Source organism: Camelus ferus, chromosome 2 (assembly GCF_009834535.1).
Source record: "Camelus ferus isolate YT-003-E chromosome 2, BCGSAC_Cfer_1.0, whole genome shotgun sequence".
Classification (NCBI taxonomy): Eukaryota; Metazoa; Chordata; class Mammalia; order Artiodactyla; family Camelidae; genus Camelus; species Camelus ferus.
The window spans coordinates 109,173,754-109,239,145 of NC_045697.1; the positions used below are offsets into that span (position 1 = coordinate 109,173,754).

The 65,392-nt window shown below is 43.2% G+C and overlaps 2 long non-coding RNA genes across 2 annotated transcripts; one reads left to right on the forward strand and one right to left on the reverse strand.

Moving 5' to 3' along the window:
- Nucleotides 1-29,795: 29,795 nt before the first annotated feature.
- Nucleotides 29,796-39,562, reverse strand: LOC116658987. The gene is made up of 3 exons (XR_004314240.1): nucleotides 38,694-39,562; nucleotides 32,127-32,132; nucleotides 29,796-29,807 (listed from the first exon to the last, which is right to left on the reverse strand). It is a non-coding gene; the product is annotated as an uncharacterized LOC116658987 (long non-coding RNA).
- On the forward strand, nucleotides 33,480-59,000 carry LOC116658990. The gene is made up of 3 exons (XR_004314244.1): nucleotides 33,480-33,491; nucleotides 39,749-39,757; nucleotides 57,868-59,000. It is a non-coding gene; the product is annotated as an uncharacterized LOC116658990 (long non-coding RNA).
- The last annotated feature ends 6,392 nt before the right edge of the window (nucleotides 59,001-65,392 follow it).

The following is a 65,392-nucleotide window of genomic DNA, read 5'->3' on the forward strand; positions in this document are numbered from 1 at the left end:
GTGAATGCTTCCCTCTCAAAGACCTCTCACAAAGAAGACCAGCACACTTGCTAGTTTTCTTTGTATCATCTAGTTCTCATAAGCCAACCACTTCAAGGCAGGTCCAACAAGCTTCCTGGATGACTGCATACTGGGCAGTATTCCAAGGTGGCAAACTATGCTTAAGAACCACTCAGAAGTGTAAGTAAAGGTAGCTGCCTGGACTACCAGCAGATAAATGCACTGTGTCCTCTGCAGCTGACTTGTTAGGGTGTGGGGAGTTGCAGCATTTCACTGGAACCTTCCATCTACTGGAAAAAAGAGATAAGGCAAGACTGGAAAAACCAAGTGCTCAAGTAAACTTGGTCAGCCTGATGGAAAAGCCTGATGATGCCTCAAGCTCCTAAATGAAATTCAAGTGCACGTTCTCTTGGCAGCCAACTTTGCCAGCTTACTCTTACTGTAGTTTTAACTCTTTATCCTGCCACTTAGATTACTGCTTGGCACACACTATATGTTAAATAAATACTTGCTTGAATGAGTGTATCCATCGGGGTTCTCCAGAGAACACAACTAATAGGGTATTTATTTGTTTGTTTACTTGTTTGTTGGAATTGGCTCATGTGATTAAGGAGGTTGGTAAATCCAGTCTATAGTGTGGGACAACAAGCGGGAAACCCAAGGAGAACCAGTGTTCCAGTTCAAAAGCCATCAGGCAGGAAGAGTTATTGCAGATGAAGTCGAAAGGCAGTCTGCTGGTGAAATCTCTTTTACTCAGGAGAGGGTCCATCATTTTGTTCTATTCAGTCCTTCAGCTGATTGGATGAGGCCCACCCATATCATGGAGGGCAGTTAAAATGTTAATCTCATCCAAAAACACCCATTGCAGAAACACTCAGAATAATGTTTGACCAGATGTCTGGGCCCCTGTAGCCCAGTTGAGTTCACACATAAAATTAATCATCACAGTGAGTGAAGGAGTAAATGAGATACAGCAGTTTCTGGAGTGTGGCAGAGCAAGTGGGATGTCGGCCATTAGTCTCTGTCATTGTATGTTTCAGTTAAAATGACATCTTGCTAATAAGAAGGACTCTTTTTCCCATGAGGGAGCTCCAACAGACCACAGAGTTTGAAACCATGATGCCACTCTAGGGGAATCTTCCTTTGGCCGCTCATGCCCAAGTGATTAGTTACCACTGGATCAAGTGAATTAAAACGGTTGACGCATGCACCATGCTCTCCAGAACTGAGGGGTAAGATTGTTTTTGAAGTCAGAATGTCAGAATCCTAAACACATGTAAGAACCCAGCTTTTCCAAGACTTAATGGAAAAACTAAACTTTATGTACTCAAGTATACATAGCCATATTTAAGAATACTTTGTTTAGTTGATTTAATGCAGTTAGGTGATTACTGTAAATTTCTGAAATTTGCAGATTACTGATTCTCTAAAATCACAACTCATGTCATGTACTCTGGGATCAGGTTTCTAGATTTTCATATTAAAAACGTAGCATATATTCATTTTCATGTTCTTTTTCATTAAAGGTTATTATAAGATTGAATATAGTTCCCTGTGCTATACAGAAATTTATTTTTCATCTATTTTTATATATAGTGATAAACATTTACAATTCTCATACTCCCAAACTTATCCCTTCCCACTCCCTTTCCCCTGTTAACCATAAGATTGTTTACTATGTCTGCAGGTCTGTTTCTGTTTTGTAGATGAGGTCATTAGTGCCCTCTTTTATCTTTTTTTTTTTTTTCAGATACCACATACAAGTGATATCATATGGTATTTTTCTTTCTCTTTCTGGCTTATTTCACTTAGAATGACAATCTCCAGGATCATCCATGTTGCCTCAAATGGCATTATTTTATTCTTTTTAATGGCTGAGTAGTATTCCATTGTATAAAAATATCATATCTTCTTTATTCAGTCATCTGTCAATGGACATTTAGGTTGCTATTGTATATAGTGCTGCTGTGAACACTGGGGTCCATGTATCTTTTCGAATCAGAGTTCTCTCCAGATGTATGCCTAACACTGGGATCGCTGGATCATATGGTAAGTCTATTTTCAGCTTTCTGAGGAATCGCCATACTGTTTTCCATAATGGCTGCACCAAACTACATTCCCACCAGCAGTGTGGGAGGGCTCCCTTTTCTCCACACTCTCTCCAGCATTTATCATTTGTGGACTTTTTAATGATGATCATTCTGAGTGGTGTGAGGTGGTACCTCACTGTAGTTTTGATTTGCATTTCTCTGATAATTAGCAATACTGAGCATTTTTTCATGTGCCTATTGGCCATTTGTGTGTCTTCCCTGGAGAATTGCTTGTTTAGGTCTTCTGCCCATTTTTGGATTGGGTTGTGTATTTTTTCTTATTAAGTTGTATGAGCTGTTTATATATTCTGGAAATGAAACCTTTGTCAGTCACATCATTTGCAAATATTTTCTCCCATTCCGAAGGTTGTTATTTTACTTTGCTTATGGTTTCCATTCTTTGTTTCATGTTTCTAAAAATTATCTTCTTGCTGATATTTCTTTTTTTGCCGGGGGGTGGGGGCTCTTAGGTTTGTTTATTTCTTTATTTTTAATGGAGGTGCTGGGGATTGAACCCAGGACCTCATGCCCGCTAGGCATGCACTCTATCACTGAGCTGTACTCTTACCCCTCTGTTGTTTCTTTTTAATTATTTCTTTTCTTTATTCAAATAAGTGATACATTAACAGAATTCAAAATTCAAAAGAAAAAAGGGTAAAAACAATGAAAAGTCTCCTTCTCACCTTGGTCCCCAGCCTCCCTAATTCCTTCCCTGGACGCAATCGATGTCCCCAGCCTCATGTATTTTTCCTGGGATTCCCTGCACATACATACATTACTGTTTACTGATCTATTTTACATTGTATCTATTGACTCCTAGTCACAGGAGATGAGAATTTCGCTTTCCCTCCTACACTCTGTGTTCTCCCTTTCCTTCCCTGCGACTTAGTCAGAGTACATGTCTTGATTAAATCATAGTTTACATTAGTAAGACTATATAAATGCTGTCACTGCTGAGCCCCATAGTTTATATACTGCATTATGTTTTACCCAGAGCTAATAAACACTTCATTTTTTCATTAGATTTTCTATGGGCCTATTGTTAACATTTTTTTCAACTGTCCAAACAGATGTGTCACATGGCCTCTGTTCTACTCCAGTTTGGACGGCTTTTTGCTTTTAATTTTGTTTTGCTTTGTTTTTCCTCCTCTCCCAGTGTGCTATTGTTTGGGGACTTACTTTTATCATTGTCCTGTGTTGAATTCTCTTTTCCTGGACCCCAGCGTCTTTTCCTTTCTTCATTTGATTCTGTTTTTCTGAAATACATCCTCCAGTAGTTTTTTTAAGATAGGGTACGTGCAAGGTGATTTTTGAGTCCCTGTATATCTGAAAATGTCTTTATTCCACCCACACACTCTATAGTTTGGCTGCATATAGAATCCCCAGCTGAAAATAATTTTTCCTAGAATTTTGAAGCCTCCTCCACTGCCTTCTCATCTCTGCCATTCCCTTTCTCTGTCTCCATCAGTGTTTTTTCTCCCTATGTATTCTGATATTTCACAGTGATTTGCCACGATCTGAGTGTCTTTTCATTAATTATTTTGCTTAGTTGGCCCTTTTTAAATATGGAAATTCATGCCTTTTACTTCTGAAAAAAAAATGCACTCTATTTTCACTTTACTAATGTTTCCCCTTTTATTTCCTCCTGTTTTCTCTCCTGGAACTCTGGTTAGCTGAACAATATACCACTTGAATTGATCTTCTAATTTTCTTACCTTTTATGCTATTGAGAACTTTGCTTTTCAAATGTTTAATTTCTAAGGTGTCACTCTGTTTTTCTAGTTTTTAAAAAAATATCTTGTCATTTCATAGACATAATAGGTTCTTTTTGGCTCTGAAGATGCACAGCGGATTTTTTAAAACCATTCTTCTACTTCCTGTATTGTTTCTGTGGCCTCTGAGTTTCTTTTCTTGATGTGTTTGTTTCAGGCTATTCTCTGATCTCTGTCCACACATAGTTAAGAGTGAGGCTGCAAAACACTCAGTTGCTGTCTTTGTATAATTGAATTGCTGGGTTTGGCAACTGGTAGACCTCCTTTGAAGAATGATCTGGCCATGGGCCTAGCTCCCAGCTTTGGGAGCCCCCACAAGGCTGTGTTGGAAGGATTTTTCTTTAATGGGGACATTTAGTTTCTTTTAAGACTAAGAAGTCCTAAGAATACGTCTGCTTTGGGTAGATATAACTGATTTCCACCCTTCTGGGAGCATGAAAGGGAACAGATCTGGAATGCCGACCATTCAGGGCACAGACTTCACTTTAACCTCCAGCGTTCAGTTTGATGTGCTTTGACCTTCCAGGAATCTGTCTGGTGACCTCAGATTAAATTCTCTTCTTGAATAATTACTTAGCTTTTTACATGACCACAAAGCTGGGTGTGTGCAGTGGCATCAGACATTTAGTAATATCAAGAATTTGGACTCTGCCGCCAGAATGTCTGGGTTGAATCTTGCTTCCACCAGTTACTAGCTGCGTGATCTCAGTCGAGTTCCCTAAGCCCTGTAGTTCGTGATTCCCTGCTAAAGGTAAACAGTACAATCCCCTGGGAGGAAAGGAGCACATTTAGATTTTATTTCTCATTAAACTGGGCTATTAATATTGTATTTTTAAAAACGGTTTCTCTTATAACGCATAACCAAGCCAATGAAAGCACAAAAGAACACAATGGCCCACGTGGCCTTTCTGCAAAGATGATACAGGGTTTTCTACTGAAGTAATTCATTGTTCACAGAATTTGGCAAAAAGAAAAGGAAAAAGTCTCAAAACAAATAGGCCGTTGAGAAATACACCATGACACGAGGATGACGCAATGGCAGATTGCAACATGGAAAGAAGTCCTGAATGACAATTTTGTGTTACAAAAGGATGGAAAGCAGTCCAACAAAATGGCAAGGAAACAGTGTTTATTTTGAAATCTTATTAGGGTTTTCATGTTTGGACTTTCTAACAAGTTATTTGTTTCCAGTTCACCACCACACACCCGGACTTCGAATCAGCATGGGATATTTCTCAGCTCCTGAACTCCCTTTGCTTTGGGGGAAGTATGACTGTGGGATGCACAGAGCCTGACACCTCCCACAGTGAGAATGGAAGGTGTGTAAGAACCCGGAGGAAAGCACAGTAGAAGAGAGGTGCAGACAGACTTTGGTCAAACCCTCAAAACACAAGTCAGGGAGAAGGAGCCAGGCCTGGGGGTTCTGTCCTCCAGCAGGCCCTAGGCTTGAGGGGTTTGTTGAAAGTGGTCCTAAGTCCCTTGACCTGGATTTCTCTTCTGCAGATTTTCCGGTTCAAATCCATAGCAAACTGCAGGGCCACCTGGTACGTGCCGAGGCCCCCAACCTTCCAGCCCTTAGGCTTCTGCCTGTTCCTGATGGGCGTTTGTCTTAGCACAGTTAACGGCCCTGGGAAATGACTAACCTCACTGTAGCTCAGGCTGACTTGTCTCAGCCCAGGCCTCCTCCTTATCGGAGTCGTAAATTCCACTACCTTGTTTGTGTCAGCTCATGTCTCCATCTTATTAGAGCCGTAAATCCACTATCCTCCTATATGCCAAAGCCCCCTACCTTACTCACAGCCAATCAAAACTCTGTTGCCCCATCCCTTTGTGTTCACGGCCCCTTCCCCAGTAAAAGACCCTGCACATTCACATTGGGTGGCTGCACAGGCACCTCTTCCCTGGGTGGCCTGCTAGATCAGCATAACTATTAAACTTTTCCTTTGTTCTTTGCACCGGAGGACACGCAGGCACTTGTGTGGCCCACTGTTGCCTGTAGCAGCATGCCTATTAAACTTTCCTTTGTTCTTAAACTTTCCCTTGCTTTCAGGTAAATTCTTACCAACCCACGTCACCATCCCTGACAAGTGTCCCCCAACACAAATGACAACATATGTAAGTGTTTGAATAACATAAAATATGAAAATATGTACCTTTTAAGGTTCATTTGCCAATTTGCTTTCATTTACTTAATTCTTGATTTATCCATGATGATTAAAAAAACAGGGAAAATATAACCAGCTACTTATTTTATATATAAAGAAAACATTTTTTAAAGAGTTTTTGTTAGTTTGTTTTTGATAGAGGTATTAAGGATTGAACCCAGGACCTCATGCGTGCTAAGCATGCACTCTACCACTGAGCTATTTCCCTACTCCTTAAAGAAACCATTTTAAATAGAAAAAATATGCAGAGGTGTATGTACAAGGATTTTTTTTTTTGCATTTGTTTATAATATTGTTTTACCCACATTGGAGATTGGTGAAGTAAATTATACTATAGCCATAAAACAGTATTCTGTGCAACCACACATCAAGAAATGGGCTCATAGAACCAAACATTTCCATAAGAGAAGTTGTCCATGATATGTTATTGGGAGGAAGGTAAAAGAAATGATAAACTACTGTTAATTATTTTGTTTTGGTAAGCATTGTTTTACGAATATGTTGGCCTAGAAAACCATCTGACATGATGCTAAATTGTAATCATTTCTGTGTGGTAGGATAATAGATGATAATTGAATTTTTGTAAAGAGTATGTATTGCTTTTGAAACTAGAAAAAAAAAAATGTATATAGCTATAACGTGACCAAAGGCAGGCAGTGAAGAGCAGGGAGTTAGAAGAAAATGAACTTAATATGCACATCATAGGTAGTCATGATGGATGAGATCAAAACTATGGAGACTTTCCTGGAAATAACTCAAATGTTAATTTCCCACTTTTCTCAAATGAAACCAGTTTAGTAGGTCTAAGGATAAAAACAATCTTTCTGAAATTAGAAATCACATTAATATACAGTGGTTGATTTAATCACATTGTTAAGAGATCTTTAAAATACATTCCCAAAATGTGTTCCAATTCTATTCTAGCGCTTACTCAAACTTCTTCCAAGGATTTTCATTTGATATAAATTCTGTCGGGGAGGCACCTGGTTCTCTTCAGAAATCAATCCATACTGAAGAGTGGAGAGTCTGCTGTTCATGACACCGTTGGGGCCAATATTTCAGGCGGATTCTTGGAAGAAGTGTGTCGTTGTAACCGGCGTGTCTCAGAAATGTAGACTCACACCCCCATGCTTTGGTATAGATTTAATGTCTCTAGTTTGCTTTTAAAATTTTTTCCTACACTTGTTATCTGGAAGGCAACAGTTTTAGTTATTGGACTAGTTAAGAGGAACTGTGTAGCAGGATGTGCTATTATGGTCTACTTTGGTGTATGAATTTGGATTTAATTTCACTTGACTATTTGAGGCAGCATTTTTTACTTGCCATTTTTCTGATGTAATTCAAAATTTTAAAGTATATGCAAATGTATGTGTATTGATAGGGCATCTTACTAGAAAATGACAGTCCTAAACCACTGCATCCGTAAAGATGTTAATATTGACGAGGGCTCCCTTTAATCCTCCGGCATAACATGGACAAAAGCACCAACTTAGTGAAATTTCTCTGTAGCCTCCCAGACAGTCTGTACTGGGTTTAAATGGATTTGGATTTGGATTTGGATTTCTGAATAGCTGCATGTGGCATCTGCCCACCTAAATATGGTGAACCTGAACCGCGTACGTTTCCCCCACGGCGCGGTGCTCTGCGTGAGGGAGGCGCGTGTCTCCGCACCGTCGGGCACTTTCTCGCCTCATCTCTGCCTCCGAAACAGACGTGCACTTGTGTGACTGTCCATGGAGGCAGCCATGGCGCCTGCAGCTGGGATGTGGATGGTACGTCTCAATCCACCGCACAGCAAAATACATGCTGAAGTGAATGGCCTGATTGTAGGCGATAACAGAGTCTGCCTTTTAATTAAAGAAGAGGGAGGGGGAGGAGCAGGAGGAGGAGGAGGGGAGGGGAAGGAGACGAAAGAGGAGGCAAAACAAGATAAGGTATAATCAAGCCTAGTGCTGAAGTGACTTTCATTCCAAGTGAAACAAGCAGTTAATCTACATTAATACGTAAGTCACCATCCCCATTACCATCATTTAGGAGAAATGAGAACACAATTTTAAAATCAGTGAGTAGGATTTCCAGGTATTCCTTGAGCACTAGGAATGGCATGTTTAGCCTGACCCCAGCCTGGTAAGGTACAGGCTGATGGCTGAGGCCAGAGAGGGCTTCGGGGAGGGAATTGCAAAGCATGGGCTGCATAGATGGATGTTTTCCTTTACCCTGCCGTCCTGCCACGGCAACCTTCAAACACAAGTGGGTCAGCACCAAGCACCTGCTTCTGGAGTGCTGAAGATGTTCACCCACAGGCTAAATTGGAGGCAAGTCCTGGAGCTTTTGTTCCTTTTGGGAAATTTGACGGGCATCAGGGTGGACCTGGGAGACCTGTTCAGAGATCCTCCATATGATGTACAGATTGACAGATGATACAGGAAAAATGAATGTGGGGCAAGAGGATGGCCATGTCCCAAGTTTTGGCTGAGCCCCTGGGACGTGCCCCGCCAAGCGTGGGTCCTTGGCTTCATGCAGGAAAGAATTCAAGAGGGAGCCACAACTGAGTAAAGGTAGATTTATTTAGAGAGATACATACTGCATAGCGTGTAGGCTGTCTCAGAAGGCGAGTGAAAGGCCACTAGGTGTGGGGTTTGGGGAATCAGGTTAAAGTAAAAGTAGATACACACTCCATGGACAGAGTGTGGGCCGACTCCGAAGAGTCGAGAAGCCTCGAGGCCTGGTGTTGCTACTTTTTCCGGGCTCTGTAGCTTCATATGCCAACGAGAGAACCATTCCAACTACCCTGGGGAAGGGGCTGGGATTTCCAGGAATTGGGTCACTGCCAACTCTTGGAACTTTTATGGTCAACCTTGAACCTGTTATGGCACCTGTGGGAGTGTCATTTGCCATGTTAATATATTACCTGTGATCGTATAATGAAGCTCAAGGTCTACTAGAAGTCAAATCTCCCATCATCTTGAGCTTTAAGGTCTACTAGGAGTCAAATCTTCCACCATTTTGGTGTTAATTGCTCTTATTCCTTGAATGGCTGTCCTCTGCCCGCTTCTTTCTTGTCTCACCTACGCAAGGGAGCCCATTCCGGGGTAAAACCAGCAGCTGAGCCCCTCACCCTTGTTCAAGGCCATCCCAGCCTGGAGAAAAGGGCACTTCTTTCTAATGGCACAAATCACTGCTGGCGGACTGCTCTAACCAGGTGATGATGTTGGCTGCTGTCACTGGCTCTATCAATAGCCTAAGTAGGTACTAGGCTAAGCCTGTTATTATGATCTCAGTTAATACTCATAACCAGCTCATGAAGGGAGTACTACCATTAGCCAATTTTTGTAAATGAGAACACGGAGACCTAGGATAGGTTAAGTGGCTCGTCCAAGATCGCAAGGGGTGTGGCCTGCTGACTCTAGGCAAACATATCCAGCATCTGGGAAGAGTCAGGGTTCCCCACGCCCACGCAGCCAAATAGAAGCCACCCTAGATATTTATCCTGCATGTGCTTTTGGTGGGGAGGAGGTAATTAGGTTTTCATTTCTTTCTTTTTTTTTTAAATGGAGGTACTGGGGATTGAACCCAGGACCTTGTGCCTGCTAGGCACACACTCTACCCCTGAGCTATACCTTCCCCGCAACACGTGCTTGATATTTGTGTGGCTCTGTAACCCTCACAGGTCCTCCCTCAATGCTTTTCACACCGCAGGGATTCCATCAATATGTGTTGAATTAACTAATGGAAAAAAGATGACACATCTGAGTTCAAGGATAGGAGATTATGGATTCCGTGACTTTTAAAAGATTTTTCTTTTGGACAATTTCAAAATTACACAAAAGTAGAAAGGAGAGTATAATGAACTTCCACGAGGAATCTAAACCCAGTGTCAACAGTTATCAACATTTTGCCAGCCGCATCCCTTCCCCGCCAACTTTTTGCTATATTTTGTTTTTTGCTGATACATTTTAAAGAAATCCCCAGATCTGTCACTTTACCTATAAATACTCAGGTTGGATGACTAACAGGCAAAGACTTAAAAAACAAGAACAACGTAACTACCATGCGATTATCATACCCAATAACGTTACCATTAGTATTTTAATATCTAGTACCTCATTCATATTCAAATTGGTTGTCTCAAAGGCATTTTTCATACTTAGATTGTAGAATCAGGAAGGAAATTATGTGCACATTGCATTTGATTGTCTCTCGTAGTTTTTTCTCTTATAGTCTCACCCATGCCTTGTTTTTTCTTTTTCCTTTGTAAGGTCTTTGGCCTTTATTAGGTTTTTTTTTTTTTGAACACCTTTATTGCGGTATAACGCCGCTTTTTTTAATGACTTTTTCTTTACCCCTTCCTTCTCTCCTTCCCTCCCGCTTTCTTTCCTTTCCTTTCCTTTCTTTTCTCTTCTTTTCTTTTTTATTCTTTCTAGAAACCAGGGCATTTGTCTGCTATAGTGATTTTTGACTGACTCTGGAAACATTTCCTAGAGGGAGTTGACGATTGCCGATTTTCAGTTCTTCTTCCCAGTGTCCTCTGGAACGGTGTCTGTGTTGATGAGATGCCAGGTTAGATCATAATCGCTCTTTCCGCACACAAATGTGTACTGAGTGCCTGCCATGTGCCCGCCCTGGGTGCAATGTAGGAGATACAGCAGCATCCCCGTGGGGCTAGAACTGGAAGCACACAGAAGGCAGAGCACTGATGTCTCCATTTTTAGGTTCAAAGCCCTACAAAAGCAATGCAGGTGACACGTCTTCCTGGTGGCCTCAGGAAGGACAGAAGCAGAAGTCCCGCCAGGTAGGAGCACCCGCTCCCTCCCCTTGCCACATCCCTTCTCTCTGCCTTCTGTCCTGGAGAAGCTGGCCTGGAGCCCTGTTCCTCTCTGAGCTCACCTGCCATCGGCTATCACAGCATCCTGCCTGGCAGCCGCAGCAGAAACTGTGTTCCTGACAGCTTCCTTCTCAGTGGAAAGGGTCACCCTGACCATGGTTTTCTTTCTCTTTCTCCTCACGTGGCTGGTGATTCTGAACCAAAGGGACTGCAGTTTGAAGACGTGCCAGCCATGATGCAGACAGTGGTCTTTCCTGAAAGTGCGGTCAATGCATTGATTTGACAAAAAAGCTACCCTCCCTCCCCATCCTCTATTCTCTCCAGGTGCCTGGAGACTCCAGGCTCAGGCCTGAGACCCAAGTTCAATGGAGAGACAAGGCACATAAACATCTAGGCCAGTGAGGTTAATTGTGGGGCTTCCCTGGCTTCTCAGCAGATCCCCTAGAGTGTCTGAAGGAAGGGACCTGTCAGCCCACTTCTCAGGCTGGCTTCCCCCCAACACACACCCACAGAGGGTGGCAGCCAGCCGGGCACCACCCTAATTCCTCAATAACAGTTTCCCAGGAGCAGGGCGATCATCTCTGCCTCTTAGTTAATTTCATTGATTAAAAAATCCTATTTCGGCAGGGAGGGTACAGTTCAAGTGGTAAAGCACATACTTAGCATGCCTGAGGTCCTGGGTTCAATTACCAGTACTTCCTCTAAAAACAAATAAGTAAATAAACCTAATTACCTCCCCCCCTCAACAAAAAATAAAATTAAAAAAAAAGAATAAAATAAAAATAAAAAATCCTATTTCTTTCCCTATAAAATGCAAGGAATTAACTGATGCCTCAAGAGTAAGCTCAGTGAAGATGCAGAGGGCTCTGCTGTGCATCAGCACTGGGCCGTCAGCAAGCCTCATTCTTGCTGTAAAGACCTATGCTGGAAATAAACCCTCAGGGAGGAATAAATCATACCTCCTAAGTCACCCTTATCAAATGCATTCATGATATTGATTACTACTACATCTGAGCAAAGTGCAATGGCTGTTTAATGGCTGGTTACATCCAGGAGGCTTAAGTGATCCCGGTTTCCACTTCTTTGTCAAGTGCACGTGCAATTTTTCCCAGTGTATAGAGTCCATTAGGCAATTATGGGAAACAGGGTGCACGACGGGGTGAGCTCCACTCTTGACTGCTGCTTAGGTGAGAATTTCTAACACTGCAGTTACCGTGGTCTCACTGTGTCTGGGACGGACTGGGACGGACAGAACTCCTGGAAGCAGGAAGGGGCAGAACAGGGGAAGGGTGTGTGGGGAGATCTAGGGAAACTCGTGGGGTGGAGGTGGGGCACTGCATTCAGGGGCCTAGAACTTGACCCTGACAGCAGGAGAATGCCAGGTTTGTCAGTTAGTAAAGAGGTAGAAGTGACAGTAGCTGAACACAAAAACGATGTGATTTCTTTTTAATTTGTATTTTTCTTTTTTCTTTCTTCTTTTTTTTTTTTTTTAAAGAAATACACCCTTAAAAATGGTTATCTGAGACTTGACAAATACATATATGATTCTGATTGGATCCTGGACTGGAAAAGACATTGGGACAATTGGTGAAATTGGACTATGAACGATAGATTAGGTAATAGTATTCAATTGGTGGTGAAATTCCTGAATTTGGTGACTGTGGTTATGTGGGAGCTCTTGTTCTGTTCACATCAGAGTATGCAAGATTAAAGGGGCACAATGTACTCAGTTCCTTCTAAATGGGTTAAAAATTGTGTGTAAAGAGAAAGTGAGACAGAGAGGTTAAGAATGATAAAACACAGTGATTCAGTTGTACATACATATATTCTTTTTCAGCTTCTTTTCCACTATAGGTATTACAAGCCATTGAATATAGTTCCCCGTGCTGTACAGTAAGTCCTTGTTGTTTATCTATTTTATATGTAGTAGTTTGTATCTGCTAATCCCAAACACCATAAACTAATACAGCATTGTAAATCAATTATATTTCAATTTTAAAAAAAGAAGGATAAGGCAAACGTGGCAAAATGTTAACAAATTGGTAAATCTGGATGAAGGGTACACCAGAATTCTCGTTGCATGTACTATTCATGCAACTTTTCTGTACGCTTTAAATTATTTCCCAGTAAAAAGATGTTTAGGTGCTATCTATTATATTAGTTAAGGCTTAATTCAGCTGTAACTGCAAACCCACAATAGCTTAATCAAAAGGAAAATGTATTTGCCTCTCGGGTGAAAGGAATCCAGAGGTCATCAAGTTGTCAGGGTCTAGGGGTCCACTGCTTACGTTTTTTGAGTACCCTCAGTAACTGGTCTCCACCTCTTGAACTACAAAGGCTGCTTAAGCACCAGCCATTTCCCTTATTCTCGCCAGCAGGAAAGGAAGGGCTTGAAGAGGAGAATGGGGGGAACAAAAGGGCCCATGTCAGCTGTCCTAAAGTTTCCTGGAAGCTGTCACTCAGTGTTTCCACGTACATCTCATTGGTCGGAACATAATCTTGTGGCCATAGTTCCTGCAAGAGGACCTATTAAACGAAGTCTTTATTACAGGTATTCCTGGATCTGCTTAAAAATCAGGCCTCTAGTATATGGAGCAAAGGGAGAATGGCAGGTGGGCAAATAAATCAGCAGCCTCTACCAAATGAGGTCACTTTACAGACACAGCTTCTGCCCTTGAACTTGTGGCCCAAGGGCCCAGCTAGACGTCAGGCTAGCCCTCCTGACTACGATTCAGGAATGCGGCAGGTGATGTTTGCAAGCTGTAGATGCTACAACTCTCTGCTACTTCACACAGTGCTCCACCACCACCCCAGCACTGCTCAGCCAAACTGGGTTTGCAGGAGACTCACCTACCGATGACCAGTTCCTCTACTTGTTGAAGATTAATCTTTCAAATGGCTTTGGTCTAAGAAGATAGACTATTAAAAAAAAAAAATAGCGGAAGAGACTATCTCGAGTCAAAATAAAGACTAACGCCTTCTGGCCGCCTCACATGCTTACAGGGAAACAAGTCATTTATTTTGTAATTGATAGAAGGTAAAAAGGCCTGTTTTGTGGGAAAGCTTGCTATGCTAAAAGCAGTTTTTATAGTTCCTTGAGATGTTGGCTTTGAAGCAAGAGGAATACAACATGATCTGGGGTCAAAGTTGAGGATTATGTATACTATAATCTTCTGTTAGAGGTTTGCAAGGAGTAAGGAAGTCTGTTTATTTTTTTTAACACCTTTATTGTGGTACAGTTCCTGTACAGTAAACTACACATATTTCAAATATGTGCATTTTAGTAGATGTATACACCAATGAAACCACCACCACAATCAAGATGGCTAGTATTTCCATCACTCTCCATGACGTGCAATTTTCAAATTCCCGAATTTATCCCTTCCCATCCCCTTTACCCACGGGTAACCATAAGTTTGTTGTCTATGTCTGTGAGTCTGTTTCTGTTTTGTAAATAAGTTCATTTGTGTCTTTTTCTTAGATTCCACATATAAGTGACATCATATGATATTTTTCTTTCTCTTTCTGACTTGCTTCACTTAGAATGACAATCTCCAGGTCTATCCATGTTGCTGCAAGTGGCATTATTTTATTCTTTTTTATGGCTGAGTAGTATTCCATTGTATATGTATATGCCACAGCTTCTTTATTCAGTCATCTGTTGATGGACATTTAGGTAGTTTCCATGTCTTGGCTGTTGTCAGTAGTGCTGCTATGAACATTGGGGTGCATGTGTCTTTCTGAATTATATTTTTCTGTGGGTATATGCTCAGGACTGGGATTGCTGGATCATACGGTAAGTCTATTTTTACTTTTTTAAGGAACCTACATACTGTACTCCATAATGACTGCACCAGTTTACATTTCCACCAGCAGTGTAGGAGGGTTCCCTCTTCTCCACACCTTCTCCAGCATTTATTGTTTGTGGACTTTTTAATGATGGCCATTCTCACTGGTGAAGGAAGTCTGTTTAATTCGGAGTCCCCAGACTTCTTGTTGCCAACTTTTTTTTTTCCTCCTGTCTCTTATTTGCTTCTCCTCCATGGAGCCTACCTTGGAAAATACTGTGTCAAGAATGCTTTTGAGTCATGAAGCCCTAACTAAGCTGTCTTTAGCTTTGTTCTCATAGAGTGATTCTGGATGCTGCTGGTATATATTACTCAGAAAATGGGGTGTAAGTCATTGCTTAAGCATAATGACAAGATTTTTTCAGATGACTGAATGAGGAAGCAAATGGAAGCTGCAGGCCCTTGGGAAAAGGTGGGTTGACACCTGAGTGTTTTTTAAGGGATGCACAGGAAACCAACATCTTGTTTGTGGCAGTATCACAGCGAGGCTATGGGAGTAAAGTTCAGGCATTGATTGTCAGTAAGCCCACCAGGGACTAGAACGGAGGAGGCCACGGTTGTGTTTAGGATGCCTCTTTATGGGGAAGACCCTTTATTTGTAAGAATTTCACTATGGAAGACAGTGTGGAGTTTCATTAAAAAGCTAAAAATAAACTTACCACATGATCTAGCAATCCCACTCCTGGGCATATATCCAGAGAAAAATATAATTCAGAAAGCCACATGTACCCCAATGCTCATAGCAGCACTATTTACAATAGCCAAGACATGGAAACAACCTAAATGTCCCTTGACAGATGAATGAATAAAGAAGTTGTGGAATACTACCCAGCCATAAAAAAGAATAAAATAATGCCATTTGCAGCAACATGGGTGGACCTGGAGATCATCATTCTAAGTGAAGTAAGCTAGAAAGAGAAAAATACCATATGATAGCACTTGTATGTGGAATCTGAAAAAAAGGACACAAACTTATTTACAAAACAGAAGCAGACTCACAGACATAGAAAACAATCTTATGGTTACCAGGGGGTAAAGGGGGTGGGAAGGGATAAATTGGGAGTTTGAAAATTGCACCTCCTGGGGAGTGATGGACATGTGAGCTATCTTGATTGTGGTGGTGATTTCATAGGTGTATACATCTATCAAAATTCATCAAGTTGTACAACTGAAATATGTGTAGTTTACTGTACAGGAATCATATCACAATAAAGGTGTTAAAAAAAACTTTCATCAAGATTTGTAATGGTTAACAGGAAAAGCAACGAAGTCCTGCAGTTCTCTTCCAAACTGTGTCAGATTTTCAGAATACATACAAAATTAAGTTTTATTTAAGCCAGTGAGGAGATGAGGACAGGTATTTTCACTTTGCATTTGAAACCTGCAGTGAATAAATGGATTTGCTTTATCTTCAGAGAATTAACTGATAACTCGGTGCCCTTGCCTCTGGGAAGGGAACTAAACAGGAGTAATACTTGGTCTTCAGTAAATGAACAGCCCCATTAACTCAAAGCATTTTTGGTACATGTTAAATAATTTTGTTTTATAGTAATAAATAGAGTAAGGCTTTCTTTTGTGATGCTCGCGGCATATTTCCAGTGCCATATCATTAGCTGTTACCATACCCCCAAGGACTGGGTATTGTTATTCTTAGCAGGGAAACAATGCTCTAGACAGCCTTGAGCCTTGCAGCTAATTGGGACTTGGCTGGGAGGGGAGGCAGGGCTCCCGGTCTCAAGTCTTAGCTGTCCGAGCAGAAAGCTTTTGAAAGGCAAGTTTTCAGGGTTGCAGTCTTGCCCAGAAATTTTAAAAAAAAGTCTCTTAAGAAAAATACTAGCTCCTGGGCATCCTTGAGAGTACTGCATTCATTCATTCATTCAGCAATTACACATCTGGTGCCCACTTATGCCAGGCATTGTCCTAAGCGCTGGGGATGCCCTGCCCTCAGAGATGTGCCTGCCACTTGTCCCAAGTGTCACAAAGGGCCCTCGGCGGGGTAGAAAGTGATAAGGGCTGAGGAAGAGGACCTCAGGAGAATGAACATTTATAGTTGTACGATAATAGTAGCAGGAGCTAACTCTTACATACTGAGCCTCGCACTGGTCCCAGTCCTGACTTGTGTGTTCTCATCACAACCCTTGGAAGTGGATCCTGTGACTAAGTCTGTTTTACAGATGAGGACCTAGAGGCCCACAGTGATTCAGTGATGTGCCCAAGTCCTGCAGAAGAGGTGGGACACTGTCCAGGCAGTTCGCACTAACCATTTTGCTGAACTGCCTCTCTAAAAAGCCTTTAAGAAGCAGGCTGGAGAAAGGAGGCCGTTCTGGAGGCCCCATGAGCTCTGATCACAAGTGTCAGGCTAAGGGAGCAGGTGTAGCATGCCAGGCAGGGACCACAGGGCCAAGGTTGGGATAGTCACTGGGCAGAGTAAGGGCTCTCTTCGCCCCCAGCTGACACAGCAGGCTGACTTACTCCAAACAAAGACCTACCAGATGGTGAAAGGCTCGTGGCCCTGCACTCTGCCACCTCCCAGTCTGAAGGCGACTCTAGCTCTCAAACCGCCCTCCCCCACCCAGAAAAAGACAAGGCCAGGATGCAAAAAGGGGGTGTGTGGCAGTGATGAGTCCTGGCACCCTTCCCCTCTTGTTTGGACTCCACCCCAGCAACCCCGTAGGTAGCCCTGGGCTGGAGGGGGCACACACAGGGCATCCTGCTTCCTTAGGGCCGTCAGATGTCTGTTGGCTGCCTGCCCCTTTTGTGGTCCAGCTCATGACCCTTCCTCTCCTCAGGTGATGCTGCGGCTCCTGTGTTGAGGAAGGTGCTGCAGAGGTGTTAGAAGACATGGGTTTCTGCTCTCTGAACATCTGCTTCCTATCCTGCGGGCCTGGCACTGGAGCTCTTTGTTTTTAGAAATGGACGTGGGCGAGAAAACAGTGTTACTGCGTCCTAATGACCAGCTGTGCTTCATCCAGGCCCCTGACACCTTCTGGTCTTTGAAGGAAAAGCCAGGGAAGGGCTGGGAAGGCTCCCTACCCTCTACAGTCCATTGAGGGCTCACAGCAGCCCATTTCACAGGTGAGGAAACTGAGGCCCTTGGACAGATAAGAAGTGATGGAAGGAGATGAGGAAGGAGTTCTTTGGTTCAGAATCAGAAGTGAAGCCAAAGGGGCACAGGTGCCTGAACCATTGTGTTTGCAGACACAGTGTTTTTTGAGATCAGAACTTGGACATGGTGAAGAGACTAGAGTCCAAGACAGGCTTCTTGATGTGACTGCCCTTCTCCAAGGGCCTTAGAGGGAAAAAGACGTGAGAGGTGGTGTGGGGTCATGGCTGAGGGTGGGGAGTTCAAGCCCGCATCTGCCACTTCTCAGCCGCGTGACTATGGGCAACACGTGCCTGTGACTCAGTTTTCTCATCTGTGAATAGGACGCACCTGGTGGGGCTGTTTTGAGGGTTAAGTGAGCTATTCCACGATAGTAAAAGCAGAGAGCATGGCCCTGCCCCACAGCAGGCACCCACGCAGTGTTGGCGTTATGGACAAGAGTTCATTTCTGGTATTCAGGGTGCACACAATATAGAATGGTTTATTTTATAATTTTGTGGATTTCTCCCCAAATCCATGAGGTGTTTCAGAATACTTTTTAATTCTTGAGTGAAATTATAAAAATTGTTACTGTCCTCCAGTCCTGTTGGCCTCTTTGTGTTCCTCATTCCTACAACATAGCTCAGGGCTGCTCTGTCCTCTGCTTCGGGTTTTCTCCTTCACCTCCTCAAGATGCACTTCCTGCCCCTGGATTCTCTATGGCATCACCCTGCTTAGCCGCCCAGAGCCTCCGTCCAAGCCTGTGATCGCCTTAGTGTCTGATTTCCCCAGGGAGCTTGTTCATAGCTGTATTTCCAACAGCCCACGTGGCACCTGGAACAGAATAAAGGTTTGATGAATGAATAGATGAATGAATGAATGCGTGAATGGCTCCAAAGCCTGAGCCCCACCACGTGATGCTGCCTCGGATGCCACCTGCTCCGGAGCCCTTCCGGCCTGTACTGGTGCAGAGCCACCCGCTCTCTGAACACACAGCCCACGTGTCTGCGCCAGCCCCTGGGAGATGTCGCCGGGGGCTGCTTCTCATCCCTCAGGCTTGTCCTGATGATTTAACAGTTGCATTATTTCCCAAGCCCATGATGAGGCTCCATGGCCCCAGTAGAATGATAAATGTTCCTAGAAGGCATGTATTGTGTGAAGTGGAAGAAAAAGACACCTGCTGAGGGTGTCTGCAAGGGGTGGAGGAGGGCTGCATGGAGAAAGTGACAAAAGTTGGAAAGGCACGGGGACCATGTCCACAGCCCCAGCTCCGCCATCGGTGCAGTGAATCCTGCTAAGGGGTGGGGCAGGATTGTCCAGATGGCTGTAGGGGAAGGGAGCGGGTGATGTGGTATCAGGGCCAGATCAATGCACGAGTTTGCAACCCTGGTAGGAAGCCCAGCCAAGAGAGAGGACTTGGAGTGCGGGGGCTTGGTCTGTGGGTGAGAAAGAGCCTAGGGCGCCCCTGTGAACGAATAAACAAGAAGATGGTCAGAATAGATAAAAAACAAATTTCTTCTGTATAGCACAGGGAACTGTATTCAGTATCTTGTAATAACCTATAATGAAAAAGAATATGAAAACTAATATAAGTATGTATATGTATGACTGAACATTATGCTGTACATCAGAAATTCACACATTGCAACTGACTATACTTCATTAAAAAAAAAAAAAAAAGATGGTCAGAGATTAGCAATGAGAACCCTCCCCCCTTCCCCAAGCAGAGAGGAGCATCCCTTGCAGGTGTGGGTCAGACGGCCATACGGAACTTTCAGCGATGTGTTCTCTCTAGTTCCAGCTGCACCACGTTGGTCAGTCTTATCTTGGGCAAGTTTAACTGTTCTGAGCTTCACATTCTTCATCTGCAAAGGGAGGATGACAATGGCCGACCTCACAGAGCATCAATGGAAGCATCAGGGTAAAGCACGCAGCACTGCTCAATACTGTGAAAACTGGGCTGCGCGGTGCGAGCTTCCAGGGCGCAGGGGCCTTTTCCCTTGGGCGGGGAGCCCCCCCACAGAGGGCAGGGAGGGTATTAGTCCGCTTGGGCTGCCGAAACAAAGTGCCACGGCCTGGGTGGCTTCAGCAGTGGAAATGTGTTTTCTCACCCTTCTGGAGGCTGGAAGTCTGAGATCAAGGTGCCAGCGTGGCCAGGCTCAGGAGGGAGCTCTGTTGCTGGCTTTCAGAGGGCGCTTTCTTCATGTGCTCTCACGCAGCCTTTCCTCGGGGCGCATGCGCGGAGGGCAGAGAGAGCAGAGCTCTTAGTTGTCTCTTCCTGGGAGGACGCTAATCTGGCCAGATCAGGACCCCACCCTTGTGAACTCTTTAACCTTAACTACTCCCTTAGAGGCTCCGGCTCCAAATACAGCCACACAGGGGTTAGGGCTTCCACGTGTGAATTGCGAGTTGGGAGGGCACAAATATTCAGGCTATAACTGGGAGGATGAGGAGTAGCTCAAGAGACAGGAAGCGGTCTGGGCACTTGGAAGGGAGCCCCGTTCTCCCCAGTGGTGGCCTGGGCGGGCTTTGGAGCCCAGGTGTCAGGAGGGATGGGCTCAGCATTACTCACTTGTGGTCGGTCTCACAATAATATTCCCCTGTGTGCACGGCAAAGAGCTGTCACCTTTTGCATGGTGAGGAATGCCAGGCCTTTGGGGAGTCAAATAGGGCCCTATTCCATTTCCACATACCATTTTCTAGGACAAATGCCCAAGCTGGGCATTCTGACACTCCCTGGGCAGCCTTATTCCACAGTGATTCACCCTTTTTTGATACCTGCATTCTTCCCATGTATTTACTGGGTGAATTGCAAAGATGAATGAGCGAATGAATGAACGAGTCTCTTTCATTTTGACTGCAGTTTCCCGAGAGCAGAGTTTATTCTTTCCACAAAAGCTTTCTGGGGAAAAGAGTACGTGATATAGTTAGTTCCTTATGTGACAGGCTTCCTCATCATACAGCTTTCACTTAGTGTCTACATTTGGAAATCTCACGAGTGTTTTCATTTTCCCATGTTGGCCTTTCTACCTCAAGCTCGCTCAGTTCCAGAGGGGAGGGTACAGCTCAGTGGTAGAGCATGTGCTTAGCACGTATGAGGTCCTGGGTTCAACCCTGAGTACCTCCATTAAAATAAACAAATAAACTAAATTACCCACTCCCCACCAAAAAAAAAAAAAAAAAAAAAAAGGAAGAAAAAGAAAATAAGAAAATCGAGTTTACTCAGTTCCAGCCTCACTTACACAAAGTGAAAACGGACGTGGGTCTTGGAGACTTTCCCTCCCTGTGTCCTGCGGCAGCCTGTGCATTCTCAGGATTGGCTGTGTGGGTCCAGAGCGGCTGAGGGGCTGCGGGTCAGTCATTTTCCGGGCGATACCGCTTTCACCTTTGCCCCGATGCTTCCACGTGTGATCGAGCACTAGAGCCAGGGCCCAGGGAAGAGTGGTTCGCCAGTCACATTGATTCTCCTGCTTGGTCCCTAGCACTGCCTGCGGTGGGGACGGTGTGGGGTGAGTGACACCAATCAAGGAGGATGTAGCTCCGCTCTCAGGAGCTCCGAAAAGGGCTGGGGACACAGGACGTAGGAAGTCATCTGAGGAGCATTGCAGAAGCAGAAGAGGCCTTCGTGATTCCTGCGGTCCTGTGAGCACAGACCAGGGCTTCTCTCACTGAGGAGGGAGGTGGATGATAAAGACTGGGTTCAATTAGCACGGACTGGGGGAAGGGAACAAAGGAAGGTGCACTTGTGCAGACAGCCGTGGTCATTAAACCTACCCATCCTGAATCCCTATGCTGTACACCAGACACTAGCACAACGTTGTAAGTCAACTACAACTAAAAAACAAATCAAAAATTAAAAATAAATTTACCGTATGATCCAGAAATCCCATTCCTGGGCATACACCCAGAGCAAACTCTGATTCAAAAAGATACATGCACCCCAATGTTCACAGCAGCACTATTTACAATAGCCAAGACATGGAAGCAACCTAAATGTCCATCAACAGATGACTGGATAAAGAAGTTGTGGTATATTTATACAATGGAATACTAACTACTCTGCCATAAAAAAAAATAAAATAATGCCATTTGCTACAACATGGATGGAACTGGAGATCATCATTCTAAGTTAAGTAAGCCAGACAGAGAAAGAAAAATACCATATGCTATCACTCGTATGTGGAATCTAAAAAGAGAAAAAAGAAGACATCAATGAACTTATTTACAAAACAGAAACAGACTCACAGACATAGTAAACAATCTTACAGTTACCAGGGGTGTGGGGGTGGGAAGGGATAAATTGGAAGTTTGAGATTTGCAAATATTAAATAGTATATATAAAATAGATAAACAACAAATTTCTTTCGTATAGCACAGGGAACTATATTCAATATTTTATAGTAACTTATAATGGAAAAATATGAAAACGAATATTTGTATATGTATTTATGACTGAAACATTATGGAAATAATTGACGCATTGTAAACTGACTAAACCTCAATAAAAAGAAATCAAAACAACTGGCCCACCGTGGGCAGGGGACCGAGGAAATTGCTAGACTGGTGATTCTCAACCAGGCTGATTTTTCCCACCCCCACCCCCCTCAGGACATTTGGCAATGTCTAGGGGCAGTTTTGGCTGTCGCAGTGGAGGAGACAGAAGAGGTGCTTCTGGCATCTAGAGGGGAGAGGCCAGGGAAGCTGCTAAACATCCTGCAGTGCACAGGACAGCCCCGCAGCATGGAATTCTCCAGCCAGATATCAGGGGTGCAGGGGCTGAGAACCCCCATGCAGCCTGGCAGAGTCTGGAGTCTGGTCTGGGTGCTGGGAACTGGGCCACATCACCTCCCTGGGTCACAGTTTACTTATCTATGACGTGAAGACCTCTTAGGTTACATTTGGCTCTAACAGTCTGTGATTCAATGACACAGACTCAAACTGGAGTCTGAAGATGGGATGGGGATAGCTTCAGAATTTCATGCTTTAAAACAAACAAGCAGAAGAAATGTGGAGAGTTTTTAGAGACTTTCTAGGAAACGGTGCTTAAGCCTCAGGTGAATCTTGAAAACTTTGAACCGTATCATCCTCATCAAACCTAAAAGGAGCTGGAAGAGCCCTTATCTCATGCTTTGCGGCTAAGGAAGGAATTTTTGTTGGGGCTCGAGGGACAGCCCGGGACAGAATCTCCTAGAGTTACACGGGACCTAAGATGCCAGCCGGCTGCACCTGAGGGCAGCTCTCCAAATGCTGTCCTGGCTGCCAAGTCCCTGAAAGGGAAGCGCAGCTCTCCCCAGCCTGGGCCTTTCTTCCCTGAGCTCTGACTGAATTAGAGCCACACCCTGTCTGCCCTCTGTCTCTCTTCTAGATCTTAAGAAATGTCCAGAAGGGAAAGACTGAGAAGACAAGCTTTGCCTACACAGGGAAGCTGGTCTAAAGAAAACACAAATTGCCAGAGTTGCCCAGAGAGGCTGATGGTATTGTGTTTATTGGAACTTTCCAGAAAAAGAGTAGATTCTAATAAAATCCCCTTGCCACAAATTAGTAAAGAAATTTTTTTCTAATATTAAAAATTCAGATCACGCTTGTGAAACGTGCTTGTTTTTAAAGAGGAAATTGTATATGGTGATAACTCTAATTAAGGATCTATTAGGGTGTGGGATAGCTCAGTGGTAGAGCATATGCTTAGCACGCACGAGATCCTGGGTTCAATCCCCAGTGCCTACATTAAAAAAAAATGGATTTATTGCCATATCATAAATATGGTAAATTTGAATTTCTGAATGAGCAGTATTTTCATGGAAGTATCAGAATTTACTTGTAGGTATTTACAGACACAAATCAGTGCTAACACAGAATGCTAAAAAGAAAAAAGAATCTATTACCATGTCATAAATAATGATAAATCTGAAATTCAGAATGTTTGAGCAGTATGTTTATGGAAGTATCAGAATTTATTTGTAGGTGTTTACAGTCACAGATCAATGCTAACACAGAATGCTTTCTGTATGAGTGAACACAGAAAACCCCAAAGGTCAAGAAAAATAGTAGGTGTCGCCTACACTCATGAGCGAAAGCAAGGTAAGTCCCCCACGAAGGACTTACCTAGGGGGTGGCCGGTACTTGTTTCGTGGCCCTAAGCCCATCCCCCACCTTGAGGCTTTCTTTGGCTCTTTGAAGATGATGGTCAGTGTGTGAGCTTCCCTGTCCCCGCCCCACCCATGGGAGAGGGAGGAGGTGCTTCCTCCTCACCTTGAACCACATGACAAAGGGAGATTCCAGAAGACCCTTCAGAGAACTTGATACCCATCCTGAAGAGGGTAAGAGCATAAGGACTGGGGTGAGAATAGAGGGAGAGGAAGAAGGAGGCACTGAGGGTCATTGCTGCCCCCCAGTGGTCGGGGCAAGCCTGAGGGTCCAGTGGGAGCCACTTCAAGAGGCCCTTGTCCAAGAGGGCTGCGTGGAAGAGGGATTGGGACCTGACAAAGGGAGAGTCTGTGGGAGTTCCCCCCTGAATGATGAGGCACTGACTCTCAGTGACAGCCACATCATGGGAATTTTAACTGGACTTCACAACAGAGCAATCTCCAGGGCCCCGCAAATGCCTTTCAGGAGACGAAGTGCCAGTTTCAGGCAGCTGCCAAGTCCCAGGTGTACCAATGTCCTATGACATCTGGACTCAAAGACTGTGACCACCTTTCCTCAGTTCTCCCTCTTCAGTGTAACTCTGGAAGGGCGGAAACCTCACAAGTAGTGGGAGGAGGAAGTAGAACGTAGAAGAAAGAAATCCAGCCTTTCCTCATAGCTCTACTCAGGTTTCCAGGATGAAAAGGAACTGCAGGAGAAGCTCTAAATGAAGTAAGAGCTTGGCGTTGTCATCATTACGCTGGAAAGGGTGTTTTGGTTTTTGTTGTTTTTTTTTAAATTTTTTATTGAACGGTAGTTGTTTTACAATATTAGTTTCAGGTGTACAGCAAAGTGATTCAGTTATGCGTATACATTCACATATATTTTCTTCTCAGATTCTTTTCCATTATATGTTATTACGAGAAACTGAATATAGTTCCCTGTGCTATACAGTAGGTCCTTGTGATTTATCTATTTTGTATATAGTAATATGTGTCTGTTAATCCCCAACCCCTAATTTATCCCTCCCCAGCTTTTCCTCTTTGGTATCCATAGTTTGTTTTCTATGTCTGTGAGTCTGTTTTTGGTTTGTAAATAGAATTTGTATCAATTTTTTTTAGAGTCCACATATAAGTGATATCATATGATATTTGTCTGGAAAGAATGTTTTTAAAATCACCTTTATTAAGAGGTCTAACTTACATCCAATAAACTGCACCCATTTTCGGTGCACAGTTCAGTGAGTTTTGATAAATGGATACCCCTGCATAAGCACCACGCCATCAAGGCACAATATTTCCACCATCTCCAAAAGTTCCCTGTGTCCCTTCCAGCCATTTTCCATCTCCTTCCAGCCCCAGGGAACCACTGGTCTTCTACCTTTTGCCACCGCTGTTCAACTTGCACTTTGTAGAATTTCATTCAAATGGAGTCCTATAGTATGTACTCCCAGTGTGTCTGGCTTCATTCACTCAGTGTAATGCTTTAGAGATTCATCCATGTTGTGTGTATCAGTAGTTTGTTCCTTCTTATTGCTGAGTAATGCTTTATTGAATGGATATACCATAGTTTACTTTCCATTCTCCTAATGCTGGACATTTGGGTTTTTCTCCCGGATTTGGACTATTATTAATACAGAATAATATTCTTTTCACAAGTCTTCATTAGACATGTGTTCATTTCTTCTAGGTAATTACCCAGGGCTGGAAATTGTTTGGTTGTATGGTACTTGTGTGTTTACCTGTATAATGAATTGTCAAAGTGTTTTCCTTTAGTGGTTGTTCCATTCTATATTCCCACAAACAATATATGAGAATTAGCAACTGTATCTGACAAAGACCTTGTGTCCAGACTATATGAAGAAACATACAGCTCAATAATCAGAAAACAAAATAACTCATGTTATTTGAATGTATGAGAGTTCCAGTTGCTCCACATCTTTGACAACTTTTGGTAATATCAGATGTTTTCATTTTAGCTATCCTATTGTGGTACAATGGTACCTCATTGCAGTTTCAATGTTCATTTTCTGGATGACTAATGATATTAAGCATCTTATGTGCTTATTAGCCATTCATATTTTTTTTGGTCCATGCCTGTTCACATGTTTTGTCCTTTTTTTTTAGTGAGTTATTTGTTTTTTGGTTATTGAGCTGTATTCTTCACATAGTCTGGACACAAATTCTTTATCAGATATAGTTGCTAATATTTTCTTCCAGCCTGTGATTTGCCTTTTCATTTTCTTAATAGTGTCTTGTGGAGAACAGATGTTTTTAAACTTTGATAAAGTTCTATTTATCAATTTTTCCCTGTTATCACCCCCATTTTTTGTTTTATAAGATAATCAAATGACTGAAATAAGATCTTCTTGGTATTGAAAATGCTCAGAAGACTTTTATTTTTTATATTTATATTTATATTTTTAATTTTGGGGTAAAAATATATATCTGTATATTTTTTAAAGTTTCATGTGTACAACATTGTATTTCTAATGACAATTCATACAGTTGTGAGGCTGGAGGAAATAATGCTTAGTGCTCTTAGGACTGTGTGACACACAGTAGGGCCTCTATAGATATGGACTATTGTTAGAAGATTTTAATTACCTGAATGTGACTGGAAAAGTTATTGGAGAGGACATGCCAGCGATTCCATCCAAAGGCTAAGAAAGACCAGCTCCCTTTGGGGCTACCTCTGTGTCATGGGCCATCCCAAAGAAGGAGAAATCACTATAAATTGGACAGCCACCATCAAATGAATGTCTAAAACACAATAATGAGGAACATGGGTACCTTTAAACTTGAGCAATTTAAAATCAATTTAAAATTGCGTAATTATACAACTGATTTAGCGTACCACAGAGATTCAGTGGAACTCAAATAAGCTATGCTTGGAGAAATGTACTGAGATTTTAGGCTATTAGGTAGAATTCTAGGGAGATGTTAGCTAAGCTTCCTACTTTTTGTAGTTTTTTGTTTTGTTTTTTAACAACTGATTGCTTTATGATAATATAGTTCTAGAAACTTTTTTAAAATCTATTTTTATATTAGTGGCTAACATTTGTAAATCTCAAACTCCCAAATTTATCCCTTTCCCACCCCTTCCCCCTGGTAACTGTTAAAGATTGTTTACTATGTCTGTGAGTCTGTTTCTGTTTTGCAGATGAGTTCATAGTGTCCTTTTTTTTTTTTTTTAAGATTCCATATAGTATTTTTCTTTCTCTTTCTGGCTTACTTCACTTAGAATGATGATCTCTAGGTCCATCCATGTTGCTACAAATGGCATTATTTTATTCTTTTTTATGGCTGAGTAGTATTCCATTGTGTATATATATCACATCTTCTTTATCCAGTTCAGCAAATCTCTTCTTGATCTTCACCAACTAACTGAAAGCCTTCATGGTGTTAAAGGTCATCATGCTTTAGCTCAGTGGGCTAAGCAATGGCAAATGGGCCCAAGGCCTTTGCTTGGTCCACCATGTAAGTCAACATACTGGTCTTTTCTGTGGCTATGGCCTAACTTCAGGCATCATTTTGCAAAGTGGGTCATTGGTACTATGGGGACAGAACAAAGACTTTAGGAGGCTTGTGAAAATCTACCAGCATGGTTGGAAAAGGAAAAGTACATTCATGCTGATGTATAGTTAACAGAGTCTTCTTCACCGCTCAACTTCATATGAAACCTGACTTTAAGCCCTACTATTGGTGTCTTTCTCAGAAAAGTACAAAGAAGTCATATAGGATAGTAAATATGGAACATCCACATAATTACTTATAAATAGCCTCTCCTACAAAGAACATATGTATTTGAGGATGATGAAAGTCTAGTGGAACGTGTTTAGAAATTTTCACTTCTTTAACAGGTGGTGGGTAGACCAAAGAACGAATGATTCTGATCCATAATTGACAATGCATTGAGGAACAGCTAAGCAGAACAAAATCAAAAGTCTTGTCAAGTTAAGAGAAGATTGTTTCTCTCATTCCTTCTATCTACAAAGTCCTTCGATGTCACTGATGGTTAAATCTTTGACTTCTTCCCTTTATTAAGCCATGTTGCCTGTGCATAACTTTTATTGCCCTAAAAAAGAAAGTAAAGGATTTGTCCTTAGAAGTGTATAATTTTCAGAATCTTCTGAGAAGACTTAAGGGTCTAACCATTCATCTGTATATTATCCAAAGGGCCTCTATTCTGACTTCACTCAATTCCATTAATCATAGGCTCTCCCAACATGAGAACCTAGTTTTATGTGTGTATCACTTTAAAAAAATATATCAGTAAACAATTTAATATTTTTGCTTCAGTACAGTGTTTTGTGTGCTGGCAAATCAGGGGCTTGATAATTGGATGCTATGGGTTGTTAAACTAAATCAGTTAATTGGGGCTTCAGCTCTGAGGAGGGTTGAGTGAAGCTCTGCTGATGGGTAATTGAAGCTTCAGGTTGCCAAGAGGTGGGTGACTAAGAGGTAGCTGTTTCGGATCAAGAGTAAATTTTTAATTGTGTGATGAGCGTTCTCAAAGGGCATATAGCAATTTTCTGAATTGCATAATCTAATGGTTTGAAATTTAGAAAGTGATGATGTCACCTCCCGGTCTTTGAAAAGAACATACGTCTCCCCCTGTAATTATTTTGTGTATTATGTTTAATAACAGCAACAGGCCAATGCCAAGAGATACTGTGGTCAGGAAAGAGACAGGCCTCTGGGGGGGTGTGGGACAGCGTGGTCGGAGACTTTCAGTCCTGTGTGGTTGTGTTTTCTTGATGAAATTCCTGGCAAAATCTTCTTTCTGTGCTTTCGAAGCCTCCTTCTTCTTGTTCTTAGTTCATTTCCTGTTCCAAGTTTCCAAGAGGCTTACCTGTGCTAAGATGAACTGAGTTCAAATATAGTCCTTCCCAGAGTAAAACTTGTGAATTACTCTCTTCTTCATTGGTGTTTAAGAAACCATGTGAAGAAAGAAACAGTAAACTCTCAAGAGAATGTCACATTGGCTGTAGGTCGTTACACTAAGAGTTTACAGAGAGTAGGAATTATGTCTACTAATACTATGGAGAGGCAGAGAATTTGAGATCTACTCAGGAAAAATTAATCGGAGATCGATTTCTTAATTTTTGATGTATAGCACAGTAGAAAGAACACTGGTCTTGGAGTTAAGAGATGTGAATCTTGCTGCTATTTTGCTATGTAACTCTGGGCATGTCACTCAGTTTTGTGCAAGGCATTGGATTTCCCATCAGAAAAATGAGAGTATCTGGTCAGCTTACTTAGAAAACCACTCCGGGTCTAAAGTTCTATGGCTGTTTTCTGAAAATGAAACTTTTTGAGTAAGCCTTTGATAGCCGGTTTTGTATTTTCCCTGGTTTGTGTCTTTATCCCATTAGAAAGAGAGCCTAGCTGCCTTTTTTCTTTTTTTGACTTCTAAATAATTATACATTTAAGTCATTTATTTATTTTTCCCTCTGCACTGGGGATGGATTCAGTTCTTCACACGCCTCTGTTCGGGGAGCAGCTGGTGGAAGGAAAGAGCCTGCTTCGTTGCCTATGGGCTGGGTGCCTTTGGGAAGGTAGTTAAACTCTCTGAGTCTCAGCTTCTGTCTCAGTAAAATGAGAATAATAATTTCCACCCCCTCAACTTCAAGTGGTGTTTTTTTTTAATTGAAGTATAGTTCATTTACAATGTTGTGTTAGTTTCTGATGTACAGCAAAGTGATTCAGTTATACATTTATATATATTCTTTTTCATTACAGGTTATTACAAGTTATTGAATATAGTTCCCTGTGCTGTACAGCAGGGCCTTGTGGTTATCTATCTCATATATAGTAGTTTGTATCTGCTAATCCCAAACTCCTAATTTATCCCTCCCTTTGCCCTTCCCTTTTGGCAACCATAAGTTTGTTTTCTATGTCTGTGAGTCTCTTTCTGTTTTGTAAATAAGTTCATTTGTATCATTCTTTAGATTTCGCGTATAAGTGATACCTGATTTTGAAAAGTAAGTGAGATCAAGACTGGGATGACTTACCAGGTCACAGCCACTTACCAAACATTAATTCTCTCACCCTGCCTGCCATGTTCCTTTCCCCTTTGGATGGTCCTGTTCTTTCTCACCTTTGATAGAGAAGGTGGAAGTGGGTCTCCTGGTGCCCACTGCCCCCTAGTATCTGGCATTTAATAGATGCTGAACAATGCACAAATACTGAATGAATGAGTACATGAATAAATCTTAAAAAAAAATCTTCAGTAAATTCCTGGGATGACCTTTCGAGGAAGGTTCCTGTTGAACCCAGAAGATACTGAAGCTTAATCACACACACACACACACACAACTAAACATTTTAAAGTGAACAATTCAGTGACATATGTACATTCGCAATGTTAGGCAACCACCACCTCTATCTAAGTTCCAAAATAAACCTTGCATCCAATAAGTGGTTTCTCATTCCTGCCACCCTACTCCAGTCCCTGGCAACCACCCGTCTGCCTTCTGTCTCTACGGACTTATTGATTCTGGACATTTCATATAAATGGAATCATGTGATATATGACCTTTTCTGTCTGTCCTCTTTCATTTAGTATAATGTTTTTGAGGGTCATCCACTTTGTAGTCTATATATCAATACCTTATTCCTTTTTGTGGCTGGACACTATTCCGTCGTATGTATATATCACAATTTATTCATCCATTAATCTGTTCACGGGCATTTAGGATGTCTCTACCCTTTGACTATCATGAAAAATGCTGCTGTGACTATGAGTATGCATGAATTTGTCTGAGTGCCTCTTTTCAGCTCTTTTGGTTACATACCCCCGAGTGGAATTGCTGGCTCAACAGTTCTATGCTTGACTTTTTGAAGAACTGCAGGACTGTTTTCCAGAGCCGCTGAACTGTTTTAAATTCCCACGAGCAATGTACGAAGCTTCCAGTTCTTCCTTATCCTCCTCAACACTTGTTACTTTCTTTTTTTTTTTTTTAAGCCATCCTAATGGTTGTGAAGTGGTACTTCACTGGGTTTTGATTTGAATTTCACTAGTGACTAATGACGTTGAGCATCTTTTCATGTGCTTGCTGGCCATTTGTATATCATTTTTAGGGCAATTTCTATTCAAGCCCTTTGCCCATTTTTAAATTGGGTTATTTGTCTTTTTGCTGTTGAGCTGTAAGAGTTTATTATATATTCTGCATATTAAACCTTTATCAGACATATGATTTATAAATATTTTTTCTGTCCTGTAGGTTACTTTTTCACTTTCTTGATAACGAACTTTGATACAAAAAAGTTTTTAATTTTAATGAAATCTAGTTTACCTATTTTTTCTTTGATTCAGCTTTTGGTGTTCTGAAGCTTTTTTAAAATGACAGGTTCTTTAGGCTTTAGAGGAAAACTAGACATTTTCCAGAAGGTAACCCGTACTTTAAAATCAGATATAACAGCATCTCTGGAATCACTAGAAAAACAGAAGGGCCAGAATGTGCCTCAAGCACTATTTAGAAGAGCTACCAGAGGAATCTTACTTTAATACAAAGTAAACATCAGTGTCAGAATCATAAATATTTTAAAACTGCTGTAGATTAGAAGGGACAGTGTCTATGGATTATCATTTTTATAATCCAAGTCAGAAGGGCTTGATACAGAGTTTGTGGGAAATGATTATATTTCAACATTTTCCTGTTTCTCTGCTAGTTAATTTTGATAGCCACCGTGCTTCCCTTTATAAACAACGAGTCTACTCCAAATTGTAATGAGTGTACTTTTCTCAACGTTTGTATGCCTGTAATTTACACAATGCCACAAATCATCCAAATAGCTCTTAATTTTATCTTTACCTCAGTGTATTATTTAGAAATCATATAAAGAAAGAAAAAGCCACAGTTCATTTCCTTTATTTCTTGATTCTTGGTTATTATCACGGTATTGAAAACTTAAGCTGACCTCGTAGCTTTAAAAGCAGAATTTAGTTTAAGTTCATAAGAGAGAAAAAAAGCCACAGCTGTCCTGCCTTCTCCCAGGTGCACTGAACTAATTTCTGCATAGGTATGATCAGATAAATGAGCATTTAAAAAATGAATGTGAGTCATTTATATTTGGGAAATAAAATAAGCCTGTTTCTTTAGGTTCTGAAGATATACCTATCAAATCAAGCATTTTCCCTCTAGATGTAGTGAGTATTTCTCAATAGATACTATGTCCAACAAAATAAGCGTGCCATAAAAGCATCTTCCTTGGACTTTGTTCTTTGAAAAACTCCTTTCCCCATTGATTCATTACCCCAGTGAATACTACATTTATTAACCGGGAGAGATCAAAGATGGTTAATGCAACACAAATGTTCGTGACTTCTAAAAATCTATATAATTATGGGCAAGGCATACAAGCTCTTCCTGGAAAATGATTTTCTGCAGGCAGCGATTAAACTTTTCAACTTGGACCCATTTCATGCTGCAGGGCTGCCCTTCCTATTCAGCGCTGTTCCCTCTCTGTCTCTCCTCCAGACTGAAACACAATCTCTAAGCTAACAGAGCCCGAGGAGGCTGATCATTGGCTCCCATTGTCCCCCGCTGCAGCCCCGCCCCCTTGGCTCGCGCTGACTAGCTGTTTATATTTTCCTAAGGGCCACCCTTTAACTCGGCAGCCTGCTGACTATAATGGGCTGGATTGTCCGTGGGCTTCAGGGAGCTGAGTCCCCACATCCGAGGAGGCTGGGGCCCGGCTCTGATGCGCGGGAGCGGCCGGTATGGAACACCGGTAAGGGCACTTCCAAGTGTCAGGCGATGCTTTTCCTGGGCTAGCTGGTTAATTAATCCTGGGCGGTGCTTGGGGGAGAAACAAGTTGTGGTTGAGTTGCTGGCTTTTTCCTGGTTTTGATTTTCTGCCTTCTAAAGATGGAAGGAAAAGATGGGTTCTCTGGATTTGCTGACCAAGGGATGCCTGTCGATCCAGGCGGGAAAGGGGCAGGGAAGCAAAAAATCAGGGGAGAGACGCTAAGCACCATGGAAGAGGCCAAGTGTATGTACGGCTACCTCGGTGATGTTGTGAGACTCAAAGGCGGTTTTACTTTCTAACTTAGCTGCTCACAGTCAGGAGTTTAGCTCTGCCACCGCCGGGTTTCTGTAAGCCAGCTGTTAGCTGATGTCACTCGGTCAACCCCTCTTGAAAGGGTGTAATATCTGCTCGTGTTTTCAAAGGGCAAACCGTAGTGGTCTTGTATGTCATAAATAGTTCTATTCAAAAATGTGGGAACTGTTGAGAGCTGCAGGCTGTAAAGTTTTACTGCCCCATAAAAGTGCTCAAAGGGCACTGTGGCCCGCTGCACTGGGGCTCAGGAATGAAGGAAAGCCCCAGAGGGCAGAGCACTTGTCCTTGACTACCCAAGGGAGAAGCCCTCGGAGCCAGAGGACAGCGTGTGAGAGATGGGGTGAGCCCTGAAATGGGCTTCCCACCCCCTCCCCCAGGGATTCTGTCTGGTTTCCTGTGAGTGAATGAGCAAGATGGAGAACCCGTGTTTGGTGCCTGATTTTATCATCCCATGTGCCCTCTTTGGCCAAGCAAGACACCTCTCCTAGGGCAGAGGGGCAAGGGAGGAGGTGTGCTCTGTCTGGTTGCTTGGCTGCAAGTAGGGGCTAGGGGATAGACCGTCCAAAGCCCTGAGAATTGCTTTGGGAATTCTCGTCTCCTGCTGAAGAGAAAATCACTTTGATCGGAGGATTTTGCCCTTTCCTTTCTGATGAGCTTCATGGGGTGAAGTCAGCCCACTCAGTCTGTGTTTGATATAGACAAGAGCCTGAAAAACCAAAGAGATGTGACTTCATTTTTAGATAAAGCAAAGAGTGAATCATGGGGCTTTAATACATCAAGTGTTTTATAAATCTCCCAGCCTGGCCTAATCCCCAGACTTTGTATTTATTATCTTGACACAGGATGTTTAAAGCCAACACAGTTTGGGGCTCCTGGAGGAATTAAATCAGATGCAAATGTTATTATTATTTTTTTAATGAGTTTGACCCAAAGGATCATGAATGCTTCAGAGCAGTGTATGAAAACACCAGGTGGTTCCAAGTGAGGCCAAGTTCTCCTTCAGTGATATGAGAGCCTGGGAAAGGGGCATGAGTTGCCTTATGGTGTAATCTTGATCAGGAACAGAACTTTTGGTCCTGCCAGTGCTGCCAGGTGAAGTGGAGGCTCAGCGGGGAGAGTACATCACCTCGCCCTCCGGCTTCAGGCCTTCCAAATGCCAGCTTCCTTCAAGTCACTGCGTTTTTACCTTTCCACCTGACAAGCACCACTGGAAGATGGCGAGATGAGAAAGAACAAAAAGGAGGCCAGTGAGAGCAGATGGGGTCAATTCCAGGAGACTGCACAAGGCACAAAGCCAGCTCTTGCCTGGCTGCCTTTATCAGAACGGTGGGCACACCAGCTCCTGGAAATTCAGGCACTTACAGCATCATTTTCAGACACAGAATTTATACAAACTCATGCTAAAGTAGGAGATTTGCAATAAAAAGTAATATTTCTCTAGAGCACTTAAATACTGAGGACTGTTCTCATGGGCTTATGAAACCAAAGAAACAAGCATGTATGGATGAAATACTGTGACAATGACAAATACTACTGGGAATGATAGGTATCCTTTATTGAGCACTTACTGTGTGCCAGGCCTTTACATGTATTTTCTCACTCAGTCCTCACTAACCCTTTGAAGAACAGTTATTGTCCTCATTTTACACAAAAGGGAACTGGGGCACAGAGAGGTTAAGTAACTTGTGCAAAGTCACACAGCTAATAAGTGACCTGAAAGGTGAATCATTGGGAAGGTATACAGTCCGTAGCCTTGTATTATGAAGTGAGAATTTTCAGTGGAACATAGTTGACATTCATATTCATAGCTTTTCAAGAATCCATCTAGTCATTGCCACCAAAATGTAACCTGCTGGAAACTAACTGGCAGCTGGGAAGGAGAGCCCAGAACCACTTCCTCTAAATTGGAGAAAGTGTCAAAGAGAAGCATCCTTGTGCAGCGAGCCGGATGCCGGAAAGAGCCAGCTGAGGGGGCACTGGGGGCCTGCGCTACATGGTGCTGGGCCCGTAAGGGATGACACACAGAAGAGAGACTGAAGAATATGGGGCTTAAAAGAAAGAGCTTTGAACAGTCCTTTCAAGGCTCACCTTTGCCATTTTCTTGTGTATATTGGGCAAGGTACCTAATCTCTCTAAACCTCAGCTCCTCAGCAAAATGATGGGGAGGTCAGTATCCACTTCACTGGACCACTGTGGGGATTAAGTGTGGTAATGAGTAAACATTCCTCACCCAGGGCTCAGCACACAGCAAATACTCTGTGAATATGAATTCTTTTATTGTGACAGCTCCCAGTGCTCAGTGATAGTCCTAAGCACTGGCCAAGTGTGCTGGATGTCCCTTTGGTTTCCCTGTGACATCTGGAGGAGAGAACGGTGAGCGGATGCAGTGTAGCAGGGAGAGCAGTGCGCAGCCACCAGCAGGCTCACGTTCTAGTGTCGACACCCCCGCCCATGTGGAGCTCTGGACCATGGCTTTCTGATCTGTCCATGTGGCCACCTCTCCGTTTAAGGTCCATTCTACCTCCTAATCTGTGACTCTGAATCTGACAGGAGCTCCTTCACAGGGACTTGATAAGCGTAAGTTAAACAGAGTTGGAAACTACCCTTAAGCTCACTATTGATCATGCTTATCCTTGTTGAAGTTTCATCCAAGAATTAGTAGATGGGCCTGAAATGAAATATTCTTTTTAAAATTAATTTTTAAATAAAATTATTTTGTAAATTTTTTTATAAATAAAATAGAGATTAAAAACAATACAGAAAAATCAATCAAACAACAAAAAAGAAAGAAACAAATATTCTTTTGGAATCTCCTAGTTTCAAAGTGCAGTTTTAAAAATAGACTATTTTCTCAGGCGGTAACACACTCTAAGTCTGTTACTTGCTACAGTAGGAAGATACCCATTTCTTAGATGATCTTTTGGATGTTTGTAGAGAATTGGAAAATGTCAAATTTTGGACTGATATTGTCTGGAGGCAAAAATTCCAAAAGGAATTTATGGGAACAGCCAGAAAGAAGCAGTTCTCAGTAGCCTGGGACCCACTGCTCTGGGGATGGTCCCCAGGTTCTGGTCTCATATTTTCTTTCTTATTCTCTCTGCCCACCACCTGGCTGTTTGAAGACCCACTGCATCCATGCAGTGGAGGCAGCTTTGTGCCAGACACTCACAGGAGAGGTGCTTGGGGCTCCTCACATCCAGAGACCTCCAGGGTTAGGAACCCGGATGGCTTCAAGTTCTTTCCCTTTCTGTCCTTCTCTTTCCTTGCTCAGATATTTACTGATCACTAAGTACCCTGTACAAGTCCCTGGGGACACAGAACTCAGAGCCATGATGTTCCTAGAGGAATTCACGGTCTGGTGGAGAATTGCACCAGGGCAGAGTACAATGGATATATGTATGAGATGCCGTGGGAGAGTGGGAGGGAACACCTCTAGCCAAGCTCAGGATATCGGTGAAGGCTTTGTGGAGAGAGGGATGGTTCTAGAAGGGAGTCTGGAAGATGGAGGAGGAGTGAGTCAAATGGACACGGAGGGAAGCATGACTCATGCTGGCAGTTTCTGATGTGGTTGGTCAGTGGTGGGTCCTGTGGATATCTGTATACCAGGATTGGAAACCCCTGAGCCCAAGGGATCAACATGTGCAAAGGTCCAGAGGCAGAAAACAATATTCAGAGAACAACTAAACAGCTTGTTTAGTCTGGTTGAAACACAGCATGTGAGTGAATGAGTGATCCTGCATGAAACGAAACTGACAGGAAATGAAGCCAAAGAAAATTGCCCCACAAGGATGAAGCAAAGTGGCAAGATCTTGACAAATGTTTTATCAGGGTGATGGATATTTAGGGATCCCATCATCTACTTTTGTGTTTGTTTAAATGGTTCATAATAAATTTTGTGAAAAGCAGAATATTCCATAGAGGCACCAAGACCAGAACATAGCTCAGACAGAGCAGAGATTGAATCCCAGGCCTCCTGGTTTCTAGTGACTACTGGAGACCTTGTCAAGTTACTGAACCTCTCTATTTCTCATTTTCCTCACCTGAAAATGGGAGTAATAATGTCTACCTTACTGCACTGTTATGGGGATTGAAAGGATGGAACATGCCGCCATCCTTGCATAGTATTTGGCGTGGAATCATCCCTTTTCCCTCTCAGATGGACTATCCCATTCATTCTGATTGAGGTCTCTAGATGGTGCTGTAGAGGGTTCCAAGCAGAGAACCTCGAAATGTTCTGTAAGTTACGAAAGCAAGGACCTACAAGGCAAAGTCTAGAGCTGGAAGGAAATCTGGAGCTGGGCGAGTGGCCTGAAAAACATCCACACCACAGACCAACACGTGTGAGTTTAGACAGGTTAGGCCTGTGGATGGCTAAGGAGGAGACAACTCAGAGACCTTGGCTCCCCCTACAGCAATGGAACCTTAACTGGATTTGCATTTATAATCTCTTGCATTTCACCTATTTGTGTATTTCTGGGCTTTAAGTTGCCTAGAAAATACACATGAGAATGTAATATTTTAAACTGGGGCAGATGAAGTTTCAGTTCACCTCCCCCTCACCATCAGGGGCATTTTAAACCGTCATATTGTAAAACTAAACTCTACCAAGATGTAATAAATGTCCAGGATGGAGGAAAAAAAAACTTTTCAAATGAAACACACTCATACCACCACTCACACTTACTAAGCATGCTGTTTGGTCATCCAGGATGTTAAAGGGACCCATAAAGAAAGATGGAAAGCGAATCAGAAACTGGAGATTGGGATTCCATCCCCTGGGGAGCCCCTGGGAGCTCTGAGCATCTCACCTCCAGGCACACCCACTGGCAACATTGCCCCTGTCACACCTGCAGTTCTGTTCAGCCTTTCAAGGAGAGTGTTTCCTGGTATGTAGGTCTTCAACTACCAGGTGTGTTTGCCCACCCTCGGCCTGTACTTTCTAGTACCGTACCTGACAGGCTGACACTGAGGGAACAGCACGTTTCACATTTTGCAGCTGTTGTGCAAATAGAACTTCAGTGGAATTCCTCCAACCACTAACTCTACGGAAACCACAAAGAGCCGAAGAGCCAACCTCTGACTTACCAAACATCAGTCATGCCTCTTGACGCCAGACTCTGGAACTAACTTGGAAAATGCGGTCCATCCTTGATGGGTGTGTAGGAGAAAGACATTTAAGTCTGTATCATCCTCAAAGCCTCAGTATAAACCCGGTCAGGGCAGACTGTGTCCAATATGTGCTCTTTGATGTGTTAGGGAGCTAAACCTACCGTCACTGAGATCCCACCAGGGACCCTCCAGGGACAGAATTCTCGCTGGGTGAGTGTCCCTGCTCTGACTTCTCCCACTCTTCCCAGAAGGGTAAAACATAGAGTCTACTCTGGACTTAGAAGCTACAACCTGGCCTCAGAACTATGTACCCTACCGAGCACTCACGTGCTTTCCAGGATACTTTCCATATAGCTTCCCAGCTGCAATGCTGGGTGATTTCATTTTAACTACAGGAGCTTTAAGCTAAATCTTGCTGAGGCTCCTCTGTCTGCAGAACAGAGGCTGGCTCCTTCCATGGCCCTCAAGTGCTCCGCGGGCACTTGGGCCGTCACTGCATTTCCAGGAAGGCCCAGGAGAACCCAATCTCTTTGAAATGTCTCTGACACATGGGTCTTGCACTGGGGACCAAGCGACAAGAACCAGGGCTCTCAGGATATGGGATTCTTGACCTGTGTTCCTCACTGGATGATTCTATCATCTTAAGAGCATTTTTAAAGGATAAAACAGCAGCAATCAGTGATTTCTTAGAAATGGGGCCCATTTAAATATATCCCCAGGGAGGATGGCTGTTGTGTGTTCTGGATCCACCCTGTGATCTGGACACACTGAGGGCACCGCATAAATATTAATTCATGTTGATCCATTATGGAAAGAAAATGGAAAGACCCCTATAAGGCAGCAGTGACCCTACAAGACCCAGAAGGCTTGCTGGAACTGTGACAAGGCAAGATTGTGACAAGGCCCGAGAAAAGCAGTTTTTCTTCCCTCACTCAACACAGGCAGTGAACCGAGGCGCGGCATTGTCTGCGCGGTCACTGGAGGGCGGGGAGGGGGCCCTGGAAGCTGCCCGGAAGCCCCCATCGCTGTCCCGGGATGATCAGGGAGTAGCCGCCTCGGTGCCCACGAGGGCTTCACGGCTGCCGGCTGCACACAGAAGTGGGGAGGAGGTTGGCTCAGGCTTGTGTGCCGCCTTGGAGGGGCAGGGTCCTTGGGCTGATAGGCAGGGGACCTGAGCTCAGAGTGGAATAGGGCCGGTGGAAGGAGGGCTTGGTGGCCGCCGATACTTGTCCAGGAATCATGGTTATTGGCTCGGAGAAACGGCTCAACACCTCCCAGGGTTCCGAGGCTGCTTGTAAACCTGCTCCTTTAGAGTGGACCCCGCATCCGCTTGCAACCCTATGATGGCTTTCGGATCCGGATCCGGTGAGGAGTCCCATCAGAGCATCCCAGTTCTTTCTATGGAAGCTGTGGCTGCACATCTCCTCTCCGTAGTGGATGTGAATCTGTCTTCTCCATCCCTGTTCTGTAGCCTCGGGAGAGCCGGGAGTGAGAAAGGGGCGGGGTGGGGAGGGCAGGCAGGGAGAAGAAAAAAGTCGGTGGGTGGGCGGGGCCGAGAGAGTCTGGAGAGGAGGAAAACGTTCCAGTTCCTTCCTCGCCAAGACTTGTTTGCTGCTCTGTTGGGAGTTTTTTGTTTGGAGGCCTTTTTCCCTTTTAATCAAAGCAGTCCGTTCTGGTGCCGCCCCTGCAACAACCCTGTCCAGCTCCTTCGCATGGCAACTGTGCACGTAGCCCCCAGGCCGGGCTTGTATTCCTAATTTCTTCTGATGACTCCAAGGGAATTTAGGTTTGATTCCCATCTCCACTTCCTCCCAGACATGTACTTTCCCAGCCGTTGACTGGGAAGCTTTGTGTCTGTGATGGATCACAGGGCAATCAGACTCCAGCTCTTGAACTTCAGAGGGACTGGGACTAACACTCATTAAGCACCAATTGTATGCCAGAGACTGTTCAAAGTGCTTTATGTATATAAACCAGTTAGCCCTCCAAGGTAGGCATTCTTATTCTCTATTTTCAGGTGAGGAAACTGAGGCTTGCAGAGTTAATTGTCCAAGGCCGCACAGCTGGTTGGGGCAGGCTGGCACTCTGACTGCAAACGCTACACTTTTAACCACCGCACCTCAGCCCCAGGAGGGCATTCTATTCTTCTGTATGGATACCCAAGAGTGTGTGTATTCATTCCCCTAATTCTGGTCATTTAAGTTCTTTCAAAAAATGTTCCTAATGTTAATAATGTAGTGATGAATGCTTTTGTAACAATAGCTAATAATTCTGAACATCTATTGAACTGCCAACTGTGTTTGAAGGTCTTTATGCATCTTAACTAATTTAACTTTTGGGACTACTATTAGTACCATTTAACTGATGAGGAAGCTGTGGCCAGGGCAGCTGGTTAACTGTTTTGTCCCAGGCTGCACAGAGCTATCGCTCTTACGTTGCTGTCTGGACATACATCTGTGACCACACCACTGATACTGCTTCAGGAAAGATTGTTATGCTGGAATTACTAGGGCTTACAGCAGAAACATTTTTAAGGATCTAGATACATATCACAAAATTATTTTTCAGGAACACTGGGTGGTTATGCTAATTTATATTCCTATGAATGCTGTGCTGCTGATTAAGGAATCTGAAAGTTAGATGAGCCCCAGGGCAATCTGTCCATAAAACTTTTGGGCTTTTGTCAGTTGATCTAGGCACTAACTACCACTAATGATACTATTTTTATGAAAATAATATATATATCTGGCTCAAAATTACACTTTTTATTAAATTTTTTTTTTTGGCAAGGGGAGGTAATTAAGTTTACTTATTTATTTATTTATTTATTTTTGATGGAGGTACTGGGGATTGAGCCCAGGACCTTGTGTATGCTAGGCATGCACCCTACCACTGAGCTATACCTGCCAACTCAAAGCTACATTTTGGAGGAAGCATCTGGGTTGCTGGTTATGTTCCAGTTCTTGATCTGCGTGGTGTTTACTCTGTTGTGGTTCTTTGTGATAATTCATCAAGCTATTGCCTTAGGACTTGTTCACTTTTCTGTTTGTAATTTATACTTATTAAAAGTTTATGTTTTTTTTTAAAAAAAAACCCTACTATTATAATCTTTTGGATATTAGGGATAGAATACATTGAAATCTGTTGTAAAGAATAAGACAATGACTCAGTTGTCACCATATTTTCACCACATGTTGGAAACAAGGAGATTTTGAAAGATTTTTCACAATTCCTTTTTTTAAAAATCTCCAGTGTGAGAAGTGAATAGACATTAAACCACAATATTCCTAAGAAATACAGTTCTAAAAAAGTCTTTTATCTGTTTTTATTGCTTTGGTTTTTGTCCAAGAAAGGTTAAGTTTTTCTGTTTGAAACTTGAGAAGTATGACGTATATTTAAAACATGCAGTTATGATGATTGAGTTTTTGGCAAAGACTTGAGAACCATGATTATGATCCCAGAGAGAGTTGTTCTCTTTCCGTATTGACGTTCTAATGTGTTCTTCCTTAATACTGGTTTGGAGGTAGTGTGTGGTTCCGTGACATGGCTTGATGGCTGTCCTCAGTAACGTCTCTAGAGATTCAGGTACATCTTTCCATGGCTAATGGATCAGCCCAAGAAGATCAATATATCATCATTTCAAGAAACCATTGTAAGAAAGTATGCTCTTACTCTTATGGAAGCCAGTAGCGATTTCCTTGTCAACTTCCCGATTGTTTTAAAGTATTATTTCAGTGCTTATGTCCCTCTGCTGACTTTATTGTCGATCTAAAAATTAATTGTTTAGCCCTATTCAATTTCTTAGTCGAATTTTTACCAGTTTTTGTTTCTCTACCACAGAGGATGTAAGTGGCTGCAGACTAAGAGGGCATCTTGTGCCATTTGTAACAAGACAAAAGGAGCCATGTTTCCTAAGTCTTCCTTTAGTCTCTACCCCCAAAAAGGTCTCAGCATGAGATTCTGTGAGTCAGCAATATTCCTTTATTTAGACTGGCTTTCTTCCACTTCTAGCTAACATCTTACCATTACCACTGTGTAAGTCTGCTTAGGCTGCTGTCACAAAACACCGGAGGCTGGGTGGCTTAAACAACAGAAATTTATTTTCCTCACAGCTCTGGAGGCCAGAGGTCCAAGATCAAGGTGCCCACGTGGTCGGGTTCTGATGCAGCCCTGGTCTGCAGACAGCAGCCTTCTCACTGTGTGCTCACGTGTCCTTTTCGCTAGGCACATGGAGAGAGAGAAAGCTCTGGGGTCGCTTCCTCCTTTTATAAGGACACTAATCCTGGTGGATTAAAGCTCCATCTTTTGACTTCATTTAACCTTAATTACTTCCCTAAAGGACCCATCTCCAAATACCCCTGAAATGGGAATAAGGACTTCAACATATGAATTTGTGGGAGGGCACAGCTTAGTCCGTAACATGACCACAGTCCCGACAAATAAAATTAAGCTTCATTGGGGGAGGGTATAGCTCAAGTGGTAGAGCGCATGCTTAGCATGCAGGAGGTTCTGGGTTCAAGCCCCTAATTACCTCCTCCCCCCAAAAAATAAATAAAAATATTAAATCAAAGTAAGCTTTGTTTTCCTTTTCAAAGTAGCTTTTGGGGGGGGGAGTGGGGCTAATGCTCTGTTAAATGACATTTAGTTTTTAAATTTGTAAAACATTTTGGGGTTTCTTCTAACTGCATTTTGGGAATCCAGACTAGAGAAGGCACAGACCCTACTCTAGGAGACTCCTCAAGGAGTTTATAAAATAATGAAGGAGATGAGTTGCATGCACAAAGAACTAGAATCTCTGGAAGTTGGAGATACTGTAAATACAAGAGTGTGCTGGGGTGGCGGGACAGCGCAAGTGGTAGAGTGTGTGCTTAGCATGCACGAGGCCCTGCGTTCAATCCCCTGTACCACTGTTAAAACAAATAAATAAGCAGAAAACCTAAGTATCTACCCCCCCCCCAAAATTTAAAAAACCAAAAGCAAATAAACAAAAATACAATATGCTATGGGATTCAGAGGAAAAGATAATCACCATTCAAGAGCCGCCTTTTTTTTTAATGGAACTCTCTCTCTTTTTTTAATTGAAGTATAATGAGTCACAATGTGTCAATTTCTGGTGTACAGCATAATGTCCCTGTCATACATATGCACACATATTTGTTTTCATATTTTTTAAGGGCTGCCATTTGAGCCTCGTAATCATGGACAGGCAGGATCCAGACTGGGGATGATGTAGCCAAGGCCACACCAGGTTGAGCAGGAACAGACACCACGGAGGCAGCAAAGTGCAGTGCAGTGGAAATGAGGGAATTAACCGGGGAACACTGTGGGGATGAATTTTATGGCCTAAGAGAAGGTTAGGTTCTGAAATCAGCACTTAAAAAGGGTCACTGTGACTAAATGGCCCTTGACAATTTGGATATTTTTTTGTCTCTCAATGATTCTCATATCACCAGTTTTTCCTCTAGTGTTGCAGCAGACCAGTTTCTTTGAGCACCAGATGAAGAGTGTGGTTGGCTGTGTTGTGGCAGAGAGACAGAGAGAGAGAGAGGGAGAGAGAGAGAGAGAGAAGAGAGAGAGAGAGAAAGGAAGGGGGAGAAGAAGAGAGGGAGGGGGAGAAAGAAAATGAATGAGAATACAGCTTAAAAAAAAAAAAACACACTTACCATGACAGGATGCTTACACAAAGATAACCATAAGAGAAACCAGATTGACTGAGAGCATTGCAGAGTCTTTCCAAGTTTTGCAAACAAATATGTATTTCATTTACAGCATTTGATGTAAGTACATGAACTGGCAATGTAAAGGAAACATTCATGGAAACGATCACGTTTAAAATGTTCCACATTACTAGTGAGCAAATACATACACAGTGTAAAAACAATGAGTTACTATTTTCTCCTTATCAGATTAGCAAATATTTTAAAATAATACTGTTGGTGAAGGCGTGTGTCTTAATAGCACACCTTGCTAATGGGAATGTAAACTGGTACAGCCTTTTAAAAAATTAGTTGGCAATATTTTACTCTCTTGAGAGTCCTAGGAAGGTTAATACACCTTGACTTGATAATTCCACTTACAGGAATCTATGCTGATAATACAGAGGTGTGGACAAAGATTTGTGTTTAGCAATTTCATTGAAGTTTTACTTATAATAGTTGGAAATTTAGAAGCAATTTACATGAGAATGCTATGAAAATTCGTTGCATAAATGATATATCAATTACTGGAATATTCTTCAGCTTTTAAAAAATATGTTTTCAAATAATTTTACTGATATTAAAATGCATATTCTATGATATGTTTTTAAAAAGTGAGTTCCAAAATTATGTGTATAATAAAAATATGCACAAGGGAAAAATAGAAAGAGACAATAAATGGTAAGGTCATTTATTCATTTTGCAAATTTTTATTAAGCATATCATATGTTTGGCAACACATTTATCTATATTAGTGGGTCTATGGATGATTTCCATTTTATTCTTTATGCTTTGCTAAGTTTTCCAAATTTTCTAGAGCATTTAATTGCTTTATATCCAAAATATGCATTTTAATAAATTCTTCCCACCTTTTAGGGCCCAAACCCACCCTTCTGTAAAGTCTTCCCTGGTTACACTATTAGGAAGTGATCTCCAGCTTTCCGGTGACTCTTTCCTATCGGTCTTAACACGTGTGGTCTTGAATTGCAGCCACTGTATGTATGATGCTCATCCCAGCTGGGTTGGGAGCTACCGAAGAACAGGGACTATGGTTTAGAGGGCCTGAGTTTCTAAGCAAAAGCCTGGCTCTCTTTCCCACCTTCCAGAAAGGCTTTCCTACTCCTTAAACCAAATGGGTGATTTCTTCTTACTCTGAATCCTCAAGACAGCTTTTTATGCCTCTTTTATTGGAGGTCCGCTCTGCTTTGGATGATGATTAATTGTGTTTGTCTTGACCCCTCATTTGTCACCCAACTCCTGATCATAGGAGACGAATCTTATTCCTCTTTGCGCCCTGAGTTGTGTCGTGTGTGAAGTGCGTGCTCAGTAGACAGGGGATGGACCTATGACTGAATGAGCACAGGCTCTTTTCTGCCATTTCCGACAGATGCCTTCCCCCTAACCCCTAATCGGAAGAGTTGCAGACCGCTGGACAGGCTCAGGGACAGACAGGATAAGAGACTGTCCACAGAGAATAAGCAGACCCAAAGCACTGAGCAGTGGTCGTCATGAAATGCAACCCACCGGATAAACCTGCCCTTAGAGACGCGATGCCCCAAATACTACTCTTAAACTTCTCTCTGGGACCTGAGAACTTTATCTGTGAAGCATTCACCTTTTTTCACCATTTCACAAACTCACAGAAATTAATTCCCTCAAAGAATTCCCCTCTTCCAGTCATACACTGAATAGCATAGATTTGCCTTGTTACCCAATTTCATTCCCGAAGCCCCCAAAGGTGGGTCATTAAGAGAAAACTTTAAAATCAAGGATGGTATAGATGTAATTTTAGAATAAAAAATACAATTAAGGAAAGAAGGCCCATCATTCAGTTCCATTTAGCACGTGTTTATTATGCTCCAAGTGTTTGCAAATACTTGTCCTGGGCACTGAGGATGGTCTATAGGTTAAGTAGGACATTGATCTCATTCATAAGCTCTCACTATAGCGGCTCTGGCCCTGTAACAGGAGAGGGAGAAGTGCAGTGGGGGAGAGGGTGGAGAGGGAGGGCCCTGCACGGCACTGCAGGACGCTGGCTGGCACTGGATAGACGTGGGAAATGAATGGAAGACGGCTGGTAGTCCTGCTCAATTGTGTTAGTGGTGGCCATTGATACTTTCGGTCGGTAACCAGGAAATGTAACATGTGGGTGTCAAAGGGTTCAGAGCACAAGTTCCAACATTTGTCTGGGCGGTGGGTCCCCCCACATCACCAAGCAGTTCTCTGCGACACCAGCAGGGTGTCCTATGATTCAACTCAATTCTGACACTGATACCTGGAGATAGCATCGGACCCCACAGGTTAAGGGTTTGGTTTCACAAGACTGCACCTCCCCCACTCCTCCACTGTCCTTCCACCTCGTTCTGAGGCCAGTCACAAGTCCCGATGGTCACCTGTGCTTCTGACCAACCGCCTATAGATGGGAGGGTCTGACAACTCCCTCCTTGGGTTCCATTAATTTGCTAGAGAGGCTCACAGAACTCAGAGAAACATCTTACTTACTGGATTATTGGTTTATTATGAAAAGATATCACTCAGAAACAGACAGATGGAAGAGATGCACAGGGCAAGATATGGGAAAAGGGTGCAGAACATCCATGCCATCGGAGTGCACCACTCTCCTCAAATCTCTCCAGCTGTCCACAACCTGGAAGCTCTCCAAATTCCATCCTTTTGAGTTTGTATGAAGGCTTCATTATATAGGCATGATGGATTAAATCACTGGCCATTAGTGACTGATTCAACCTTCAGCCCCACTCCTCCCCCCAGAGGTCAGGGTGTGGGACTGAATATTCCAACCCTGAAATCACAAGGATGGTTCTCCTGGCAACCAGTGCCTCATCCTTAGGTGTGGCCCAAAAGGTGCCTCATTAACATAACAAAAGATACCCTTATGGCTCTCACCTTAGGAACTTCCAAGGATTTTAGGAACTCTGTGCCAGAAAGGAAATGAAGACCAAATATGTATTTCTTATTATAAATCATGATATCACAGGGCGGGATTCCAATAGAATAGAAAGGCTTTAGGAAAAAACAAACCCAAAACCGAAGTTCTAAGGCAATCTTGGAGAGAAGATGTGATATGAGACAGGTTGTTACAGAAAGAAAAAATAGAATAAGATGGTATTTAACAGAATCCAGTGCACCTGCCAATGTTCTTAGCTACTGACAATGCTATTCTAGTTAGTTTGAGCATAAAAGGAATTTATTAAGGAATATTAAAACACCATCAGGAAAGTGAAAGAACAACCTACAGAATGAGAGAAAATATTCTCAAATCATATTCTGGTAAGGGACTTGTATCCAGAATGCAAAAATTAAACAATAAAAGATACATTTAAAAAGACCATTAAAATGGGCAAAGAATGATGAGTGCACAACAATGTGAATGAATGTACTTAATATCAGTGAACAGTACACATCAAAATGGCTAAAATGGGAAATTTTATGTTATGTGTTTTTCACCAGTTTTTAAAATTTTTCTTTAGTAGGTAAAGATTTTAATAGATATTTTTCAAAGATACACAAATGGTCAATAAACACATGAAAAGATATTCAACATTATTAGTCACTAGGCACATGCCAATCAAACCCACAATGAGATACTACTTTTCACCCACGAGGAAATTAGAACCCTAATACTTCGCTAGTGCTAGTGTAAAATGATGTAACTGCTTTGGAAACCAGCCTGGCAGATCCTCAAGTTTTTAAAGATAGAATTACCACATGACCCAGTAATTCTACTCGTAGATATCTAACTGAGAGGAACAAAAATATGTTCATACAAAAACTTGCACACAAATGTTTATAGCAGCATTACTCATACCAGCCAAAAAGTGAAAACCATCCTCGTGTCCAGCTGATGAACAGATAAACAAAATGTAGTTTGGCGATGTTATTTGGCAACAAAAGGAATCATGGACTGATACATGCCACAAAATAGATAAATCTTGAAAAAATTTTGCTCAGTGAAAGAAGCCAGACCCAAAAGGCCACATGGTGTATAATTCCATTTACATGAAATGTCCACAGTGAGCAAATCCACAGAGACACAAAGTAGATAAGTGGTTGCCGGAGGCTGGGATGGGGTGGGAAATGGGGGAGTGACCACTGGTGTGTATGAAGTTTCTTTTCAGGCTGATGAAATTGTTCTGGAATTAGACAGTGGTGATGGTTGCACAACCTTGTAAATATACTGAAAACCAGTGAATTGCACACTTTAAATGGATGAATTTTTATAGTATGTGAATTATCTCAACAAAGCATTGGTTTTTTGTTTTTTCGTTTTTTCCCTATTTTTAAAGAATATTACCTGGCTCAGAGAATCTCTAAGAAATCCAGAGAATTAGGCTTGGCTGCTACCCCGCTGAGAACAATGCCTAAATTGTACCACGGAATGGCTCCAGGGTGAGCCGGAGTACAACTCCTCGGGGCACAGGCACCTGGGAACTTTGCTCTGCTGGCCCAGAGCCTCCATATGTTTCCACCAGCCTCTACCACCTCCCAGAAAACACCTTCTCTAGGGTCTGCTTTCCCATTTTGCTTTCATCCAGACTGAAGCCCAGTGTCTGTCCACCTGATTCCAGAGCCTGGGCCATCTTTTCGAGCCCTAAATCTAAAGAAGGCGGAGAAAGCCGGTTAGGCATGGAAGGCAAGTCCCCTCAGTGAGTTTACTGAACAATGATTTTAAAGTTGCAGAATATGGAGTTAAATGGGCCCTTTGAAGTTCATCTATTCTGACCATTTGGTCTAACGACTGTCACACTGCCAAAGGCCATGGCAATTTCTATCTTTATGTGCTTGACTTTGTAAGCATTTGGCAACGTGAATCACTCCACACTTAAACATTTCTCCCCCTTCCATGTTGGTGGGTCTCCTCCCTTTTCCCTTTCTAATCATTTTCCTCTGACTTTTCACCCAGAACTGTTCTCTTTGCCCACTGAAAACTGGGGTTTCCCCTCATCTCCATATTCAATCCTGCCCTTAATAACTTAATTCACACTGTGAATGTGATGGGTTGAATGGTGTCCCCCACAAAATCCATATGTCGAACTTCTAACAGCCAGAACCTCAGAACGTGACTTTATATAAACACAGGGTAATTTCTAAGCAGGAGACAGAAATAAGGGCAGATGTCATTGGTTACAATGCGATCATACTGGAGTGGGGTAAGCCTCTCACCCAGTATCACTGGTGTTCTTATAGAAAGGGAACACCTGGACACAGACGCTCATACCAGGAGAAGACCACGTTGATTGAAGTTATGCTGCCAGAAGCCAAGAAACTTCCAGAAGCTAAGAAAGAGTCCTGGAACAGATCTGAGGGCTCCCCTGGCACCCTCAGAGGGAACATGGCTCTGTGGACACCCTGATCTTGGAGATCTAGCCTCTAGCATTGTGAGCCAGCACATTTCTGTTGTGTAAGCCACTCAGTTTGTGGTACTTTGTTATGGCAGCCCTAGCAAGTGTTGGGACTTTTCTTTAGTCCTGTATTTACCTTCTCCTTATCAGTGGACAATTGCCTGGTTTATATTTTTAGCTCGTAACACTGAAAGTATCTACAGATCCACGTGGCTTGTCTTGCTTGCTGGGACATTTGCATCTGGATATTCCACAGAGACCATAAACTCAACCTGTCTAAACACAACTCATCACTTCTCTGGCTGGTTCTGCTTGCTCCTCCTCCTTCTCTTGTTGCTTCTGGTGAATGTCGCCCTCCATCCCCCGTGTTGCTCATGTCAGAAAAACCTGAGTGATAGCATACAGCTTTGCTTTCCTTTGTTACCAGGCATCAAATCCTCAAGGTTCCACCTCTCTCATATCTTCGGAGTCTTCCTCGTCCAACCCAGCCCCACCTTCACTCCCTTCCTAGGCTGTCTTCCTTCCAGATGCCTTCCACAACAATCTTTCTGAAACACAAACCTAATCAAGTCACTTATCTGCTTAAAATTCTTCAGGGAGCCTCCAAACAATCAAATCCCAGAGTTTGGCAGGTAAGATCTTTATGGTCTGCCTGCTTGCCACCCTGGATAACCCCATCTCCCACCTTTGCACTCATCACCTGCTTTCTGCAGCCACCCAGAAGCTCAGATCTCCCTCCTGCCTCTTTTCATTCTATCTCATGCCTGCTCAGTCTTCAAAATGCAAATGCAGCCACCTCTGGGAAGCCTTCCTTGATTTCCAGCATGATTTAAAACCTGCTTCTGTGTTCCTGTAACTCTCTAGACATAAACTTTATCGCAGCAATTTCGCCATGCCTTGAAATTGTCGGTCTCCACACCCTCCTTCCCTCTCCTCACCCTCCCCTTCCCTCCCTCCCTTCACCCCCCCCTTCCCCCCCCCCCCAAGTACGGCACTTGAGAGTAGAGACTTCAGGCCTTTTCCAAACTTCCTTTTCTTAGCCTAGTGCTCGGCACTTAGGAGGCACTCAAATGTTTTTAGGTGGAAGGAAAGGGAGGCGGGGAGGAGAGGGGAGACTCCCTACCCCAACTTATTTCACAGGGTGAAAAATAAGACCATGAGAGGCAGCAATTTCTCCTCGTTTTCAGGGCCGATTGTGTCCTCTTTGACTCATTGTCAGAATTTACTTCAACGCAGATTTTTTCCCACTCTCATATTCAGGACTTGTGATTGCTTTTAGTAATGAACTGTTCTGTCCTGGAGGCTGGCTAGCCCCTTGCCGCGCTCTCAGCCGCGTCAAACTGAAGTCATTCCCCTGAAGGGACACAGTCTGTAGTGTGTTTACAGGCCGGGGGGTGGGGTGGGGGGATGCGTTTTCTGAAGCAGCCCTGAGAACCGCGTCCACCCTTTTTCTACGCCACCCCCCCCACCCCGCCACCTCCCCGGGCTGCGATTGGCGGTGCCCCCCCGGGGGGGGGGCGGCCGCCGGAGCCTGCAGTCCGCGCGCGGGGAAAGCGGTGGGAAACGCGGCGCCAGCTTGCGTGTCGTCTGCCTGCTCTTTGTGCGGGGATTAGTCGCCGCGCCAGGTCCGGGAACTCGGCGGGCGCCGGGCGGCGTGTAATCCAGGATTTGCCGCGGCCGCGCGGTTTATGGAAAACAGATGTCTCAGCCCTGGGCCTGAGCACAGGATGGAAGTGACCGACCCGAGAGCCTTTGGGAAGCGAGGACACCGAGCTGAGGCCCTTCGGGATCCAGCTGGGAGGCGGCTTGCCTTCGGCCCGTGCGTTGTTGCCGCTTCAGCCTAGAGCCCGAAAGCGCCGGGCAGTGCCGCCACTTCACTCGCCGCGGGCCGTGCGCGCCTCTTCTGTCGCCGAGCGGGTCGCCGTTGCGCAGTAAGTCGGTCCTTGCTCGGCTCCGGCCCGGGCTGTGCGTGCGCAGTTGCGGCCGGTGGGCCGGACCCCGGCACTTGGTGCCCTCCCCCCGGGCCAGGCCCGCGTGGACCGAGGTGTGCGGACCGGCGGAGACGCCGCTTCTGGGTCCCCCGGGGGAGGGGGGACAGGCTGCCACCCCAAGTCCGCCCGGTCCCCGGGGGCGGGGACCCTCTGCCAGTCCCGAAATGTGTGCGCAAAGCCTCGGAAGCTTTCACGTCGTTTTGCACTGAGGGAAAAAGAAAAGAAGATATTCTGCAATCTGAAAGCAGTACATTTAATAATTGTTGAAAAGATGGGTCTTGCTCTCTTTATGGTTTGGTCGTTTGTTCCTCTACAGCCCACTACTGAAATCGACGTTCTTTTTAATTAGCTTCCCCTCTGCTTCTCTGCTTAGCTTCAAACTGCGATTCTGGCATCTTAGAGGAGGGAGATGTTGAGTTTTGAGGGTTTTCGGGGCTCTTTTTGATTGCTGTATGTATTCTGAAAATGTATGCCCCGTGTTGAAAACTGCATGCTGCGGACAAATTAGGTGAGAGGCTGGGAATGGGGAGGAAGTTTTATCACATGAAATGCCTGTCAGATCCAAAGCAAAGCGTTCTATGAATCCTAAATCGGTTCCCACCTGTAATCCAACCCCACAAGCAGCTGGTTTCTTCATCACCCCTTCACTCCTCCTAGAATTCACCAGCCTTAATTTATGAAACAGAGACAGCTTTAGATTCAAATGCTTTTTAAGTGGTTAATTTCAAAGCACCTAGAGTCCCAGACATCTATAGAGTAGGTGAGCCCCTAGGGCTGGAGGGGTTCCTGTGACCCTATGCACACCGAAGCCTTTTTTTCATGAAAGAGTTTCTAGCCGATTTTCCTCTAAAAATGGAGAGTAACTTTCCCATCAATGATTTGGGAATCTAGTTATGGGCTTGTTGCACGGCTACGTGTATTTCCGGGTTCCTTTACTACGAGGTGGAAGGGAGATTGTGCTTGGTTCACTGCCTCCCTGCTAGACTGACCTCTAGTCTCAGATTTCCACAGGGTTTCACCCTTGGGAGACTTGATACTGGACCTGATACCTGCCTTTCCGTTGAAAGAAACAAAAGAGCAGGAATGACTCAGAGCCCCTTGGCTACCACAACCTTAACCAAAGATGCAAATTGTTTGATTGGATTCTTTATGACGCACATTACTTTGTTTCCTTCCTCTTCAAATTTAGGTACATCTAGCAAATAAGCATCAGTTTAAAACACCAGCAAAAGCTCTACCTCCCTCCTCCCTTAGAGTAAACACCGATTTGGTTGAGTCCGGCATGGGCACCTACAATAATGAGATGTCTTCGTGGTGAGATCATTCAGTCATATTCTGGACCAGGTACAGGAGGGGTAGCCCCAGGCTTCCTTACTCACTCCTATGTTTGAACATTCTTTTCCCTGTACCCTCCCTTTTCTTTCTACCATTTTCTATACTCTTATTTAGCTCCTTACTATGACTATCTTGGATCATGGAATCTAGGCTGTTATTACCTTTCAGTGTCAAGTTTGTTTAGATGACAGTGTCCCCTTGCCAGTATTCGTTTTTTAAAAAAATGAATTTTTACTTTTTTTAATGAAGGTGCTGGGCATTGAACCCAGGACCTTGTGCATGCTAGGCATGTGCTCTGCCACTGAGCTATACCCTCTCCCCCTCTTAGCAGTATTCTTAGAACATTTTCCTGAATCTAGCCTTTATTTTCCTGGAAAACTCTTTGTGTATGAAATCCTCCACTGGAAATTCCATTGCATCTTTCAAAAGTAAATGTGGCACCTACATCTTGAATTATTTTTCTGGCATCTTTATTTTAATGTTGACTTGCATGGTTTCCTGATTGTCTGGTCAGCTTGTTTTTTCTACTTCCTTTTGAAACATAAGTGGAAAGAACTGCTCACACTAGACACTGAATATAAATGGGTTATGGAGTCTCCCTGAGAATTAACATACACTCGGATCTTTTCTTTGGTCTGCGCTTGGGTTGACTTCTGGCCTTGGAATTTCTGTCCACTGCTTACTCTAGAAAGAAGCTGGATATTTGTCTTGGGGCTTGGGAATGATCTGTTTATTTGGCCTTTTCTGAGCAGCAGTAACTCACCACCTCTCCAGCTTTTGTGTTGAGAATTTGGCCTGTCAACAGAGATAACCCAATCTGGTAATACAGCAATGCCCTTGAAAAACATCATCTTGAAATCCTGAACTCTGGGAAGATAACATTATCAGGACTTTCTCCTTCTCTCCTTCTTACTCCATGAAAAATGACACTGCTTGGTTTACGCCAAATCTATCTTGTATTATAAATTCCCAGCAAACAATTTTAGCTTGATTTGTTTGTTTTGTCTTTTCTTGGGTAGGGGGATAATTAAGTTTTATTTATTTAATTGGAGGTACTAGGGATTGAACCCAGGACCTCTTGCATGCTAAGCACGTGCTCTACCACCGAGCTATACCCTCCCTCTAGCTTGATTATACAGGATCTAAAGGCTTGTGCTGGCAGGTGCTGGTAAGTTTTTTTTTCTTTCCCGGTGTCTTAAGTCTTTCACCTCCTTGGTCAGGTTTATTCCTAGATATTTTGAGATGCTTTTGATGCTGCTGCTAATGATGCCGATAAATACAATGATGGTTTTCCTTTTGGGTTTCATGAAAAAATGCATTCCAGGGTATCTTTCTGAGGGGCCCCTCTGAGACTGTTATAAAAACCTTGAGTCAAGGCTGAAGTACTGTCATACTGTGTCACCAGCATTATTTCTTGGGCTCTTATGTGTTAGACCTTAAGACTGACCAGCCAGTTGGCAAGTCTGAAAATGTCCTTGCAAGTTATCTGTGAGTTTAGTTTATTTTCTCTGAGCGAGAATGGTAGGTCTTTGATATGACTAGTATTTGCTCTGAGTTAGAAGAATTGGTAGGTGCAAACTTTGAAATAGACAGATAGAGGAGAAATGAAGGAAAAGTAGGTCTAGACACTGAGCCAACTGTTCACTGGTCACTCAGCTTTTTTTTTTTTTTGAGAGTTGAGTGGAAATTCAACCTCAGAAACTGAGCCCTTGTTGGCAGATATTTTGTCTTATGAATACTCATTCCTTCCCATGTAAAACTATTATTTTTACATATCCTGCCTTTGAGTCTCATCTTAATCCTTGAACAGAAATCGCCTCTCCCTAAAATTTCCAATACATTCTTCTTTTTCATAATAACATACTGGATGTGTAGATGAAATTTATTTAGACAGAAAGGCTGGCCAGGAAGATTAGGATGTGTCCTTGAGTCAAACAAAAACATTGTGTCTGTCAACATCTTTATTAATTTATGACAGTTTAGAAAGTTCTCAAATAGAGGCTGTGGGACTGGTTCCCTCCCACCCTAACAGCAGTAAAATGAATCAACATGCAGACTTCTGGAACCAAAGCCATTTGTACAAATATGCTGGAGGCGATTGGAGTCATGGGAGCTGATTAGCCTTTTAAATCACCATCTCCTTATTGTTAATGTTTTTCAGGTTTCAGAATGTCTGCTGTTTGAGGACTGTGTTTTTGCGTGTAAATGTAGCCACCGACTTAATCCAAAATATCAAGAGAGACATGAAGTCTTGCTAACCTGTTTAGCTTCCGTTAGCATCAGGACTCACCTTTTAGGACCCTCATTGCTGACTTTCAGGGATGATGATTTTGAGGACTAAGAGGCAAACAAAATGGGAAGGCTCTCAGATTAACACTCTTGAAAAGAGAGATCTGACATAAGACCAAAAATGTGAAAGATTAGACACCGTTTCGTTTTAGATGGTTCTGTCCAATCAGGTAGAAGAAAGGAAAGCTGTTTCAAGCCCAGTCTCCCAGCCAGCAGGATTTATTGAACAGATATTATGTTTCAAGCCCCCTGCTTTATGATCTGAAAAATACAAGAGTATAAAAGGCAGAACATAAGCCCTGAAGGAATTTTCAAGCCTTGGTTGGCACCTTTAGACATTCACAAGCATCCTTCTCCCACCTGTTCACTGATTGCCTCACCTGGGAAGCCAGGTCTAGGGCTGTGGTAGGACCCTCTCCTGTAGTTCAGCTCAGATTCCTGAGGGAGTCAAGATGGCCCCTTGACCTGAGAGTTGATTCTTTTGGCAGTGAAAGGTGTGTTCCTGGCTCTTCAGCACCACCTGGACAAAGTGACACTTGCTACCAACCCCAAAACTCCTTTTCAGTGTATGGTTCTATATATACTGAAATCCTATAATTCTCTTTCTTTCTTTCTCTCTTTTTTTGTAGTGGGGCTGTAATTGGGTTTACTTATTTGATTTTAGAGGAGGTACTGGGGATTGAACCCAGGACCTTGTGTATGCTAACCATATGCTCTACCACTTGAGCTATACCCTCCCCCTGAAATCCTATAATATTTCTTCCCCAGCTACCGAGCAGTTCAACAGTGACCAGACTAGCACCAAAATGACCCATCCTGGGGGCATTGCTGGAGGGTAATATCTGTCCTTCACATTCGCCTTAATTAAGAGGACAAGATCAGGTCTCTTTAATCATGAAAATAACCTCTCAGACTAAACAAAGACAGAACTGTCTCTTGCTGACCACATGCAATTTATTTAAATTAGTGTTAGACATTCGACAGTGGTGTCAAAGCTATATTATAAATCTGCCTTAAAGAATGAGTTTTCTGAGCCTTTGCTTAGAGATAAAAAAGGCATTAGCCACACTGAAGGGGATTTACATCTAGTTAGCTTGCCTGGACTGCCAGGCACAATGGGAGGGTCCACGGCCATCTTTCTAGCTGGGAAGCCTGTCTTAGTTATCATTCTGCTGGGAGTGAAAATAGTGAACTGGAAGCACAAGATGGGGAAGGGAAAGGGCCAGAAACTGCAGGACTCAAAAGAAGTGGGGCTTGGGGTCGGTTCTGTAGTTCAAGGTTAAGGGCGCGGTTTGCTTTAGCCGCAGGCAGTGTTGGCTACAGCTCAGCGTGCAGTCATCTCCACGGTGTTGGTGCTGGTGGAGTGAAACGTCTCATTGTAGGTCTGGGACAGCTGGTTCCCCTGTATTGTTCAGCATATGTCTAGGGCTCCCTCTGCTTCCCTCGTATAATGGATTCTGCTAATAATTGCCAGATGAGCCAAAGAAGGAAATTATAAAAGTTAACCCCTTATGAAACTTAAGCACATGTCCCGGATAGCCCCTTCTTTTAGCGTGAGCAATCAGGAGTCACCCACAGAAAGTGAATAAAAAGGTGCTCGAATGGGCTGAATGTTTGCAGCTTGATCGCTGCAGAAAAGAAATGGCAAAAATTAGGTGTCTTTCTCATCTTAATCTTAGCCAGTAATGAAGCCACTGATCAAAACCAAACTTAAATAGTTACAGAACGTGGTCTCCAGATGCCTGGTACCATTAAGAAGAAGTCTTTTTTCTTTTTTTTTATAACAGAACTTTCCATTTTAGAGAATCAACGCCTGCCAGTACTGTTGTGCCACAGACTCTTTACAACAAATGAGCCTCAGATGACAAATGCATTCTTCTGCCCCAGGTCACACAGAAGTCACACAGTGACTTGTTGTACAATAAAGTGATGTGATGGGGTGCTGTTTGCTTAGAGGAAGGATGGGCAGAGGTTAACTGCAGTCTTCTTGCTGTTTTTCCTTATTTTCAGCCATCAAGTAGCACTTACCCTTTGAGTGTCCTCCATCCCCTTCCTCCCCAAACTCTCAATCCAGAAACCAGAAGTACAAAGTAATTGATGCCTGAAGGCTAAAACCCACTCAAGCTGCCAAACCACCCACCAAAACAACATGAAAAGATCGGGGAGCCTGAAACAGGAAGGGGTGGGGGGAGGTGTTCTGTGCAAAGTCCTCCTTTTTCCTGTGACATTTACTGTAATGTCTCTGCTTCAGCTACAGACCCTGCAGAAGAAGGTATGTTTTATTCATTTTTAAAACAATATCATGGAAAGAAAAAAAAATGGATTTCCTCTATAAGGCTTTTCTGGGGTGGAGGAGGTAATTAGGTTTATTTATTTTTAGAGGAGGTACTGGAGATTGAACCTAGGACCTCATGCATGCCAAGCATGTGCTCTACCACTTGAGCCACACCCCCCCCCCACAAAAGCTGAGTTTTTAATAAACATCTGTTACAGATCGAATTCATACTACTTTCTAATAAAGCCTTTACATATCAAGAATAGGAAATAATTAAGAAGTGGCTTTGAATAGTTAAAAGCAGTTTCTGTAATGGGAGATAGCCAGATTTGGGGAGTTATAAAATTATGAATTCCATCTGCATGGGAGCTGGTTTTCATTTGTAATGCAGTACAAAATATTCTTGGCATGTTTGGGGCTTATTCCACACAGGATGCTCCACACTAGAACTAAATCTAAATAGAACTAAGTAGATTTCTTTTCTTAGATGTTGTCCCCAAATCATTTCCTTTTCATCAAGTTCCTTGGATAAATGCACTCACCGAAGTCTGCCAGGTCTTTCTACAAGTCCTCTAGTCTTCAGTCTGCATTATTCAGCTGTTCAGCGAGGATCTGTTGATGGGTGGTCAGTGGGGACTGGAGTTCACCAGCAGACCAGAGGGTGGGAGTCACACTCAGACCTCCTGCTTGTCTCCTACATCTGTTTTCCAGGCTGTAGAGACCCAGGGCCTGCTACGAGTCCAAGCTTGTAATGCTCGCTGCACGACAGGCCAGTAAATTGAAGGACGAGTTGCTGGGGCAAGAAATAGTGACTTTATTCAGAAAGCCAGAAGACCGAGAAAATGGTAGACTAGTGTCACGAAGCACCACCTTGCCTGAGTTGGAATTCAGGCTTCTTTTATACTAAAAGGGGAGGGAGCAAAGTCAAACTTTTCCTGGTTCCAGTCAGCCTCCGCAGGGGGTGTGTTAATTTCTTCCTGCCTACAGTCATTCACAGGTGGGCCTGGTCAGGATGTTTCCTATGAGCTAAACAAAGGTATTTTTGCTTAACGCTCATTAGCTGGGAGGCAGGATTCCCAGAGATGGGCCATTATGTATAATGTAAACTTAGAGGCAACATCCTTTTAGTGATTAACTCATAGCAAAAGCAATAGAATGGAAAGGTTAAAGTAAAAGAAACAGACCCAATATGGAGTCACATTTGTTCTTCCCTGTTACAGGCCCAGCTTTCTGAATTTTACACATAAAACCTGCTATAATACTTATGTTTTTAACATGAATGCTGCATTTGGCATCCACAACTTAAGGACCATCACTTAATTCATTCAGAATCATTGGCTAGCATTTAAAGTTTGTGAAACAAATTCCAAAGATGAAGTAAAAGAAAAAAGTTAATTTAATTCCTGTAAAGAAGAAACATTTAAATTAAGAAAAACAACAAGTCTAAATTCATATGGCTGGGGAAAGTTTGGTGGTTTCCGGATATGAATACTTACCAAACACATTGACTCTACACCACTAACGCTGATCTTCATTGGAAATTGGAGTGAGAGGTTGGTTCATCTTTGATTCAATAGGCTCATGGGATGAATCGTACTGTAAGTCTAAATCAACAGAAGTTGACTTGCTTTTTGTATTTCAGTCATATTTAGCAATTCTTGGTTAGCTTTCAGTCTTAAAACCAGGAGGATTAAATTACCAAATAAATACAACGCAAAACATTCAGCTCTCGGCTTAGGGATAATATATTACCTGGTGGATTTATTGCACCAGAACTGATGCTGTCAGGGACTGTCAGTCATTTCTTCTGAGAGCTGGGGATGCCTGCCTTAAGGTAAATTGAGGTGACTGCATGCTATCTGTCTTTTATTTATGAAGCTGACCCTGTTCACTCACTGGGTGTGCTTTGTGGTTTTCTCCATATTTCTTCCCACTCTATTAGTCGTGAAATTTATTGGCCCCTGTGGCATGAGTCGTGTAGAACCAGCTCACTTGATTCAAGCCCATAATTTCCTGAGCAAGGCAGCTAACTGGGCTCTGAGATGATCATAATGCTCTAACATTGGAGCGAATCTTTACCTTTTAAAAATCACTTTCACATTGAATTATTCCATTTATCTTTACGGTGGTGCTGAGAAGTAACATTTCAGAGGTGAGGAAACAAGTCTAGTGACTTCCAGGAAAGGAAGAGTTAGGACTCACACTTCAGATGTCCTTCTCACTAAGCCGAATGCTCAGTAATATTTGATTGGCTATTATATGATAAAAATAATACAAGAATCACGGGCAGCTCTGGATGAAAGGATTTTTTTTTTAATTTTGGGGGGATGGGGTAATTAGATTTATTTATTTATTTATTTATTATTAATTTTTAATGGAGTTCCTGGGGATTGAACCCAGGACCTCATGCATGCTAAAGCACACCTCTACCACTGAGCTGTACCCCCCCTCTGATCCCAAAAAGTATTTTATTGAGGAAATAAATTTAGGAAGGTGCCTGGAAAAGTGGTTTCCAATAGAGACTTAAAATTTAACTCTAGACAGAAGAACATCACTCAAGACACCACTAGAGAAGTATGTGAACAAGACGTGATCGGATGTCAGTTTATATGACACAGACAACAGTACATGACAGTTCAGAGAAGACAGAAAACAATAGGCTGGAAAATCAGGGACAGTATAAATGAGGAAGAGGGGCTGATGTTAGAGCTTAAAGAATGTGCAAGATTAAGATGGAAGTGGGAAGTGGGTAGGGCATGACAGGCTGCTGAGGACCTCCCAAGCAAAGGCAGAGAGCCATATTCCAGATGAGGGGACAGCTCTGATTGTAGGAGGGACTGACTAGGAGGTCTAAGGAGGGAATTCGTGGGAACTAAGGTCAACTAGGGAGGATGGGGCCGAATCAAAGATCTTTAGTGCCAAACAGAGAAACGTGGACTGTTGTTTTGGTGCCGCAAGGTGTGTGGCCGGAGCTGGTTCTTTCTCAGGGCTGTGGTGGCCTCAGGCATTCCTTGGCTTGTAGAGGGTGTTCTTGCGTCTTCACATCGTCTTCCTTCTCTGTGTCCAAATCTTCTTTCTTTTTTTAAAATAAGGATGCCAGTCATATTGCATGAGGGTCCACCCTGATGATTTTACACTTGATTACCTCTGTGAAGACCTGTTTCTAAATAAGGTCACATTCTAATGTACTGGGGGACTTCAACACATCTCTTTTTGTTGGGGGGGGACACAATTCAACCCATTATAAGAGTTATTGAAGAGTCCTGAGCTGCAGGGTAAGAGAGGGAAATGTTATTTTAATGAAGATAGACAACAGAATGCAGGAGACATGAGGGAACGGGGGAGCTATAGGCTGGGAGAGGAGGATGAAGAAAAAGATAAGGTCTATAGACATTTCAGAGGTGTAGTTGAAAAGATTTCAGTAGTAGTGACAATAATACTTCTTAAGTCTAGAACATGACCATTCACAGAGCATTTCCTCTGTGCTACCTCCTTTGGTCTTGATGACTGTGTCTGGTGTCTCCAGGTTTCTGGCCTGGTAGAAGGACCAGTGTTGAAGTCACCCACACCAGTCAGGGCAGCTGGCCAAGGCAGCTACTTGTGCTCCATTTGAGGTGGTGACAGAGCCGAGTGGAGGTGGCCACTGGGTCACTGGAACCCTGAACTGGCTGCCCTCTCTCTAGACAGATTTTGGAGTTAAATGCATCGAAGCAGTCCTTGAATCCAGAGAGTGGGTGAGATCCCCGAGGGAGCGAATATAGGAAGAGAAAGCAGTAGGCTTGGAATCTGGGCAAATTCCCAGAGTCAGAGGATTGCTCATGAGTCAAAGCAGCTTTTAAAGAGGCGGAGGAGAAGCAGTGAAGTCCTGAAGAAAAAGTTTCTAGTAGAAGTTTCAGTGCCGGGAGCTATGGAAGGTGGGAAGGGAACAGGAGGGGAACTGGCAGGGGGTCACCTGGGGGAAGACTTGGGTTTTAGCTACGATGAAGAGCATGGAAGGAGAAAGTGTCAGGGAAAGGAAGACAGGAAAGACGGTGATGACCACAGGGTGGCAGGATGAAGAAAAGGATCGGGGGCTTTTATTTTGAAGTCATGTTTGGTTTTTTTTGGGGGGGGGAGTCATTTTTTTTAAGGTAACAGTTTACAAATAGTAAAAGTCACCCTTTCTAGTGTTCAAGTCTGTGAGTTCTGACAGCGTGTGGTTGGGTAACCACCACCACTACTGAGACAGTGAACAGTTGCATCTCCCCAATATTCTCTCCTGCAGATGAACTTTTTGAGAGGAAACCAGGGTTTCCTTAAAGTCGGAAGGGAAGGAAGCTAAGTTAAAGCAGAAAATGATGGTGCTACAAATGACCTTCTTTACAAAACAGAAACAGATTCACAGACACAGAAAACAAACTTATGGTTACCAGAAGGGTAGGGTATGGAAAGGGATAAGTTGGGAGTTTGAGATTTGCAGATACTGACTACTATATATAAAATAGATAAACAGCAAGGACCTACTGTGTAGCACAGGGAACTGTGTTCAGTATCTTGTAATAACCTATAATGGAAAAGAATATGAAAAGGAATATATATATATATATATATATATATATAAAACTGAGTCACTATCTATACACCAGGAATTAACACAACATTGTAAACTGACTATACTTCGATTTTAAAAAGTTATTTAAAAAAAAATAAAGGTGCTGAAGAAGAAGAAAGGCTGTCGGGAGAGTATAGCTCAGTGGTAGAGGGCATGCTTAGCGTGCATGAGGTCCTGATTCAATCCCCAGGACCTCCATTAAATCAATCAATCTAATTACCTCCTCCCACCCCCCAACTCCTCCAAAAAAGAGAAGGGTTAACTGAGGGAGTGAGACCTGGCGGTGATCAAGAGGCAGACCGGCTACACAGAAGGGGTTAATCTAGTGGAGAAAAAAAAAACTCCCCTCTTCCTGTGAAGTAGAAGGGAGGAAGAATGCATACATTCAGGGTCTAGGATGTCTGTTGGGAGTGGAATCCTGAAGTCCTGTCAGCAGAACAATTTCCTGCTGAGCGAGATGCTAAAAGTCCTATTCCATAATTTCCTGCCTCAGAGGTATTATTTCCTATTGCAATTACTGTTTGCAGGAATCACATCAAAGTGAAGGACAGGCAGAGGGCTGGTTTTCTTTGGGCTGTGTGCCCACATTCTTCTGCCGTGGAATACTGGAGCAGTTTGAGAGCGAACCACTTCACAGGTCTCCAAAGTTAAGGGCATCTGCTTCTTTTCCAGTGGAAAAACCTGGGAGCGAAAAAGGCTTCAATCCCCATCAGTGTATGTGACAGCCAGTGAATGACACACGGCTGACAAGCTTACTTCCACAGACACATCCTCGGGGCGTGATTTGGCAGATGAGATTCACTTCTCATCATGTTATACTTTTGGCTTAAAATCACCCTGCAGTGACGTGCCCTCCCGTGGTCTGTGATGTCACTGACATCCCTCCTCCCCTTTGCCGTCTCACTGCAGCCAACCTGATTCAGGTGAGGGAGGTGGGAGGACGTTGAACAGCAATCCTCAAACCATGGGTTTCACAAGCAGGTTGTGAATCCAGTCATGGGCTGCAACCAACCTATTTTAAAAAAATGAAATAGAACAGAAGACAGCAGGGAGCTAAGTGTGATCTCACGCGACTTGTGTTTCAGTGAAACATGTGCCTGGACTGGACCACAACATATAATGTGTTTCTGCATGCCTCATGGTCACAAAGGTTTGGGAAGTTCAGGGGTACAAGTATCTGGATCCTTTACTAATAGTGTGGCCCTTGGCAGGTTACTGAATGTCCCTGTGGCTTAGTTGGAGCTGTAGTCTGGAAAATGGGATAATACCGGTATCTATTTCATATGGTTGTTGAAAGGATTAAAGAGGAAATGCCTGAAAAGCATTTTGCACTTCGCCTGGTTCACAGTCAGTGCTTATTATGATTTCTTCTCCCGCCTAGATTTAGAGCCCAGACCTTTCTTCTGCGACTGGAACTGTGAACTCCCCAGTCTGCTTGACATCTCGTGGTTGGTCCACAACCTCTCCAGCTCAGTCTGTCCAGATTCGAACTCAACTCATCACCCCCTTCTCTTCCCAGTCTTCGCCTCTCCTGGTGCGCCATCCCACCCCCCAAGCACGCAGACCCCTCTGCTGCTCTGCCAGAATCCAGTTCTCTGTGAGAGGTGCTATCACTCACCTCTCACTTGGGCTGTCTGAGCAGCATCGTACTAATTCCTCCAGGAGCCGACTTCTGAGCCTGGGTCACCACCATCACCCACTGGCTTAGTGAGATTCTGCCCGAAGTCATGCTCCGTTCACCACACCTCAGCTTGCCTAGATCCATCCCCTCCAGCCTTTCACGTCTGTGAGTCTTCAATGGCTCTCACGATTTCCAGGTTCAAGTCCACCTCCTTCAGCCTACAAGGCAAGGTCCATCATGGCCTGGCCTCTGACTACCTTCCCCTTGTACTTCGTACTCTGGTGATTCCAAACTGCTTGTCGGTGGACACACATGCCTTCCAGTTTCCACTGCCCTGAATGCTCGTTCCACCGTTCTGTTGTATGTATGGCTAACTCTGACTTGTCCTTCAGGGCTCAACATTGATTTTCGAGTGAGAAAGACTTAGCTTTGAATCCCCTCATCAATAGTCAATAGCTGTGTGAGTCTGAGGAGCAAATTTCTGAAGCACTTGATGTCATTTTGTGCATCTGTGAAATAGGAATAGCAAGATCTACCTCAGAGAGTTGTGAGAATTACATGAATGGCTGTGTGTAAAGACCAGTGCCTGGCAGGTACCAAGGACTTAATGAATAAGTGGCTGTGATTGTTTTATTTATCATCATTATTTTTCATTTAAAAAAAAAAAAGGTTCAGTTCACCTCCTTGTGGACCAGAGCTTCTCACAGACCTGAATGAGTCAGGTGGTCAAAGATTAATGAATTTGCACCAGCTGTTCCTTCTGTCCAGTTACCCTTCCCACTCTTCTTCCCTTGACTCACCTCTCTCTCTCCATTAAGATTCATTCAACCGAAGAGTCACCTCCTCAGGGACCTCCCCATCCCCCTGGACCCCCAGGGCACCCTGTGCTCACCTCCATCAGCATTCTTGCTGCCCAAACTGTTATGCCTTCTTTCCCCCGGACTCTTAAGTCTCCTGGGGGCTCTATGCCTTATTCACCGCTGTATCCCAAGCTCCCTCAGTGCATTCAGATGCCTGACAATATAGAACGTGATCGATAAATGTATCCTTGATGAACACATGGATGGGTGGGCGCACTGTTGTAATTCCTTCCTCCCTGCGATGCCTGCCTTCTCCCTTTCAGGAAATTCTTTCTGTTAATTGCAATCAGATTAGTTCTCTTAGAGTCTGTCACTCACCTGTGCTTCTCACACGGCTCTGGTCGCTGCACTGTGCTAACATCGGCGATTAGGACCTTCCACAAGGTGGCTTCTATTTAGCGTTCCAGACTTCTCTCGTTTTCTCCACCTTATCCTTTATGCCACGGAAAACCACGCTGTTTTCACTTCCTGAGTGCTTATCCCCTCTGGCTCTTTCTGCTTCCAAATACTTAACACCTTACCCACCTACTTTTCAGCCACGCCTCTTTACGTGTCCCCATCCTACAAACCCATGAAGCCCTCTTAAATGCTACTGTGCGACAATTCCAGAACCTTTTCTGATCTATTTTTTAAGCTTTATTTATTTATTTTAAGCTCCTTTATTGTGGTATAATTTCTGTACAGTAAACTGCACATATTTCAGATGTACAATTTGATGAATTTTGATAGATGTATACACCTATGAAACCACCACCATAATCAAGATAGCTAACATTTCCATCACTCCCCGTGAGGTGCAAATTTCGAACTGATTTATCCCTTCCCACCCCCTTTACCCCCTGGTAAACATAAGTCTGTTCTCTATGTTTACGAGTCTGTTTCTGTTTTGTAGGTAAGTTCGTTTGTGTCCTTTTTTTTAGATTCCACATATAAGCGATATCATATGGTATTTTTCTTTCTCTTTCTGGCTTACTTCACTTAGAATGATGATCTCCAGGTCCATCCATGTTGCTGCAAATGGCATTATTTTATTCTTTTTCATGGCTGGGTAGTATTCCATTGTATATATATACACACCACAATTTCTTTATCCATTCATCTGTCAATGGACATTTGTGTTGTTTTCATGTCTTGGCTATTGTAAATAGTGTTGCTGTGAACATTGGGGTGCATGTGTCTTTCTGAGTTATATTTTTCTCTGGATATATGCCCAGGAGTGGGATTGCTGGATCATATGATAACTCTATTTTTAGTTTTTTAAGGAACCTCTGTACTGTCCTCCATAGTGGCTG